We start from the raw sequence: 72089 nt of genomic DNA on the forward strand, positions 1-72089 counted from the left end.
GTGAAAAATGCTAAGTGATTACATTGGAGCTGATTGCAGAGGAACTTTAGTGCTGTTTAGTACCTCAAGGGAAAATTTCAGAAAGAGAAGGCTAACACCTGTCTGAGGTTTAAAATATTCTATTTTGGATTACTAATTTGAATAACTGGGGATACTGAAGTACAGACATAAGAAAGTATGTCACCTAAGGTTCTTGTAGAACAATGCTCCCATGGCAATGCAAGACAGAGCTCCTATAAAAGAAATTTATCTGTCATAATTAAGGTCTTCCTTTTCAGGCATTGGCAACTCAGAGACAAATTGCATTATAAAGAATTTATTTTTCCAAAAATGAGCTTTCATAAACACAACAATTTCTGAGACATTAGAGTGGAGGCCTTCCATAGGAAAACACCTGTAGTGAAGAATACAGGAATCATTCATTTACATGGACAATGCTGAATCAATATATCTTGGGATTGAATTAAAGTTAATCCTCTGTTCATTTGACTAAATGATCGTGATATGATGAACAGAAAAAGAAAAGGCTCTTCCTTCCCAATGCTCTACTTCCTTGCAGTCTTACTTGGCTGTGTATACACTTCAGTCCAAGTATATGTAAGAAACATATACTCTTAATTTCAGTGAATTCTTCATGATAAAATGTAAAGGATACTTTTAAATTTATTTCATTTTTTTCTACTTCTCTATTTTTTTCATGATCTATAGCACAAGAGCCCCTTAAAATTATTTGAAAATCTGTCACAAAAGGATAAAGGAAAAAAAAAAAGAGTTATTTTTCTCTTCATACATTTCTGAGTCACTGACCATTGAACATAGCAAGAACCACCCCCCCGCCTCTTTTTTTTATTTAAACAATACAATTGCTTCTGTAAAGGTGATATTAATCACAACAGCTTTTTACAGAGAAAGCACTACACATATATAAGGATTTAGGTGAGAAATTCCCACAATCATGAATGAGCAAGGCTAAGTACTCACACAGAGTAGTGGTTGAATTGCTAAGGCCTACAGCAAGAGTCTGACTTCAATTGACTCAATGAAATTTCCAGTTGTATGACTGCTTCTGTATCCTTTGGCAATGATTCTCACAATCATATTCCTTTATCTCTCTTCCCATGAATCTGTGTTCACTTATCACTGCATGTTTAAGATACTGATCACTATAACTAATGAAGCCATGAATTAATATTTTCTTTTGCATCTACATTTGAATCACCCTTCAGTTTTTTCACTCAAATCTCTATGACTTAGTATATAATTTTTGCTAGTAAATAAAATCTTCTTTATTAATAACGTTCTTTAGTGTGTATGACTGCATAGTCCTCAATAGTCCTCAAGTAATTATTATTGGTTGAAAATTTTCTTCAGGTAAAAGGAAACAGAATATTCCCATAGCATGCTGACAATACACAGGAATGGATACACTTTTCTACCAAGTTTGGCTTCAAATATGTTCTTTCAAATATCAGCATTCTAAATATCTAGGATTACATTCATGAGCAGTTGACATCTGGGTAGGATTATGCTTTTGGGTTTCATTTTATTTTACTGTACCAGTCCTGGGGCTTAGACTATGGGGTTGGCTGCTGTTCTTAAGCTTTTCTACACAAGACTGTGTCTGCCACTTGAGCCACGGCTTCATTTCTGGCTTTTTTGGTGAGTAAATGGGGATAGAAATGTGGCAATTTTTTTCTGTTCAGGCTGGCATTGAACCATAATTCTCATATCACAGCAAGGTTAGTAGCTAGGTTTATGGGTGTGAAACACCAGCGATCAGGAGAAAACAGTTCAAAACTCAGTGCATATCCTACAAAATTAAGAACAGAGAAGGAAGGGGTGTGTTGGGTTTGGTGGGTGAAACTGCTCAGAGTTGCGGGTTTGGTTTTCTTTTCCCGTTGTCTTGTTTGTTCATTTATCTAACTTTGGGAGGATAGAGGGGCAGAGATGGTGGACAAAGGGTGAAATGCAGTAGTGGTACTCACTAGAAACTACATTGAAAATTAACTATACAACTTATGGGTGGGTATGGGTATTTTGTATACTTTTATTGGAACTATGAAAGGCAAGGGGAGCATCAAAATGGAGAGACAAAGGGTAAAAGGTGAATCAATGAAACAGCAATACTTTCAAAACTATATACTGCAAACCAACTCTACAACTCGTTCGGGCGGGGATTGATGTGAGGGAAGGTGGGAGAAAAATGAGGGGAGGTAACAAGTTTGATAATAAAAGTACTCACTGTCTTATGTATGAACCTGTAACAACACTGTACATCACTTTGAACAAAATTAATAAAAAACAAACATATGGGTAGGGACAGGAGTGAAAAACAAACAGAGTGAAGGAAGGGATGATAATGTACTCTTTACATGACTTATGTAACTGTAACCCTCTGTAAATCACCTTTATAATAACGATAAAGTTGCAAAAAAAAGATGTGTGGCATGTGTAAACTGCTTGGTTATGTGCTAACTATTTTGTCCAACTATTCAAGATCATGAAATAAAGAAGCTTTACTCAAAAAAAAAAACAACTAGTATATTTTAAAGCAGGTGGTATGTACATACTTATAACCACAGAATGGGATTCCAAAAAGCTCACTAACATAAATTCTAAATAACAAAAAAAGCCCTAATGCAAGTTGGGAAAAATAACTTGTTTGCAACTTTCAGAAGGAAAATTTAGGTTTGGAATACATAAAAGTGCAATATATTGCATTATATAACATATTCTACAGAATTTTTTTACAATCTGTTTACTTGCACAAATACACAGGCTTTCACTATCTCCTATCCATAGTGCCAGCTATATGCACCTCAAAGGCTGTCACCCCAGATTTCTGCCCACACCCAACTGAACAGCCTGTCTGTGGGGGTGATAGTTGCGCTCCAGCCTAGGAGACCCTACAGTCCACTATCAACAACCCCCAAATTACGAATTCTACTTTTGGTAGGAAAGTAACCCTCTTTTGAAAGAGTCTGTTCTGTTACCTTAGGAATTTAGCACACAAGGAAAGGGAATTCTGGGGGGGAATGGAATGAGGAGGAATCTACAAAGGCTTCAAATTAGATATGAGCACTTGCTACAGAGTTAGAATCTCTTCAAATTAATGCTGAATTTGACACTGTAGATGATTGAGTGGAAAAGGGAAAATGATAATAGAGAGATTGGATTGGTAGGATGAAGTTCTGCATGAAGACACTGACACCTGCTGAAGATAAAATTTTGAACCTCTCCAGCATTCATACACACATCTGCATCTATCACAAGGCCTATGAAACATAAATTGTATTTGTTCTGATTCAAATGGAATTACAAGCTGCTAGCTTGTTGGTATTAAACGACAAAGCACTGGGTTTGACAAGGACATAACGTTTTTGTCTCCTTCCACTATGGAGGAAGTTCAATTTTATATGCAAATCAATTTCTGTTCACAGGAAACCATAAAGAAGCTTTCTCTGTAAACAGGGCAGTTATGCATTATACAGGGGAAAAAAAAGTACCTGAGGTTTATTTTGTATTATCTTTTCTCAATCCCTAAATGGATATCTATTTTCTGTTGTTTGAACAGTAAAGTTAATAAGGAGTACTAGATAACGATGAAAGCAAATGTTATAATGATCTTTGACGTGATTCTACTCATGTATTTTGTACAATGTTAAAGTAAATTTTTTCTACTTGTATTAAAAAAATCTCATTAAACTAGAAAATCTTAGTGTGTAGACAGTAATTTCTATATGGTTTCAATTCAGATCATATAAATCATTCATCTTTTGCTAATATGGGAAACATTGTTATTAAATTTAAAAGATAAATGAAAATTTTAGAGGTAAATGTCATAACAGGGGTTTTCTAATGGTACATTATCAAAGTACATAAAGCAAAAATAACAATATTAGGACTTAAAGAATACATCATAATAAGAGTAAGAAAAGTAACAGTGTTTACCAATAATTTCCATGAAAGGAAAAATATAGGATTTAATATATAGTGTCTTTGAGAAACACAATTAATAATGTGGCGCTAATTACAACAGATTACTAATATAGTAACTGGGAATTCTTATTATTTTCAAGTACACCTACATCATTAACTAAAATAGACTATATGCTGGACCATGAAACAAATCTGTAAACATTTCTAAGGGTTTAAATCACACCAAATGTATTCTCTGCTTCAGTAAAATTAAACTAAATTAAATAAAAATAATAGCAAAAAATCCAAATATCAATGAAGCACCACAATTCTGAGCAATCAACAGGAAAAAAATATCCTACTACATATTAAACTGCTTTTGAATAAAATTAAAATGCAATGCAGCAACAAGTACAATGCCTAGTTGAAGAAGTGTTGTCTGTGTATGTATCTATAGTATAGAGATAATACATATTTTTCAAATTTAATTGCATAATTAATTAATTACAGTTGTTATTGTTACATGTCTGTAATACTAGCTACTATGAAGGTAGAAATTAGAGGGTTACTGTTGTATAATTCCACTTTGACAGACTCTAAAATAAAATATTATGCAATCACAAAAATAATCAAGATATCATTTCAGAAAACAGCATGGGGAAATATTGGGCATATACTTTCAAGATAAATAAATTATTCTGTCAAAACCACATGATCTAAACAACATGATGTCTTATAAAAGGCGAAGGAGAAAGGGAGAAAAAGAAAGGGACAGAGAGAGAGAAAGTGAGAGAGAGGAAAGAGAGACCTTAAAATCAGACATATCTAGTAATTCAAAGAAAAACAAAGCTCATTAAAATGTTAATATTGGAATTATAATTTTATTAAGATATTTATATTATCCTGACCTTTAGAGTAGGTGTGGTTAGTTTTAATTATTTAAAAAGAGTTGATTTGTAGTCATATGTAATTATATTTATTTTATATGATTATATATATACATATCTACCTTCATATAAAATTACATATAAAATTAATATGCTCAGTAAAATTCATTTTTTTACTGTGTGGAACAATAAATGCACGCCATGTGTGTGAATATGTGTGTGTGTGTTTGTGTGTGTGTAATAAGCAGGTATTTTGTAAATCATAATGTGTTAACAGGTGAACAGAAATCTACACTTTGGTATATTAATTTCTTTTAATGAAATATTTGCCAAAAATTGAACTGCTCTAATAATCTATATACTCTTACAATTCTGAAACTCAGGAGTCTATTAATTAATATGTTTTTAGAACTGTATTTTTTGTTTCTCTGGAGATTTCTGAAAATTATATGTTTTCTACTATGAGTTTTAGAAGAAATTCACATTTATCTGCTCATTGTGCTACACTTTTTAACTGCAACATGCACTCTTTCTTTCTCTTCCTTCCTCTCTCCTACCCCCCTCTGTCATCTCTTTTAAGTGGCTTTTATTTTACTGCGTTCCTTTCTGTGCTTACATTGGACTCTCAGGGGGCTAATCCAAGATAAAATTTTCACTTTCAATAGTCTTAATAGAATCATATCTACTGGACTGTATTTTGCCATACAAACAAGTTATTCTCAAGTACTAGGGTTTAGTACACAGTTAGCTTTTGGAAAAGGATTATTAAAATTACTACATTATGTAAAGGGATCCAACTGGTCCCAAAGCAGATACAACATTTAAAATGAAGAATAATTTGTCAGTAGGAAAGAGCATGGTCTTGCTCCCAAATCCTGTCATGTGAGACTACTAATCTCTCTGTGGGATTTGTTAAGGCTCCATGAACATTATCTCTCTGACACAGATGCTTTTATTATAGTGGTTGCTGAGTCATAAAGCCCAGTTTCAGGCTATTCTGTATACCAACCTAGATCTATTATAGGCCATTCCTGTTGTGGAGTATAGTCACCTGTCAATCGATTAAAAACAACCTGGACAAATGTGGTATGAATTGCTCTCCGCAAAACATCTAAGAAGATGCAATATGTGTTGAACCTCTTCATCAATATTGTTTATCATGTTATTTCTGGGTTTTTTTCCTTCTTTCCTTCCTTCCTTCCTTCCTTCCTTCCTTCCTTCCTTCCTTCCTTCCTTCCTTCCTTCCCCCTTCCTCCCTTCTTCTCTCCCTCTCATTCCTTCTTTTTCTTTCTCTCTTTCTGTCTCTCTTTTCTCTCTCTTTCTTTCATTCTTTCTCTTTTTTCTCTCTCTTTCTCTCTTTTTGTCTCTCTTTTTCTTCCTTTATTTCTTATCTCTCTTTCATGATTTGCTATTTCAAACATGCCATAGACCAGAGAACCTCGAGATATTTTATTAATTTTACTGTTTTCTGCAAGTTAAAGCAACACCTTCTAGTGTACCCATGTTTTTACTAAAGAACATGTTGCTGGATACTTCCTGCATACCCATTTCATTCAGCTGGAAATAAAGCAATAATACAAATGAGAATTTAATATATAATGTGTGTTTCATTCTGGATAATATCAAGACAGTTCATATGCACAGTATATGATATTTTGTGCAAAGAACTGGGGAGATGCTATAGCCCTTACACGAGACATTAAATGGATACCCATTGTCCTCATGTGAAAACAACCAGTTTATATTTTCTATGTGGGCAAAGATAGGGAAAAAGACATATTGATATTTCAGTAGCTGTATACCAGGTGTCAGGGTCTCTGCTAATTTTCTCCAGGGAAGATGGCATATCTGGAAATGTAGCTGTGATTGGAATCACAACCTAATTAGGTTGGGTAATAAGCTACTGTCATTCTTTTTGACACATCTGGCTTAACACCATGCAAATATGCATGCTAAATGGAGACCTGGTAGAAATTAGCACTATTTTATATTTTAAAGCATTGATTATGGCACTAATCTTTGTAATTCCTCTGCCAATGCGATACTTTTGTTATGTTTCCTACACAGTAGGGTTATGCAAGTATAATTGTAGTGACTTCTATTTGGCATTTCCCATCTTAACAATCCTACTACCTTCACCATAATGGTGATTTGATAACCACCAGTATTCTCTGCAAAGTTTGGACTCAGAACATAATAAAATAAAATAGATAACAGGTCTGAGATTATACTTGAATTGTAGTGCACCAAGTCCCATTCATAGCTCATCTCTATTCAATCTGAACTCCATCCTTAGTTCACAGAAACAATTTAAATTCATGATAGTATAACCTTTACAGATTTACTTTGCTTCTACCTGAAAAAGTTGTAAAGAAGATGAAAGGTAAGTGTTTGTGACTATATTATAAGGTGTTTCTTTAGAAGGTTCTGTTTTCCCTCTCATCCTTTCTTCCCAAAGTGTTTAGATCTCCATAGCATTTTTATTCTTTGAATGAGTTAAACCCGAATCAGTGGTGCCCATAATCCCAGCATGCATCGGGTTTAGGTAGGTGAAGGATAAGTTGGAGGCAGTCTAAGCTATATAGGCTGACTTGGGTACTTCCATCAACAGCCCCTTCCCAGTCTGCAAGTACCCTACACAAAAGCAAGGGGAATAAACATTTGGGGAAGTTGTTAGTGTCACTGTGTAATGAGAATATAACTTTATGGAGAAAGTTTCCTCTGATAAAACATTGACACTACTCAATTCAGAAAAGCTGTAAGAGACTAAGTTCTACTTAGCTCATCTTCCCAACAACATGAAGATGATGTTCCTTAAAAACCAAACAGACAAACTCGCAATATAGAAAGAAAACTCTAAGAAGATAAACACAGAGTGCCCCAAGGATACATGAAAATAAGGCCATGAGCCCAAGTCTGGCATTTCTCCTTGAGGGAGTCAAGTGCAGCTGGTGATTGTGAGGAAAGATTACAGAATATGCATTGGAATATTGAAGCTGAAGACAAAGAAAGTGGGTGTCACTATTCTAAACAGCAGGAAATGTAATAATACAGATGTTGATATCAACTGAGATAAATATGCATCTACAAATCTCTTTCACAGGAAAATAATATTTATTTTGCAAGACAAGCTCCAAGGCAAAAATTATTTCTATGAATGAATGGTTAAGCTTTGAAGTAGAACCACAGAAATACAACTCAAATCAACACAAATGGATGTCCTTTGAAAGTAATATCGGGTTTTATGTCATATAGAATGTTGTCCCAAACCCGAACTTCACCAATGAAAATGGGCTTTCTCCAAAGAGGACTACTTGTACCCTAAACCTAGAGATTTCCTCAACAAACCCATAGGATTCCCTTACGTGTCTCTGATAAATAGGACATAAAATCTTTTTTCCTGTTGTTGATTCATATTGTGTTCTCTTAGGTTTCTGATGTTTGCTGCTTGCTTGCCTCATGATCTTGATGTAGTTCTTGTTTTCTAATTAAGGCACACAGAAGGAAACATTTGAGATTATTTCTATCTATTCTGATTTAAAATTCAATACATATTATTGTTTGCTGTGTTCTATTGCATGACTGTCTACTCCCTAGCAACTTTTGCTCATCATATACTCTATACCTTATAGCTTCATGATCAACAAAATCATCCTTTCTGTTTGTTTACAAGTATCACCAACTTTGAATCATGTCTACTAAATTCTTAATTCAAACCGTCCAATAATATTAAAGACCACCTTGACCCAAGGAGGAATACTCAATTATTATGTAAGTGACATATGCATGATATCACACACACACACACACACACACGCACACACATATAAAATTTTGTATAACTGGATGAAGATATTATAAAATTCTTCAAAAGATTCAGAGGTGTTTCCTTGATCATGGTCATATAATTATGAAACTAAATAATACATGGCCTTCCATAAGTCCATAGTATTCTGGTTTTCCTCATTTTACACTTACATTCTCTTTTTTCCTACACTGTATAAAACAACTTGGGCTCTCTCTTTGGAAGTTGATCCTAATAGGCAGAAAACTGAAATAATCTAAATAATTGAGCAATAACTGAACTCAAATATCATCAATGAATTAATGGTTAATTTCATTGCACTGTTGTCATTTGTTTATTTGTTTATTTTAATGCTGTCCAGATCTGGTTCTGAAGGCTTGATTAGAAGGCACTCAATATGCCTAATTATGTTCTGCATAAAGGCAAGGATGATGATGAGGTGGGCCCCACAAAGAAAAGAATCAATCTCAAGTCTACCTTATTAATATAACAGTTGAGATATTCTACTCCCCACACTCATCTTGATTGTACATATAACCTGATTACCATGATTAGGTTAATAACCTATGTAATTCATCTTGTACTTTTATTAATCTAATAGAAATGTACTTAGTGTGTCTCAACAAGCACAATCATTATTTATGAGAAGATGAATAGTTGTAGAGTTCCTTCTGCTAAAACGTAGAAGGAAATTCAATGGACATTCTAGGAAGACAAATGGAATTGCACCCCTGGGGTTTATGGCTAAGAACATGAGGGATTGGATTCACTGCACAGTCTGAAGGAGGTTGGAAGAAGATAGAGGCCTCAGGGAAGACTGTAGACTCAGATCTTGCCATGAGTTTAGCTTGATTGGAAAGTAAGCACAATTCCTGAATATGTGCTAATATATTATACAATAAATGGAATCCAATACAATATCCTATCAAACCTTGCCTACTTTTTAAATACTCAGTAACTAATATAATTTATTTTCTCTATAAAATATGTTACTAATTACAATATCTGCAATGGCAAAAAAAAGCAGCATAAGATAGATTACACAATATGGAAGGTTTTAGGGAATATATGATATGTAGGAAATTATTAGTCATTACTCAAATCCAGCTATTGGTTGGGATATTAAATATTACCAAATATCATATTAATTAAAATAAGTAAGATATCTGATCCTTAAAAATTCTGTGATGTAGGCTGGGAGTTGTTTCTGCTGGTAGACATCCTGCCTAGCAAATGTGAGGCCCTGAGTTCAAACCCCAGTGCTGCAATTTAAAAAAATGTGATTTAATCAGATGAAAAATACATATTGTCTATTACTTCTGCCATATTAAATAAATTTTGGCAAAATACACACACATATATACACACATATGTATGCATATCTACATATTTGACAGTAAAATACAATTTGTCTTACTATAATTGATATAGAAAGCATGGTATATATACATCATGTGTCTAACACTAGGCTAACCCTAATGAAAGACATACATGTGATTATGTTATTTGTGGGAAATTAAGGGAACTAAAATTAAGAGAGGATGGTAAAGAAGAGTAGGATGGAGTTGGTTAACTTGAATTACTTTTTGTACTTGCCTGCATGTAAGGAGTAATAATAGCCTTTAGAATTACTTAAAATGTGTGTTGGATAAGAAAGTAGAAAAAGGAGATGAATTTGAAATAGTAACTTGTGTATATGTATGGAACTAATATAACAAACAATAGTTGCATAATTAATAGATGATACTAAATAAATATAATTAAGTTTCCTTTCTGGTGACCATCATTTTTCAAATTGATAAGCAAACATTGGCACTTTCTGTCTTACTTTTTTTATTTTTCTCTGCGATATCATTTATTTATTTACAAAATAAGTAACTAATGAGCTTTTGCTCTGTGAGCAACAGCATGATATTGAACAAAAGCCCACATGAGGTGAATTCCTCAAAGCAGTAATCATGGGGAAATAATTAAAATATGAATAATTCAAATACTGATAAGAGCAATAGAGGTTTATAAAAGAGTAACTAAATTGTGGAGATGATACATTTTCAGATGGATTGCTGTGTTGTGTTTAGGGCCCATGTATATTATTCTAGGCTACTTCCTACATGCTAGAGAGGTTATGAGGCTCATTCTCAAGATCTTATTATGTGGTGAAATATTTTGTGACCTACAAAGTATTTGGGGCATTTTCTCAAGAATACTGTAGTGATTCTCAACGTTCAGCAAATGGCAAAAGAGTATGCTAGCATATGCATAAATTATATTTTACTGGACAATTTCCTTATATTCATCAGCTATTTTAAATAAATAACTTGTAGTTATCTTTGTAGAGAACTAAATCTCTATCCTTTGCTATCATTTAATAAACTTATTAAACCGACTTTATACATGAACAGTGTCCCATTATGAATATTGCAAATTTTCATTTGGAAGTAACCAAACATACAAACAATCAAACAGGAGCTGGGAATATGGCCTAATGGTATAATGTTTGCCTGGTACACATGAAGTCCTGGGTTTGATTCCTCAGCACCACATACATGGAAAAAGCCGGAAGTGGTGCTGTGGCTCAAGTGGTATGAGTGCTATTCTTGAGCAAAAAGAAGCCAGGGACAGTGCTCAGTCACTTGGACTGGCAACAAATAAAAACAACAAAGAAACAAAAATCTTCATTTTCAGAGTGAGTAGAAAACAATTAGCAGCGTCCAATTCTATAGAGAGGCCAAAATTGCCACATTCAGGCCTAGGGGAAATGGTGTTTGGGATGCCATAGATCTAGTCTTGGTAAGTACTCATTCCAGAACATAGAGGATTACTTAAAAAGAGAACTGCCCATCTGCCATGAAGACTTAAACAGGGTTCAATTGCTAGCAAAAGACACAAGAGGAGATAAGCATTTTCCAGAATGACTTACAGGTAGGAAAATTGAGGCAGTTTTAGCAAAACAAAATTTAAAAATGAAATGATTTCTATCCCCTAGGAAATCAAGTCTCTCACCTGACACGGAGATCTGAGAAGCTTCCAGAGAAATATCAGGAGAAGGTCAGAAATGTCTGGGAAACTCTTGTCTCCAAATAACCATCAAAAGGTAAGATTGAGCCCTGCCTAGGTGGCTCACTCCTGTAATCCTAGATACTCAGGAGACTGAGACTTGAGGATCGTGGTTCTAAGATAGCTGGGGCATAAAACACTCCTCGAGAATTATCTCTAGTTAAACACTCAAAAACAGGAAGAGGTGTAGTGGGTCAAGTGGTAGAGGGCTAGCCATGAGAATAAAAAGGCTCAGGGCTATTGCCCAGACTACCCCTGAGTTTGAGTCGCACCACCAAATGAAAAGGGGCTGAAGGGGAGGGGAGGCAAGGTTGTAGTCTGGTCATGTCTCTAGTGATAGAGAGTCAGGGAAAAAGGGAGGGGGGGGACAAGAACAAAAGCCCTGGGTTCAAGCCTCAGTATCAACACACAGAAAAGGGTTTGGGGTGGGGGGGTGTCGATGTGGATAAAACTGGGGAAAGGAAAGAGTTACCCAGAGTAAATCCATCTTTTTTCCTCTCTGCATGTTAAAACTTGACTTTCCTTTTTGAAAATGCTTCTTACTAGACACCAGAGGGATATTTTCAACCTCAACCTCACAGTTTAGCAGTAAATGAATTTGCAACTTGGGTGAGTGGTAATCATGAAATTTTGTTCTTTAGACTGATTCTATAGTAAATTGGGCCTGTGTTAAATGTTCTCAAGTGTTTGTCGACCAACTTGTTTTGTTTACATGTTCTGAAACACTTTCTGTACTTTCTAAAAATATGTGAAAAATTCCCTGACTCCAGAAGCAAAAAGGAAATTACTGGCCTGTTGAAAGGAGAAAAAGAAGGCTGAATTAAATTGCTTTTCTAAGGGGAAACACAAAGTAATTATGTACTAAGGGGTTAAGATGTGGAACAAATTTAGGAGGATGCAGTAGTTAAATGTTACCTTCGAAAACCTACAATATTGGGGGATTAAGATAAAAGTAAGCCACTCATTATCTATAATTGGTCACTTTTAAGAAAATAAATGAATGTTTTTTCCAGGCTATTACTTGGGTACAACTGTTACATTTTGTTTCCCTATTAAAAATCACTGCCAGAGATTCTCAGTAAAAACAGGTTAACTCTTTCTACTCTTTATAAATGTTCTATGATAAATCACTTAATTTCCACCTATTGTGTCTTTCTTTTAAACTGTGGATATGTGTGTGTGTATGTGTAGAGAGAGAGAGAAATAATGTGTGTATATATGTAAATATATGTGTAATAATCGATAGATAGATAGATATGGAATGATAAATTTGAGGTGATAAGTTGACTTGGTCAAATCCTCAGCTGATTTTTATAAGTGAATATTGTATTCATCAATTTGTTTCTTACAATTTGAAGCTATTGGCTACACAAAAATATTGTAATTTGCAATACCATCAATTTATATGCCATCTCCCTTGCTGTGGTATTTAACTTTTATTTTTGTACTTCCATTTCAATGATGATCCTCATTATGGCTTAAAATTGATCCTCTATTTTTTATTTCTCTTGGCACTTTGCTATTATTTTTCTGAGAGGGTTCCCATTTTGGCTCTTGATACCAGTTCCTTCAGAATGCTGTGTTAACTCATATATTGTAGCAGTCCACATGTAAGCCTTTACCATTCATATGTGAGATTTTCATGTTCTATTTTTTCCTTGGGTGACTTTATGCTATTTATCATACAGAGATTGTTACAGAACTTGTGTCAATCAGCCACAGTTATGGTCTCTTGCATTCCATGTGAAGTTTACTGGCTTAGTGTCCAACCTAAACTTTAGTTTTTTGATGCCTCAAATTCTACTGGATGAGGAGAAGGAAGGGACAGTGATCTAAGGTTATAGATTCTCATAACTTCTTCTCTTCCTCTTCCCTTTTCCTTCCTTCGGCTGCCCAGGGCTCCTATCTCTTATATTTTTGGCAGTATTGGGATTGTGAACTCAATATTCTGAACTTGTTAGACAGGTGCTCCACAATTTGAACCACATCTCAGACCTTTGTGATTTTAATTATTTTTCAAATAGGGTCTTGTGTCAATGCCCTTGCTTGCTTTGACTATAATCCTTATACTTACACTTCCCAAATAGCAGGGATAAGAAGCATATACCATTATGTTCATCTTTTTATTAGATAAATGGGTTCTTGTTTCTTTTATGTTTTGACAATCAGATTGTGATCCCCTCCATTTCCAATTCCCATGTTCCTAGGACTACAAGCATGAACTGACATGGTTGGATGCCTGAGGTCTTGCTTTGTTTTTGTTTGTCTAAAATCATCTTTTGTTTCAAACTCCTTTTGATCTTACTTTCTTATCCCTCTGTCACTTATTTTGTTGGAAATATCCTCTACATTTTAATGTTAATTTTTATACCATACATTTTTGTGCCTCAGAAATCTATATAATAAGGATAATGGCCTAAACAAGATGAAGAAAAAATATCCAATACTGTGTAGACACGTTTAACACAACTACCTTTACTATTTCATCTAGATTTATCAATACAATTTGAGACCTCAATGACAAATTGTCTCACCTCAAGATTACAAAACTGTAGTAATTCATTTTGCATGGCATTAGGTAGATGCATTTAATGGAAAGGGCTAAATATGGAGCTGTAATTACACAAAAGTGAAGGGAAATATCACTCTAATCATAATACATTGTATGCTCAAACACTAATAGCTATTAGCCAGGGATTTTAAAATTCAATTTGCTTCTCTTGAGTCATTCACCTTAATCATACTGGTTGAAGTAATTATTAGATAATACCTGAGCACACTCAATCACCCAGGACTTATAAAAGCAATACAAGTATTTGAAAATTACAACTAGGGAATAAACTATGTACAATTTATTTATGACTAATAGAGACTCAAATTAATAAGTGTCAAGTTAATATATTATTTAGCTGTGTTTGATTCTGCAACAATCATGCCGTCCTTATTTACCGGAAAATCTTACATAAGAGTGTATGAAAGTGTATATAAATATTATCTTAATTTAATTAGGATCTTGTGCTCATGTTATTCTTAGTTGTAACATTTGTTGACTTATTAAGCTTTTCAAGTTCAGAGATAATATTGGTTTGTATAAAACCAATGTTTCTTATGTGAATTGCATAATATAATAATTGTCCTTATTTAGTCAAAAGTCTTCCTCTGAATAAAATAGATTCAAATCCTAAATTACTAGAGCAAGATGTTTCCCCCCTTTAGCCATTATAAAATTCTATGCAGTAAATAATGAATAAATAGACATCTATTTATGTTGAATCAATTGTAACTCCAGCCACATGTGCTGATTATGGAAGTTCTGTGTCTGCTTGGCTCGCACCATTGAACAAAAATATCCACAGTGATTGTCTTGACCTAATTCTGGCTTTTAATATCTATTTGAACTACTTTTCTTCAGAGATCTCTTTCTTTTTATTACCATTATTGAGAGTAAGTGAACCTCACTGAAGATGGTTATAGTCTGCTCAGTCTGCTATTTAAGAAGACTCTCACTACAGTTTACCGCAATCTACACAAATTCAGTAAATAAATATTTAAATTATCTGGCACCAGGTGCCCAAGAAACACTATTTCCATTTTCTGTGGACATTCTGCTTCTAAAAACCTTTAAATAATACAATATTTTGGCAAATATTCAATGTTTGATGTATTAACAGTTTGTATTTTTCTACAGAAATAATTACCCTTAAATAACAGACACTAATTTAGACTTTCAAGTTATTTAATAGTTACTGCACACAAGTTAAAAAATAATTTAACATGTTAATTTTTTCTCTTAAAATCTTGATGCCATATACACTATTAATTCATGTAAAATATTTTCTGTTAATCTACATGTTTTACTTAGTCTTAATGATTGCACAAAATAATGAGTTCCATTGTGACATTTTCTCTTTGTCTACAAGAATATTTAATTAATACTCAGAAAAAAAATGTTAATATTCCATTGGAAATGAAGTGCTTGATGTTTCTAGAGATTTTCTTTTAATAGGCAGTACAAAGAATTACATTTAGGTATTTCATATATGCATAATCTGTAACTTGATCACACCCACCAAAACACTATACCCTCTTGTATCCTTATATTGTAAATTTTGATGTGTTCATTATTCTATTTTCACAGAGCTGTACATCATACAGTTGTGGGGTACTCGTCCTCATCACTTTCTCTTGACATCATCCCTTTCCATTGTTCTTTTTTGCTTTCAAAAAAATTTTTTTTGACTATCATTCCTCATGTGAATAAAATCTTAAGATACACCAAACTTGCTTAATGGCAGATTTGATATACATTCTTTGTTTACCAAATGCAGCCATCAAATGATAAATTAAAAATAAAAACTATTTTGACAACTAAAATGTTCAATTCCCACACATGCTGATACTCAGCTCTCCTGAGTTGGAAACTCCACCTGTTTGCTGTGCTCTGGTTTCAACCATTGTGTCATCTTCTGAGACTTTCCTTGTCTTTAGTTTGTGAAAAATGTGTCTCACAAAGAGAAACTGGTGTCCTTAAAAAACAAGATAAAATTATATTATTCTCCCAATCTAAAAAGGGCATGTGCTATGCTTAATTTCAATATAGAGCAAAAGTGGTAGATGAGTTCAAAGGCATTGGTCTTCTCAGTGGAAGTTGAGCAGTGGTGCAGAAAAAATAGTTGAAAATTCTGAAGAACTTTCTAAACTCTATCCAATTTGAGCATTCATGGTCTGATTCACATACCTTCAGATACCAAGGAACTACTTTACTTCTTTCCCTGATTTCAGCTGATTACACTTAACACAGTGATCTCTATGTCCACATATTTTCTTTCAAATGGCATTTCATCCTTTCAAATGTATGAAGAAATTATCTCAAATATAAAAACTTTATTTTCTATTTAAAAATGACCAATGAGTTTATGGTCACATATTGTGGCTCTTGTCAATAGTAGCAGAAAAATAGCTGTTTACTCGTTTTATCTACTGAATGCTGAGTTTGATTTCTTCAGTGTATACTCAAAAGTGGTAGAACAGAATATTGTGGATTTATCTTTTTGTTTCACTATATCCTGATGTCCACAGTGACTAATTGACATTCCCACCACAATGCACACACATTTCTTTCCTCTGAATCCTTCCACAATTATTATTTGATTTATTGTTGTCAGCCAGTATATCTGGACAATGGCTACAATTTTCAGAAAACGTTGTGCTTTATATTTTGAAAACAATTTATATATAACATTTCTTCTTTGATAACAACAAATGCAATAAAATATAGTGAATATAAATTTCTCATGGAGCTCTAACTGTAAATCTTTTTTTTTTTTTTTTTGGCCAGGACTGGGCCTTGGACTCAGGGCCAGAGCACTGTCCCTGGCTTCCTTTTTGCTCAAGGCTAGCACTCTGCCACTTGAGCCATAGCGCCACTTCTGGCCATTTTCTGTATATGTGGTGCTGGGGAATCGAACCCAAGGCCTCATGTATACAAGGCAAGCTCTCTCACCACTAGGTCATATCCCCAGCCCCTCTAACTGTAAATCTTTATCCATCTATAAAGTATAAGTTTAATTCGATGAAATTAAACTTCAACAGTGGATTGAACCTGGTAGATTGTGGAATAAGTGTTTAAAGTAATACCTTCCTTTAAAATATCCCATGCTAAACAAGTGTTCCATGAATTAAAATAGTTCTAGATAATCATTTTTTACAGAATTCATTAAAATTAGTGTTTTTGTTTGTAATTACTGACAAGCAAATATTACAAAAAACAATCAAGAAACATCGTAAAGCTAATATCAACCAATTCTGGCTCCTTAATAAGTGCTCTGAAAATTATCTGCTGAATTTATATTTGTCTAGAACAACAGCTTCAAAATGTAACTTTCATATTTGCAACTACACTTGATTGAATCCAAATTGTCACAGCAGCAGTGGTTCTTAGAAATGAAATAATGATATTGGGAGTCTATTCAATAATATGAGTTTTGTTGAAGATCACTTTTTTTTCCCCATAAAGCTCTTTGAAAATCTACAACATATGCTTCTATTTATATAAGCAAGTTCCATAAAATTACTTTTTTTAAGGATTAGTGTATATCAAATCTTTAAGACCAATTTGAATTATCTGTAATACCAAATAGCATATTTCAAAATGGGTTATTTATTTCCCTGAAATGTTTTTATCTACTCTATATCAGTTTACTGTTTATCATTAATGATAGACAGTCCAGAGCAAAATAATTTTTGCCTAAAATAAAGTACTTAAGTATTTGAGGATGCACAAATTCCTTTGAATGGAAGATTAACAAAAATCCTTTTCACAAATCACTTTACATATTAGGGCTTGTTCTTGTCTGAGGAGATTTTCTTCTTGACAAGAAGGACCATACCTATCCAATAGTTCTCACCCAGTCCCTGGATATGTGGAAAATAAAGAATAAAACTAATCAGCTCTCTGCACCTGTCTTGGCTAGATAGTCCAGTTTTGAGCACCAGAATCAAAGCAGAGTAGTGCACATAAGAACAGTGATTCAGAAGAAAATGATTCATTGTGTGCAAAGTTGTCAAACTTCATGAATAACCCACAGAAACTGATAATAAAAATAAAAATCCTGCTGAACACCATTGGCTTGTGTCTGTAATCCGAGCTGCACAGGAGGCTGATATCTGCTGGTCAAGGTTGGAAGCCAGCCAGGGTAGGAAAGTCCTTGATATTTTATTTCCAATTAGCAAACATAAAGCAGAAGAGGAGCACTGGCTCCACTAATAAAGTTCTAGTGTTGTGCTAAAGAGCTCAAGGGCCATTCCCAATCCTCAGTACAGAGTTGCACTGATTAAAAAGAAATTTAAAAAAAAAATCATAAGACTTGTGTTTAAACCTTTACACCCATATGCTACTGTGAAATTTTTCTAAGGGAACTTATGATATAACTAGTTGTTATTCTAATACGAATGCTTCATATATAGTATTGTTAACTTACTAAGCAAATCATCTTTTGACAGACTATTCAACATGTAGGTTAGGAGTTTCTCATAACTGGCAATAACTTGGTATCTTCTTACACATCAATCATTCTGGATGCTTAATCAATTTCATTTTTATCCTTCATACTGAGGTCTGTTGGAATCAAAGAAACATTCTGAATCAGGGTCCATGGGTAGCTAGAGATTCTATTATTGCTTTGTCTGTTGTAGGAGATTGCATATAAAAGGCTGGTTGGACCCAAAGTATAAGAATGATATTTCACTTTTATAAAGTACAGAAATTTCCACAGTTCAATGTACCCTGATTGGCTACCTCTGCTTTACAAATGGCTCTGTGCCTGAAATACTATCCTTTCCTATATAGAGTTTTCACTCAGACAGTATTGGGAATTTTTGTCTTACCCATTTTTTTTTAAATAATTTGTTATTCTGCAACAACACAAAGGGTTCAGATAATTTTTTAAAAGCCTATTCCACTAGGTTTCTACAACCACATTAAAGCTTGTGAACATTTGAGAAAAGGCCACTAGTTGACAAGTAATAAAAAATATTCACTATTTTTCTAGTTTTGAAAGAAGCTGAAGATGTATATCCTCTTTCAGTAGAAAACTAATTCAGTCAGTGCTGGACACATTTTGGAGAAGACTGCTTGAAAGAAAAGCCAAACGGATGTCCAATTATGCACAACTGTCCTCCTGAGAAGTTTATAAAATAGATTAGAACAATGTCATTTCTTTCCTCAAGTCTAATTCCTGAGTGCTGTGATAAAGATATGACCAGGACACCCTGTTCTGAATAGTACTTCTAAGAATATATATCAATATGATTCAGGATGATTCTACCAGGGGAAGTAAAAAATGATCTAGCAATTAAAAATATGTCTTTAAGCCTCCAATATCACTTTATACATCCAATTTAATTTAACTTGCTATGCTCCCTCCCCACATATAGAGTGGGGAAAAAAACTTTCCTGGGACAGAAAAGCTGGTATGAAAATTCCTACATTTATCCCATTTTTACTAGTTCTTCTAGAGGATTAGAGAAAATAAAAACAAACAAGCACTGCTACTTTTTCATCAATCCTTCCTACAGCCTCTATTTACCCATTTCCTATGATTCTGTTGCTATTCTGGATTCCCTGGATGAGAGTTTTCTGATGTAAATCTACCCCACCAGGTGCCTCTGTCTGGCATGGGAAGACAGCAGTTCAGTATCTAATCCTCCCCACATTTATGTATTTCCCCCCTAAATGATCAAATGTTTTCCTAGCCATTTTGATTTATGAGTCTAGAAAGCAATCTTGTTCACAAAAATTCAGTGTTAGCTAACAAAAATTAAGTTGTCAGAACTGACACAAATCAGAGATTTGAATAAAGACTAGTATAAAAAATTCCTAATAATCTATAAAAGTAGAATTTCAGAAGCAGAGACAATTTTCTGAGAGAAATCATGAATATTCTCTGTAGCTTCTGTCCTGCTTTCTCATCATACTGGACATATTTTCTGACATGAGGACTAGTAAAGTCACCGGGCATCATTTATAGGTCACCAATCTCAGCAAAGACAGTTTGCATTAGGAAGGATGTTTGTTTGATACCCAGATGATTTCAGGGACTGTGTGACATTTTCCTAGTAGTCATACCCAATAAATCTATAGATTTTAGGTCTGTTTGCTTTATACAGTCTTAATCCATGCCATTCGGATAAGACTAATCCACAGGTCATACTCTTCTGGTAGTTTATTTATCTGGAGATCAAAATAGTATATTTACAAGGAGATAAGACCAAATCAGCAAATTTCTTTTACCAGAACGAACAACTTTCATGTCAACTTTGACCAGTACATTAAAAATAAATCAATAAATAAATTTTAGGAGAGATGATCAATTGCTTTCAGCGCAAGGTAGAATTAAGACATATACTAAAACCTATACAATAGAAGAAAACATTGTAAACTTGATGAGAAATGAATTTGGTTTCATATTTATAAAATCAAGTATGTTTCCTCATATAATATAAAAATGTAACTATAGATTGATCCAAGTAATATTTGTTCACTCAACTCTTTTTTATTTATATCCAGGATTTGTTTTATTATTGCTTATAATAACTTCCTTTTCTATTGAATTTAATTTTTTTCATTTAATTTTATATGATTTGGGAAGGGGACTAAATTCATGATATTGAACAGTTTCATCTTTTCTCCAAATGCCTCCAGTTGAATTTGATATATTTTATGATGCTATCTAAGCTCAATTGAACTGAAGTGTACTCTTACAATGAAATTATTTTTTCTCTTACCCCCTCTTACTGTATTCTGTTTTAAATATGTAATCATTGATAACTAATATATTATTATAGAGTATAGTCTGCTGAAATGGCTACAGAATACTGCAGGCTAGGTGACTTGAACCATAGAAAAGTTATTTCCCACATTTAAAAACTGGAGAGTCCAGGCTGGGAATATGGCTTATTGGTAGAGTGCCTACCTCATATACGTGAAGCCCTGGGTTTTATTCCAGGCACCACATAGATAGAAAAACTGGGAAGTTCAAGATCAAGATGTGGAGGTGGCAGATCCCAGTCTTTAGATAGTTGGTTCCACATAATACAAGTTGTAAGCATAAAACAAGGCAGAAATAAGGGCTTTCCAACTACAACTACAAACATTTTTATATTGGGATCTTAGCCTGCAAAACTCTGAGAAATAAATATTCTTTGAAGTTTCCAAGACTCCTGTCATCTGGTAAGACAACAAAATAAGTGGACCAGAATAATCCTGATGTAATAAACATGAACATTTCTACTAAAGCATAACCATATCAAATCATTTGTTAAACAGTTACTATAGGCACTGACAAATAAATTAATAAAATAATTAACTAAGACGGAAAGTAAAACATAAAACTGAGCTATCAGTGTCAAGGAGCCACCCATTTCTAACTCTCAGAAAAACACTTTGAGTCAAAGTCAAAACCAAAATATATGACTGTCTTTAGACAATATAAATGATAGTAATATATATATCCAAATTCCTGAGATTAAATAACAATAGAGAAAAGTGATAAGCACTCTATTAAAATTGAAAAATGTAAAGTCAAGAAAAGCAAGATAATAGTTTTTATAACAACATGAATTCCCTCCTCTACAATCAAAGAAAACTAGGAACTGCCCGATTGCATTATGATAGTAATCATGAAAAATACTACCAGTTATCACAAGGAAAATTTAAGTTGCTCTAAATACTGCTGGGCCTTGCATTAGTAGTTGACATTATCAAGAGCTACCATGGTCCATTTTCCTACTGGTGAGGGATGTATGTGTCTTGAATTGTTTGACAGTTGATGAAGAAACTACAGTTAGCTTAGTCATTGTAAACCTGCTTCAGGGAAGTGTATTTCAAGTTTACCTACATCTACTGATGTCAAAAATCAAAGAAAGAACTCCTTTAGAATTCAATGAACTTCCCTCTTCAGAAAAAAAATGTAAAAGAAAGAAAAGAGCTGAGTAGTGAGTGAAGTTAATTAAAATATTAAATAATATTTTCAAGGTGAAGTACAGAGGGATTAAACTTACATATGTTATGTAGTGAGTATATTAATTGTCCTCCATTTTTCTCCAACATTTCCTCCTCCCCAACACCCCCCCCACATTTATACAGTTAACTTAAAACATATTGTCGTGTAAATATTGCTGTTGCATTGGTTTGCCTTTTACCCTTTTTCTCATCTTTTTAAAGTTTCCCTTCACTTTCCTAATTCAGACATACCTATATAAAATACCCAGGGTACTAAAATCAAATAGAGTGACAACAGGCGTTAAATCAGAGAAAAGATGAAAAGAAGAAAAAAAGAAAGAATTTTACATGGTATGTTAAAAATAACATTAGTGAGAAATAAATTTTTCCATATTTTGGAGATCATTTCTCTTAGTATCATCTTATGTGATCATATGTACATAGCTACTGCGCTATTGTGATCTTCTGCCAGGACTATCTTAGAAACATGCTAATTATTACCAATAAGGGACACAATAGATTTTATGTTTCTTTGTATCTGGCTCATTTCACTTAGCATGATTTTTTCCTAGGTCTTTCCGTTTTATTTTTTATTACTTATTTATTGTCAAAACGATGTACAGAGGGGTTAAAGTTTTATATGTAAGGCAGTGGGTACAATCCTTGTACAATTTGTTACCTCCTCCCTCATTTCCCCACTCCTGCTCCCACATTCTCTTCCCCCACCCCCACCCCATGAGTTGTATTTCATCTGAGTACCCATTTTCTTACAAGTGGAGCAATGTAATTCTTTCTGATAAAAGCATAGAATTTATTATGTATATAAACCACAACTGACAAATGAAAGAAAGGTTGGACAAATGGGATTGCATCAAACTGCAGAATTTCTGCATGGCAAAGGACATAACTTGCAAGACAAATAGCCCACAGACCTGGAGAAGATCTTCACTGGCCATACAACAGAAAAGTGCCTCATATCTAAAATATCCTTGGAACTCAAAAAATTAAATTTCCCCAAAAGAAATCCTCAAAGAAACAATGGCTTCATTAAGAAGTGGGCTAAAAATTAAAGAGAGACTTCTCTGAAAAAGAAATGAGAATGGCCAAAAGACACATGAAGAAATGCTCAACATCCCTGGCTATAAAAGAAATTTAAACCAAAACAACATAGAGATTCCACTTCACCTCAGTAAGAATATCTATTATCAAGAAAACTAATAACAACAGATGCTGGCTGGCATGAGGCCAAAAGGGAATAATAATGCACTGTTGGTGGGAGTGTAAATTTGTTTAATTACTCTGGAAAACAGTGTGGAGTTTCCTCAAAAGGCTAAAGATAAGAATGCTCCTATAACTCAGCAACCCCACTTCTAGACATTTACCCAAATGATCAACAAGGCCATACTAAAACTAACATGTTCAGAGTAATATTTTTTTACTGTAGCTAAAGTATCAAACTGACCCAGATGCTGCTCAGTAGATGAATGGATCAAGAAATTAAAACTTTTTAAATGATGAGAAGCCGATGGACTCGGGAATAGGTAACTTAGAAGGTTAGTTAGGCACTGTGGTTAGGTTGATTCAAATGTCTGAAACAATCCATCACAGAGTAAGAATAAACACTTGTCTTGAATGTGCACACAGAATCATGATGAATACAAATAAAACTGAGTATAATAACTTTTATAGCCTCGGAACTCCCCAAAGATTGAAAGGCTTTTTAATCCTTATTATTTTAAAAACAAATATTTTTTTAAATTGTAATGATTATGAAAACATGTACAGAAGGTTCTGGATTTTTCTACTTAGATTTGATGTTAATATCTTACAGAACCATAGCAGAAAGATAGAAATAGGCATAACTATGAAACTGGATGAACAATATTAACCAAATGAAGATTTGGGATTCTTTTTTCCACCTTATCCACTAGGTTTATTTTTCTCATCTGTGATATTTAAGATTCTACATTACATTTTGTTTTTATGGGTCAATGATTTTCAAATGTCTATTAAAGCATGGTATTATATCACAAAACACATGAATTAGTGCTTTTTATCATTAGCTCTAGCTGGAGATAATATTATATATTAGTTAACTACAACTATTTTTTTTTATTTTTATTTTTTGCCAGTCCTGGGCGTTGGACTCAGAGCCTGAGCACTGTTCCTGGATTCTTTTTGCTCAAGGCTAGCACTCTGCCACTTGAGCCACAGCGCCACTTCTGGTCATTTTTTTTCTGTATACGTCGTGCTGGGGACTTGAACCCAGGGCCTCATGTATATGAGGCAAGCACTCTTGCCACTAGGCCATATCCCCAGCCCAACTACAACTATTTTTAACAATCAACATTAAAACTCGGATAAATCTGTGCAGAGTTTCAAGTAAGTGGCATATAAATGTTATCATGGATTAATTGGTAAGAAACGACTTCAGTACTATTTTCATAAACTGTCATGGAATTTTAACCCTTTGCATAATGAATTAATGGTCATAATTATAATAATTACGTAAGAACAATATTTTCCATTAGTACTTATCTTCAACTTTATTCATGACAATTTATATTGTTTCATTTGTCCTGGATCTTAAATAACCAGAACTAATTGGGTTGTTGTTGTTCTCTGCTTGGTTTGATTGCTGTTTGTTTCATTTCTGGCACTGGGGTTTGACTTCAATGCTTTACCTTTATCAGGTAGGTGTTCTATTGCTGAGCCAAACTTGTAGCCCTCATTTGCATGAGACAATTTCCAGATATTGTCTACCCTTCAGTCTGGGTCAATCTGCAAATGCTTCCTGCCTTAGTCAGGGTGACAGTTGCGTACTAAATGCAGTCGAGATTACAGCTGCAGCAGCACACTCATGCTACCGCCTTTTTGAATTGAGAATGTTAGATTGGGGATTGTTTGCTCACTGCACACCATTTGTTTTTATCTTCGAAGCAGTTTGGATGATCATTTTCATTGTAATAGGGAGGTCAGATTGGCCATCTCCATCTTTGGCCACATGGGAGTTGTACTACCTGGCATCTTGTCTTGATGGATGTTCCTGAATCCCAAGGGACAGGGTGGGCATATGGCCGATAGGTTACTGAACCTGTCAGTCAAGCACTTGGGACTGAGAGCTTCCTGTGACCCTATCCCCTGACCTGATCCTACTTAGGGTCAGGCCAGCTCATGTATCATTCCACTATGCCATATACTTCCATGTTTGCATCCTGTGTCCTGTCTCCTGGTTCCTCTCTGGTCATCATGCATCCAGAGTTGGCCCTCTTTTAGAGCTGGATGGGTTTGTTGGTATTGTTTTTGTTCTTTCTTCCCTCTCTGGCCTGTTTCCTGATAGTGTTGAGTGTATTTCTGATCTGTAGGCCTTTGTAGCAACTGGCTACCTGCAGACTGCTAATGAGCTATTAAAAACTCCAAGATTCCATCCTCCAACATGTGCCTTGTAAGATAATTTATTAACATCATGAGTAGGGATTATCTAAAATGGACTCTATATTTCATATTGTGGATTTCCACTACTACTTTAAAAAATAATATTTAATTTTTCACCATTCCAATTAGTTTAGGATATTAGGGTTCCTGTGGTTTCTCATTTCTATTTTCTGGGTTAGTTGTTTTTGTTCTCATGCATGGAATCACCGTGTTGTTCCAGAACTGCAGCATTCAGAAAACAGGATTCTGGAGTTCCTTGCTGTCTTAGTTGTTGGACCAAGAGAAGAAACTAAGTTAGGTGTAGCTTCCTTTGCTGTTTATTGTTTTGCATAAATTGGTCTCTAATATTTTAGTTGATGTCGTCATGAATGTCACTATTCCCTAGTTAAGGTCACCAAGAGAATCTTTTTTTCTTTTTTTTTCCCCATGTGAGGAATGAAACATTTGCAACCCAGACAGGTACTTACCAATCTCAGACTTCCTGCCACTTGGTCTGTGAGATACTTTTCTAATGTAAATCATCCAATCTGTGATATTATTTGTTCCAGCCCAAACAAACAACTTGCAAATGCAAATATTTTTCACAAATTCATCTACAATAAGTGTTTGAAAAACTGAATAATATACAATCAAAACACCCACCTTGACACATAAATTAGTCACACAGTGAGATATAATTTCCTAAGAAATATCATATATACGTTTATTACCTAGAATAAAGTGGAAATGTTTTCTGACTGACCTAGGCCTTCATTGTAAGTGAGGGGACTATGTATGTATTATTTGAAGATCTGGTACATTAACTGTAATATGGAAAGATGATACCTGTTGTTTCAAAGAGGTCATTCTAAAATTAAATATTTCTGTGTTTCCTGATAAGATTCTATCTTAAATTGATTGATAAAATGTAAACGTAAGATATTCATATTCCATTAGAAAAATCTAATGACCTAATCTATTGAGATTATATCATCATGTGAACTTTTTGTGTTAGCTTTAATGAAAAGTTGGTGGAAATATAGCCAGATATTTTGACATTTGCTCTTGGAAATTGAATGTTCCCTTCCTTGACCCTTTTTTGTCACTCAAACAATGAAAAAGGTTCTAAGATAGTATCCAGCTTAAAATGATTGGGATTGGAGATTTTGAAGAGAGCATAAATTAAGTCCGGTGAGAGGTTTTTTTCTGCATACTCTTAATAATGGTGACTGTGCTTGAAATGCCTTGTAACATTTGACTGCACTGTATTACATTAATTGGCTGCAAATCGTCTGATTTAATATGATAGATAATATTATTATTATGGCCTGTAGAAAATTACGTTTGAAAAACCTCATGCTTATGAATTTGAATATTGAAAATAATATTTTCTTATTTCAGCTAACATATATTTCTATTAAACATAAAGTAGTCACAGAGAACCTTTTTAAGAGCTATTATATCCACAGAGAATTTAATTACATTTGATTTTAAGGTATGTATTTTTGAATTCCACCCATTGTATAAGATATAAACACTATTTCTTGCTCATCAAGTAGACATGTTTCCAAACTTTTAGGCCTTAAATCCATTATGTGTTATCCATTAAGTGTACTTGACCTTCCCTATTTTGTTTTATTTATTTATTTTCTGAATCAACATAATCACAGAGAATGAGCTTCAACTAAAACAAATGTTTAAAAGTGTTTGTTCTCAAGAGGAACACCAAAAAGTAGGAACTGGTCTTTGTACTCTTGTGGTTCTTGATTTTGAGGTTATAAGCAGGTTTCCTAATAGATAACAATAATAGTTTTCAAAGACTTCATTTACTTGTTGTTGTTTTTAATTTTTTATTGTATAGGTGATGTACAAGGGGTAACAATTATACAAGTCAGGTAAGAAGTACCTTTCCTTTTCAATGGTATCATTCCTCCCATTTATATCCCTTCTGACCCCCTTCCATTACATTCATTTAATTAGCATCTATTACTTCTATCACTATTCCACTGCTAATGGGGCTTAGGTTATATATGACCACAAACACACAAGTGCACAGGTGGACCCGTGTGTTTGAGTGTGTGTGTATGTTGGCATTTGTTGTTTACACTTCACACTATATTGACAAACATTCTCTGTAAGAAGCCAGATAACCCCAATTTTAAGCTTGGCAGATATTCAGTCTTTGTTGCTGCTTTTCATATATTCATTGTAAAACAAAAAGCAGACATAGACAATAGGTAAATTACAGGACCTTGTGTGTTTTACTAAAGCTTTTTATTTTTTTTTATTTTTATTTATTTATTTTTTTTTTTTGGCCAGTCCTGGGCCTTGGACTCAGGGCCTGAGCACTGTCCCTGGCTTCTTCCCGCTCAAGGCTAGCACTCAGCCACTTGAGCCACAGCGCCGCTTCTGGCCGTTTTCTGTATATGTGGTGCTGGGGAATCGAACCTAGGGCCTCGTGTATCCGAGGCAGGCATTCTTGCCACTAGGCTATATCCCCAGCCCCTACTAAAGCTTTTTATAAAGACAGGTGAAAAGATTAAAGATTGCTTTCATTCATGACTATAGGCAAAGATAATATAAATTAGTAATTAATATGATACAAAAATCCATACACACACACACACATCTCCAAAGGCATTCTGACCCAGCTGTGTGTAATTTCAAAGAGCACACAAAAAGCATACCCTGGGAGAATAATTTCTGGTACAACTATTTCTACCACATTAAATTTCGTGTTAAAATTTAACACAAAATTTATCTAGCTGCCTGGATAAAGGGTGCTATGTTAACTTGTTTCAAGTTTTCTCCAATCTTTATAACAGAGGAGTGATAGAGATTCAGAGAAAAGGTGATTTTGTCTTTTATATGAATGACACAAAGGAAGAAATTTAGAATCAGAAAACCCAGGTAATTGTCTGTTTCCAAAGGAAGGCACAAACCCTAGGAAATCAACCTTCAGAGGAATTGTTCTTACTCTTCAGTATAACTACATGTGATTCTGGATTTTATCTAAATTACAAAATTACCAAATCCTCAAATATGTGTAAGTGTTATTTAACATGAAGCACATGCGCGATTGTGCATGTGTGTGTGTGTGTGTGTGTGTGTGTGTGTGTGTGTGACGAAGCCATAAAATTAAATCATCATGTCAGAAGACTAATATAGAGATAGATTACTGTACTGATTCGGATCAAATACAATGGATACAACATAAGTTCTGGCATAGGAAAATACTTGTTTTGATTGATAAGTATTGCATGCAGAACAATTAAGTGATAAATAGATAAGTATAATAAAATATATGGCTATAGGAAAAATGTCTGAAGAAACATGTAGGGATATGTGATACAAAGTGATGGGAACCCATGTGACCTGTTTTTGGACTGTGAAATAGTTTGGCTTCATTACATCCAAACATATCTATTTGCCTATTTGCATCATAAATCAGGTTTACTCTTTAAATTTATCAATTATAACATGTAGCAATTGAACAAGGAATCCTATCTATCTATTTATCTATTTATTTATTTATTTGAGAACTTGTCAGACTTGAATTCTGGGCCTGGGTGCTGTCCCTGGGCTCTTTAGCTCAAGGCTAGCTTTCTACCACTTGAGCCACAGTGCCATTTCTAGTTTTCTGGTGCTTCATTGGCGATAAGAGTCTCATGACCTTGCCTGCCTGGGCTGGCTTTGAATTGTGATTCTCAGATCTCAATCTTCTGAGAATGTAGGATTACAGGTGTGAGCCACTAGCACCTAGTAGAGTCCAATTTAATACTTCAAATGACTTGCTTGGTTCTCCTAGTTCATAATCTACAAGCATCTGGTTAGCAGTCTGGTTGTGTTTATTTTACCACCCCACAATACACACATTAATGATTTGACCTCATTTATCATGCAATCAACACACTTTATAACCAGATGCCAGTAGCTTATACCTGTAATCCTAGCTACTCAGCAGGCTAAAAATTTAAGGAATGTGGTCCAAAGCTAACCTAGGCAGAAAAGTCAATGATACTGTTATCACCAATTAATCAGTAAAAACAAAGAGGTAAAGCTATAGACAAAGTAGTACAGAGATAGCCTCACATAAAAGGGCAGCACCCAGGCTCTGAGTTTGAAATTAGATCAATAGTGCATGAATGTGGACCCCAAAGTATTACATTAATATGGTACAATCCTACTCAGTCCTACTACTAAGGCCCCTATTAAGGGGCCTTTCCTACTGGGAGATAGCAATATCCATTGGCTTGAAGAAGAGGGATTATCAAATAATCTTGCTTTGCTTCGTGTCCTGCTTTCTCCTGGCTAATTTTTTGAAGTCTCACTGTTTTTTACGCCCAGAATATTTGTGAACCATTGTCTTCTGAGTAACTAAGATCATGGGCATGAACTACAGGCTCCCAGCTTCAAGGCACGCAATTTCTTCATGTTATTTTATTATCATTTCTGCCATTTTCCTCGCTAAAGTATGATTTTTGCTAAAGCTGTGGGGATTTACCACATAGTAATTTCTCAGAAGTCTCTAAATATAGGCAGAAGGACTTTAAATGTTATTTCATGAAAGGAAAATGACTTTCTGGAAACCTTTTGACCACATTTACACATTTTCCTTCCTGGCTGAGCTTTTCTCCCCCAATGATTCCTGGAATAGTGCCCTGTTACTGACAGCAATACATAAGAGACAATGATTTCTGTCTGTGGTAGAAGGCGGCTGGGTGCTGGGGCTCTGATGGAGAATTACTTATTTCCAGGGTAGGCTGAGTGCAGGCATAGCACCATCATCTGGGTCTTCTGAAAAGGTTCACCTGTGACAACTCTTGAACATTTACCTGAAGATTGGCAAGACATTATACATCAAAGGCCCCTGCACACCTGTGGGCACTGCACTGCCTTTCACAATAGACAAGTTATAAAACACCTGGATTTTATAATGGGTGAAGGGATCAAAATATGTTTTGCATAGATAATAGAATTATATACAGCAATGAGGAAATTATATCATTCGCAGGGTATGAATGAAATGACATGGTGTGCTGGATCTGGAAAATCTTCTCATGAACAAAGTCAGTCAGAAAGACAAAGGATATATTTTTTTCTTTCAAATTATATTGTCAAGGGGATGTACATGTTTTTCTCTTGTATGTAGATTTGGATCAAATGTTCAATCTCCCATACAAACTCACACAGGGGTTTATGCTTATATACAAATTAAGAACTAGTTTGTGTTGGTGTGAAACTCCGTGAAGTAAACATTTTAAACAACTGTATATCAAAATGGACATCAGGAAGATGAAACACGTTTGATTGTGGGGGCTGTGGAGGAGGTGTGAATGAACGAAAAAGAGAGCCAAGGACATATAAAGCAAAAGGGCTAAATATACACATGTAATAAAGTTAGCAGGATATGTGAAGTGAGGGTGGAGGTGGTGACAAATGATAAGGAGGAGGATGGGAGGGAGGACTGATCAAGAAGTATTCGACACTTACACAGTCATGTTGAATCGTAATCCCCTTGTACAAGCTTCGGATGTTTAGAAGCAGCTCAAAAAATGTTCCCATTTGGAGGATATAGAAAATGAGCACAAGAACATGATCGTGAAGATTGTGTTTGGCCCACCATTTGTCCTGCAACATGCCCTGCGAGCATCTTTCTCCAAAGTCCAAGCGGTGATGGGAGAAGCAGATCCGGATTTTCACGCTAGTTCAGAAGCAGCTAATCTTTTTTCATGATAGAGAAATGCAGTGTTGATTACTTGGTCACTTTAGAAAGGGGCTAGATTTCATGATAGTGGGAACTATAAGGGTATAATAAAAGCATTCAATTTATGGAAACTGTGTCTTTAATCTCTGAACCTTTTGTTTTTGCTCTTCATTAAACTTCATTACTTCTCACCTCATCACTAAATTGGCTTTTATACTTTATCTGCAGAAGTATTCTATGCTCCAGTTTTCTGAAAGAAGCACAGAGTCACCCAGAAGGTCAAAGGAAATACTAGTGATAGGCTGGTTTTAATGAGAAAGCATCTTCCTGGTCATTGGGAGTGATATACAAGTAATAATCTGAAGACTTGTTAAAAAATCCCTTACCATTCATTCCCTTTATAATATCAAAGGAAAGAGGGCAGATGTTTTTGATGGGTCTGACTTGAGCCAATATATATGTGCCATAACATTCATGTTGAACTTGCAGTTGTCCAAAAGATTAATTCTTGTGATTAGACAGAAACATTCAAAGGTTATCTCTCTCCCTTCCTTCCTCCCTCCCTCTCTTTCTCTCTCCCATTCTCTCTCTCTTGGCTTCCATTCTTTCTTCCATTAATCCTTTAATCTTTCTCTTCCTCTCAGTCCTACATAATCAGTTTCTAAAACATGATAAGGAATAGTAGATATGTTTTCATTGATGTATATATGCCAAAGAATTTTCAAATATCCATACCAATATTTCCCATGTAGAGAAAAATGGAATGGACTGATTTAAAAACTACATAGTTAAGTAATGTATCAATCCCTAATTAAATACTTTTTTTTCAACTAGGTAAAACCACAAAAAATACACCCTCTTAGAGTGTAACATTTCTATAATTACTTGAAAAACAAGTGACCTTGCTCAACAGAACAAAACTTTTAATCTCTATGTAAAATTTTCAAAAGCTTAAAAAATCTACATAATTTATTTCAATGATATATTAATTTAAATGCATTTTAAATTTGTATCTGTTTAAAAACTTGAATATTATTAGCTTTTTTTTTTCAACGTGGAAGGACTTTGAGTACAGTTTCACATAAAACCTCAATCCAATTTCCTGATTGGATTGAGACAACCTAGTCTCCTTAAGATTACTCATTTCTTTCCTATGGGTTTAATTTCCTTCTCTCAGGCTTCTTTTATCATCTTTATTCAGAGGTGAAAGAGAGGTCAAAATTCACTTTTGCTATATCTTTCAGATTATTATTTTAAATCACATCCTAGAATATTGGATATCATTAGCTATCCATTTAAACTTTAAACTAAAGAAGTGAGCTTTACCTATTTCTCCAGAGGAAACTAAATTTCTCATTTACTGTAGTAAGAAGGTCAGCTCTGGCCAGTGCCATAATTGGCCACATGGTGAGTTGTACTATCTGGCACCTTATCTTGATGAGTGTGCCTGAATTTCTAGAGGAAGGGAAGTCCCATCCCCCAGTATTGGGTGTTCCCAAATCCCTGGAGATGGGTGGGTCCTTGGCCTATAGGTTACTGAACCTTTCAGTCAAGTACCTGGGATTTACAGCTTCCTGTGACCCAGCCCTTAGACCTGACCCTATTTAGGGTCAGGCCAGCCCAGGCATCATGATGCCATGCCACATGTCTTGGTCTTTTGTCCTTGTCCTGCTTCCTGTCTCCTGGCTCAGTTCTCATCACCATGGTGTCCCAAGGCAGCTCTCCATTGGAGCTGGATTGGTTTGTTGGTATTGTTTTTGTTCTTTCTTCCCTCTCTGGCCTCTTTCCTGATAGTGGTAAGGGTATTTGTGGCCTGCAGTCCTTTGTAACCCCTGCCTGCCTGCAGACTGCTAATGCTCTAATAAACACTCCAAGATTCGGTCCTTCAAAGTGTGGCTTCTCAGATATTTTACCATATTTATTTTATGTTGTATATATTTTTAATCAGTTAATGTCATTTCTGAGGGGGAAAAGCAGCAATGGTGTTTACTGTTGCTATGCCCTGAGTGACATTCAAAAATCACAAATTTCCTAATTGCACAGCTGTCATTAAGTGGTATGGATTTCCCTTCCCATACTAATATCCTGCCACACACAGGAAAAGAATGCATGCTTTTTCTAAAAGTATTCATTTTTAACATTTAAATATTTTAATCCATTTTCAGAAATGTATACATTTAAAAGGCACACGGGATAGGTTTTGTGTGCTCTTTTTATTCCCCAAGTTTAATGAGATATAACAGTAAGAATTGCCCACATTTGAGGTTTGGAATGCTGTTGTTTGTTTTAATGCACACAAATATGACATGGTTATCCTTATTACACTGATTCATAAGATTTGGAAAGGCGGGTGTCATCACCCTTGGACTTTGGTCATTCTTTCCTGTAAGGTTCGCCAGAAAGGAAACCCACCACAAGGTTCAGGAGTTTACTGGTGGGGAAAGCAAACTGCCAGCCCACAGAGAGGAAGGAAGAAAGGAAAAGAGAAAAGATCAAGAGAGTAAGAGAGAAAAGGAAAGGGAGTGGGAACCATGTTGAGACGGATTATATAGGAAAGGGTGGGAGGTATGGCTAGCTGGATTAGATCTGACCTGAGAGAAGGGGGAGGTAACTGTCTCCAGGTGTGCCAGTTACCTAGGTAACTCAGGTACTGGGCACAGCCTTAAACAGATGGGGGGCATCTGCATGGAGCCCTCCTGGGGGTGGACTTTACATGTCCTTTCTATTTGAATCAGTTTCTGGCCACTGAGTTTAAGGATTGACAAAGACAGTTAAGGCACTCAGACTGGAAATAATGCAGAAATTAAGTTTTACAATCGATGGATAGTCACAAGCAGAGGAACTTTCTTGGAGCCTCATATTCTCCTCTTGAGGACAGCCCCAGCAGTGCTGCTGGCATGAGAGGTCAGGAGTCCATGTCCCAAAGCCAGACTGAGATTTTCAGATCCTTGTTAGGCTCTTCATGTGCATAAGTAATCCAACATATGTGCCATTTACAAAAGCTACTTTGGCTGAGATATTTTATCCAGACTGGGCTTATACACCTTCTGGAAGAAGTACTTTCTAAATATGAAATACTTTCTAGACCTTAATGCCATGTCACTCTCATATATACTGCCACCATACTAGCTTATCAGAAGACTTCATCAGACCCAGTCCAGGATCTAAATAGAAGTCTTTGAATTTGGAAGATTGGATGAGAAAATAAAAGCTAGACAGCCATAAAGACCAACCAGCATGATGGATCAAGCTTGTCATCATTTATATAGTTTTTGCCACTTTTTTCAAGTGAAACATATAAAAAAGGAAATATTTCTATTCATATAAACATATACTGGACTTTTTTCTTTACAATGGGATGATAAATCAATGTGGACAAATCATTTGGTTTAAAGTCATATATGGCCAATGCCATTAGCTATCTATTGCATAATCTAAAATTTTTAGGGATCCTAAATATTTCATTGCTTTTTTAATTGGAAACAGAATCTCAGTATTGTACCTTGTACTCTATATTTGATTTTTCCTTCTCTTGTCTCAGGCTCCTAATTTCTGGGATTTTAGGTGTGTGTCACCATCTCAGGCTTATAATAATGTGTGTGTGTGTGTGTGTGTGTGTGTGTGAGAGAGAGAGAGAGAGAGAGAGAGAGAGAGAGAGAGAGAGAGAGAAAGAGAGCACCTGTGTCTGTTAGAGTACTTTAAAAGCAGGTACTCTACTACCAGCTTACAATCATTACTGCGTTATATTAGAACTCACTTGTCTTTAGAAAGCAAAGTTAGTGACATAGCCTGAGATTGTACAATATTCCATGTAACATTTAGTGCTTCATATTTTTGGACAGCTTTTGTTGTTTTTGTTTTGCTTAAATTGATCAACTCAAGTGTGTTTGGTATTTTGTAGCCTATTGCCTGATGAACTTTACATTACAACAGACTTTTATGTAACTTATAAGGAATTACAAATTTTAGGCATGTAGAGTATTTGTTCAAATCATTAATCTGTTTAATTCAATGTGTTTGCTTGTTTTTCTAGATTATAATGGAGTTAGATTGAATCAAGTGGTAATGGCTCCCATCTGTAATCCTAGATACTTGGGAGTCTGAGAAGAGATGGATGCTGGAGTCAGGCTCACATGAGACGAGGAGTTTCTGAGTCACATGAGCAATCCCTATCTGGGTGCAATGCCATGGGACTGATAGCTCAAGCTATGTGGGAGGCCGAAATGAGAAGAATAACCATGCCAAACCAGCCCAGGCAGAAAAGTCTGAGAAAGAACATAATTGTTCCTTTTCATAAAAGGAAAGCTGGATGTGGTGGCAAACACATGCCATTCCAGCAACAATGGTGAGCCGAAAATCAGATGTTCACTGCTCAGGTACATACAAGCAGAAAAGTAAGATTTTTTCTTACAAATTACAAGTGCAAAACACGGTTGAAGGAAGAGCTCAGTGGCAGAGCTAGGTACTAACTTCAAAATGAAGTATTGCCAGCAAACAAACAAAGCCCACCTATTACAATACCTTTGTTAGTCTTTCTTTATCCTGGCCAATTAACTTGAGAATCCTTGTTGGTGGTGGTGGTGGTGGTTCTGAAGATTGAACTCAGGGCCTGCGTGCTCTCCCTGAGCTTTTTTGCTCAAGGCTAGTGCTGACCACCTTGAGACACAGTGCCTTTTTCAAGGTTTCTGGTGCTTCATTGGAGGTAAGTGTAACATAGAGTCTCTTATCCTGGCTGACTTTGAACTGTGATCCTCAGATCTCAGACTCTTGAGTAGGTAAGATTATAAGCATATGCCACCAACAACCACAGGATAAAATTTTCTAACATTGCAATTTCTCTTTTTGTTTACTTTTTGTTCATCTGTTATTTCTGTTCAAGAAAATGCATTTCAACTTTGGTAATAAGGCATGGTCATAGTTCTTCCCTCCCTTCCTCCCTCCCTCCTTCCCTCTCTCTTTCCCCTCCCTTTTTTCCTTCCATCCTTCTTTCTTTCCTTGCTTGCTTCTTTCCTTCCTTCCTTCCTTCTTTCCCTCTTTCTTTCTCTCCTCTCTTTCTTTCTTTTTCCTTCTCACTTTCTCTTGTTAAGCAGGCAATGTATCACTTAATATATGTCCCAACCTATTTTCTCTTTTATTACTTAGTGTTTTGGGTTGTTTGTTTTTAGTGTTTTTCCAGGGAGATTCTCAAAAGGTTCGCCAGAATTTTGTCTTAGACTGTGATGTTTCTATATGGCCTTTTATGTTTCTGAGATCACCAATGCAAACTGCATAGCTCAACTTACTGATAGAGATGAGCTCTCTTTAATCTGTTGCACATCTGGCTTTGAACTATGCTCCTCCCCACTTGTGACTCCCAAAGAGTTGCAATTGCAACTGTTGATTGGTTGTAAGCATGCACCAACCATTCCTGGCCTATTTAATATTCACTTTGTCTGCATGTGTATATGTTTTACTCTTGTTACCCCCAAAATATTTTAGATAAATATTTACACAATTTATTTATATAAATGTATGCATGAACACATTTCCTTGTTGTTATACATACTTATTCATGCCTTGGTTGTTGTTAGTATAGCTTTATTTCTAATTTATGAATAAGAAATATTTATATCATTAAGACTTAATATAAATTTTTGTTTATGGATATTTAAGTTATTAGACAAATATTTCTGTTATTTGATTTTTTACCTTGCCAACCATATCTATCCTTTCAATCAAATACACTTTCTTACTTGTACCATCAAATATCCAACTATTATATTTACTTTTCTCTTATTAACATTTCTTATTGTATCCAAAATCTCCTTGTATCTTAAATTCTCTTATGTCTTTTTTTTTTTTCTTTTTTTTTTTTTTGGGGGGGGGGGGGGGTTTTTTTTGGCCAGTCCTGGGCCTTGGACTCAGGGCCTGAGCACTGTCCCTGGCTTCTTCCCGCTCAAGGCTAGCACTCTGCCACTTGAGCCACAGCGCCGCTTCTGGCTGTTTTCTGTATATGTGGTGCTGGGGAATCGAACCTAGGGCCTCGTGTATCCGAGGCAGGCACTCTTGCCACTAGGCTATATCCCCAGCCCTCTTATGTCTTAATATCTTGGTGTGCTCTAAAATTCCCCTAAATACTGCCTAATTTATATATCATCTTAATGATTCTTCCTTTGCATTCTTGCCAAATACAGATGATTTTTATCAACTACGTGTTTATATTTCAAAAGTTGTGTAAGCAATGTTCACTTGTATCCATATAACAGAGTATCAAAATAAGTGGAAGTTGTAATTGCTCCAGAAACCACAAACTTACTTGCGTTGTATGTGCTATCATTTGCTATCTTGAAGGTCATGCTGACTTTATTGATCAGGCTTTCTATTTTCTTCCATTAACATTCCTTTAAAAGTCAGTTGTGCTGAAGAAGTAGTGGTGTTCACTGACAGCTCCCAGCTCCTTGTCACCTATGGAGATCTTTAGTTCTCTGTGGTGTTTTTGTGGTTTAGGTTGCTAATGAGCTGTCTTCTCACAGATGATTGTCAGTTCATAACACTATGCTGATTCGGCAAAGCTATCCCTAATCTCCTGATGTGTGCAGGTTTCTAAACTTTCACTGTCTCTAATAACTAAGGGCATTGATGATACACTTAAGGCATATTGGACTAGCAAGTTTCCATAGACAAATAAGGAACCTATTACAGTTTAAATATCTTACTTTCTTTTTGTAAACCAGTTTCTAAAAATCATTATGTAGAGTCGGCATTCTGCATTGCTGTAAAGACTTTGGGGAAAAAAAGATGCCAATCAATACTTAAATTGGTCAATTTTGAAACTGGTTCATTTAAAAACTACTCTTTGAAATAACAGTACGACCTTTTGCAAGATGATCACATCTATGCTAAAATAACCAGAACCAGTATATTTTGTGTCTAGCATTTGATACTAGGGTGCTATTCCTGAGATTTTTTTGCTCAAGGCTCATGCAGTACCACTTGAGTCACAGCACCACTTACTGCTTTTTGGTCCTTAACTGGACATTAAGGGTTTTATGGAATTTTCTTTTCCGGCTAGCATGGAATACTCAGATCTCTTCCTCCTGAGAAGATAAAATTATATGCATGAGCCACCAGCATCAGGCTTGAATTCTTAAATTCAAAACCATATATATTTTCAAAACAGAAAAGGCTTCCATAATTTATGAATTTTATAAGACATATAATTTGATGATTTATGTAACTATATATCATTCATATAATTTTGTACTGTTATACGTTTCTAATAGTTAATAGTAAACTAATAATTTGGGAGACTTTGTTTATTTTTCAAATTCAGCAGAAAGTATTTAGGACAAACGTGAAAAACCGACATTTTAGTAATTATGCTTATGTTGTTGGTGGTATGTATAAATGATCAGAGAATTTAGAGCTTAGAATTTTTGACCTGTAATATATTGTTTTTCAAGTAAGCAAATAACAGCCTTGAACCAAACATATAAAAATAAAATTTGAAAGTATTTATTATCAATGATAATAAGTCAAAGATATTAATATCAAAAAAATATTGATTAGCAGTAAACATAGGAAGTTGGTTACCTGATATAGGATAGTAATTAGCACACTGAAAGTTGTTTAAGCAGTGCAATTATGAAAATTGCAAAATATTACACAAAAGATCAGATAAAAAATATAAAATATGGCTTTCAACTTCCTTAATTTTTTTAAAGCAATAGTTAACTCAAATATAACACTTGGAAACTTAAATTATTTTTTGATTTCTGGAAAAAATTCTTTGTAGACACCAATTAGAGTCAATAAATGCTACAAATTGTATCCTTGTTTTGGACCTCAGCTCTTCAGAAATTCATATTAAGAAGCATAATATATGGTGAGCATTTCCTTTATACTTTAGGACAAAAGGAACCCTACAACACCATTTCTATTTTTAATCTTACAAGATAACAAAGGCTTAGTCAGAAGATAAACTTAAAAAGAAAAATAAAAAGTAGCTAGACAATTGAAAGAAAACATTTTAGAAAGCATAAAACAATATACATAATATTTTTGCATTTTTGTATAGATATTATGAGGATGATACCAAGAAAAGGCAAATGTTACATATAATGATCAAATTATTCTGGGGATTAATTTTAAATGTACTTAAGTCAATGAACATTTAAATAATGAAGCACAGGGCATCATTGATTGTAATGAATAACTTGCTGAACATAAACTTACATAGATTTCTAGGATATAAATTACACATCTTTATTTTCCAGACACAACACCTTTAAACACTGGCTCTGTGTGCCTCTTTAAAAGCAAAACATAATAAATCGACTCTGAGTAGATTTCTGCCTTCTATTTAAAGCTTGTTTTTCATTGTAAACTCCTTGCATCATGTTGAGAAATTACTTACAGTGTTTATTTGCAAAGTATGATTTATTCTCAAAAGGTAGTGGCTTTTTAAATAAAGTATATTCATTGTTTGACTATAATTGAATGAGGCTTATGAGTTATGTTTTTCATAATAGTGATATATTTGTTTGTTCAGATATATCTATACAGAAATATATATAGAAATATTAATATAAATATCCTTAATTCATCATTGTTATCATTCTCAGAGTAGTCAAAAGTCATAGATGAGTTGGCACTGGTGACTCACATTAATAATCCTAACTATTCAAGAGTCTGAGATCTGAGAATCATTGTTAAAAGACAGCCCAGACAGGCAAATCCAAGGTCTTTGCTTTCAGTTAACAAACCAAAAGCCAAAAGCAAACACATAGCTCAAGTGACAGAGGGCTAGCACTGCTGAGTATGAGGCCCTGAGTTCAACCTTAATACAGAGAGGGGGAGAGGAAGAGAGAGAGAGAGAGAGACTATAATTGGGTTTACCTTGACTTTTATTTAGTATTCAATTTTATAGCTATTTTACACTGGTTTTGCATAAGCTTAGAAGCATTTCTGCTCTTGAAGTTGGAAGAGTTTGTAACTAAGGAAATCTGCTGTGGAATGTGTGGTAGAACTGAGCTGTGACACTGGTTTAGTGTAATGGGGATGTGTTATCTAAAGAGTCAAAGATGATCTATGAAGGTAAATGGCACTTATTTTTAGTCTTACAACTCTACTCAGGGAGCACAAATTCCACTTGAAACAATTTATTCCCATTAGGGATAGATTTCAAGGGTCTATTTTAGAGTATAAAAAAAGTTTAAGTGTGTTGCAGAGGTAACTTTGGGAGAATTATGACTGGCAGATTAAATTGCTTCTAAAGCTCGTAAGTCCAGTATAGAAAGTTCAGAACATACCCATAGTCTAAGAAAGACTTTTGTGCCTACAGCCCTCAAGATGTTCCTGCTCAGCAAGAGAGAGAGAGAGGGGGAGGGAGAGGGAGAGAGAGAAAGAAAGAAAGAAAGAAAGAAAGAAAGAAAGAAAGAAAGAAAGAAAGAAAGAAAGAAAGAAGAAGGAAGGAAGGAAGGAAGGAAGGAAGGAAGGAAGGAAGGAAGGAAGGAAGGAAGGAAGGAAGGAAGGGGAGAGAGAGAGAGAGAGAGAGAGAGAGAGAGAGAGAGAGAGAGAGAGAGAGAACCACATTGGGTTTTGTTGTTGTTGTTGTTGTTTTTATATTTTGAAAAATTGGAAAGTTCATAGATTTGTCACCACTACCCATAGTTGAATCTGGGTCACAATGGAATCACTGCTCCTGGCCTTAATACACAGGTGAATTTTTCATTTTTTTCTACATAAATGATCAGTATGATGCAATTTCCCCAATATTTACATCCACCTGCAGCCCAAGAACCTCATTAATCCCTCAGATTTCCCTGTAATATAAAGGGCCTTGCCCATCAACATTGTCTGTGACCACTGGGTACAAGTCAGGTTGGAGCAAAGCTTGCTGCCCTTAACTAGTTTCCTGCATAAAGAAAGCTACTTGGCCTGGCTTTGTTGTCCTCACTATGACAATTGCAAAAAAATTGAAATGGCTTAATGTGGGAACATATGGATTCAAAGTGATGCAGCATTAGATGGCTAGTTACAATCCTTCCTGGGCTTTATCTTGCTTCCATATGTAGGCTATACATTGATAGGCATACATTCAGCTTAAGTGGAAAAGTTTTACTCATTTTTATTTATTTAAATTCAATTTTTGGAGGGAGGAAGATGGCACCTTCACAATAGGGAGGCACCCCAACTTGCTCCAACCAAATAGTGAGCTGGGAACTCCAACACCCAACACCCCATCAAGAGACCAGCAAACCCAACAAACAGAAGCAACAGAGAAACACAGGAAACAGAAAAGAACAAAAAGAGAAGTGTCTATAACCTGCACAGAGCTGGAAAATCTCTGGGGTACCCCCCTCACCCCAGCCCAAACAGGGACCTGGGTACTGGTAGGCATTGGAAGCCCCACCTGAGGCACCTGATTCACATGGACTTTTTGCACAACAGTCATAGGCTTGCTGGGGTGCAATACCAGCCCAGCAGGGGCACTTGGGCCCTAAAACAAGCCCCCTCACAGCGGAGGCACAGAGAGTCTGTGGGCACCATCCCGCGCCCAGACACTTGAACCTGCTGGGGTCCACGCATACCGCCCCCCACAGCAGTCGCGCAAGAGGGCAAAAACACCCTCCAACAACCCAGGGCAACATACCCCTAAAGGAAACACTAGAGCGCTCTGGCACGAGCCCCCTGGAGGGCCAGCATGGGTCAGCATGCTATCCCTCCAGCAGGAGGATCTCCTGCCCAACCCCCCACGGGAGCTCACAAGCGGGCAAGCTGCAACACTGGCTCTGATAGGGGCACTCTGCACAGGTGGGCAGGGCCCCCTCAGCAGCAACACCCGCTCTGATAGGCACACTCCACACAGGTGGGCGAGCCACCTCTCAGTGGCAATTCTCAAGCTGAGAGGTGAGTTCTTTTGACCACAGTACCTAGTGGGAAAATAATCAAAGAAGAGAAAAGTCTCCACACCAAGCTGAACCAGTGACCCGCAAACCCCCATCAGGGACACACTAGGGTCAACACAACACAACAGCAGGGCACAGTCCTGCAGAGAAAGACACAGAACCTACCCACCTCCAAGTGCAGTGAGGGTGACCTTCTTGGCAACAACTGAGACAGTCACGCTCACCCATTGGGCAGTAAGGTTCAACAGCCAAACTCAAACCCAGAGCCAGGACACAAACAAGTCTCCACTGACGGAACAGCGGGAACCAGCACAAAGCAAAGCCAAGGTCACCACATACAGGTGCAGATCTCCAAATATGTAAACTGCAAAGAAATATTACAAATTTCATGAACGGTCAAGCCAACTCTCCAGCTCCAAAAACTAGTACAACTGAAGAGGAGATGGAGATTTAAAACAAAAAACAAAAAAAAAAAAAAAAACAAAAAAAAAAAAAACAAAAAAAAAAAAACAAAAAAAAAAAAAACAAATGAGAATAAAATAGAAGAAATGATCAAAAGCCTCAGGACCGAATTCAGAAAACAGATACAGGAGCTTAGAATAGAAGTCTCAAAAAATCTACAGGAGTGGGCTGGGGATATAGCCTAGTGGCAAGAGTGCCTGCCTCGGATACACGAGGCCCTAGGTTCGATTCCCCAGCACCACATATACAGAAAACGGCCAGAAGCGGCGCTGTGGCTCAAGTGGCAGAGTGCTAGCCTTGAGCGGGAAGAAGCCAGGGACAGTGCTCAGGCCCTGAGTCCAAGGCCCAGGACTGGCCAAAAAAAAAAAAAAAAATCTACAGGAAATCAAGAAAGAAACGGAAGCAAAAATGGATACAGTGGACTTCTCCGTTAAAGAAGACCTTAACATCCTGAGAAACGAAATGCATGAAAAAATAGATTTAAAATACAACTCTTTAAAAGAAGAAATCTCCACAATGAGAGCCGATATGGCAACCTTAAATAGCTTGCTGACATCCATAAACTCCACACTCAAAGCCACATCACAAAGAATTGATCATATAGAATCCTGAATCTCTCTTTTGGATGACAATGCAGCTAAGGACAAGAAAATTACCATACTCCAAGAAACGGTTAAACCCCAAGGCAGACTAATCCAGGAGCTAGTGGACAAAGACAAGACATATAATCTGCACATAATTGGAATATGTGAAGGAGACAAATACCAGAGCAGAGGGCTACAACATATTTTCAGTAAAGTTATAGCAGAAAACTTCTCTAATCTCACATGGGACCTCATCCAAGTAACCAAAGCCTATAGGATGCCTGGCAGACAGACTCCAGAAAATCCTCGCCCAGGCACATAATAATCAAGACTTTAGATCTCAAGAATAAAGAGCAAATTTTGAATGTAGCCAAAACAAAGAAAGAGCTATATTACAATGAAAAAAAGATCAGAATCACAGCAGACCTCTCCACATAAACCTACAATGCACGAAGAGCATGGAAGAACACAATCCAATTCCTCTAGGCCAACAATTGCCAACCCAGAATTAGATATCCAGAAAAACTGGAATTCACCTTCGAGGCAAAAACCAGATCTTTCCATAGCAAAGAGGATCGAAAGGAGTATGTGAATGAAAAACCAGCCTTAGAGTGAATTCTAAGAGGGGAACCCCACCCAACAGAAAATGTACAGGACCCCCAGACAGAAAAAGAAAGAAACTACAGTAGCCAGAGCCCAACAGAAAGAACAGCTCAATAAAGACAAGAAAAAAAAAAGGAGAGGAAAAAGAGCCTAACAGGAAAAGCGAAGGGAAAAAAACACTCTTATCCATGATCTCTTTGAATATAAATGGTATAAACTCTCCAATAAATAGGAGCAGAATGACAGAGTGGATCCGTAAACAAAAAGTTGCCATCTGTTGTCTTCAAGAGACCCATCTTAAAGCAAGGGACAAAAACAGGCTGAATGAAAGGATGGAGCAAGATCGTCCAGGCAAACGCACCTACCAAAACGGCAGGAGTAGCCATCTTGATTTCAGACAAACTGGACTTCTCATTAAAATCAAATAAAAAAGACAAAGAAGGGCACCACATTTTAATATAAGGAAAAATCCAGAATCAAGACATCACGGTGATAAATTTATACTCACCAAACAAAAGAAGCCCTACATATGTCAAGCAAATTCTCACAGAACTACAGAACAAGATAGATGCAAACACAATCATAGTGGGAGACTTTAATACTCCTCTCTCTCCAAGAGACAGATACAACACCCAGAAGATTAGCAAGGGAACTGAGGACCTAAGTAACACCATATCCCAAATGAATCTGATAGATCTGTACAGAGTTTTTCACTCTACAGAGACCCAATACACATTCTCAGCAGCCCATGGAACATACTCCCAAATACATCATGTCATAGCCCACACAAAGAACCTCAGCAAATATGAAAGTATTGACATCATCCCATGTATTATATCTGACCACAGTGGAATCAAGGTAATCCTCAATAATAAAGGATACCACAGAGGCTATAAAAATACTTGGAGACTAAACCCCTCACTGTTTTCTAACACTTGGGTCACAGACCAAATTAAGCATGAAATTAACCAATTCATAAGCCAGAACGAGAATGAAAATACATCACAAAGAAACCTATGGGACACAGCTAAGGCAGTGCTGAGGGGCAAGACCATTGTCCTCAGCACTCACATTAAAAAATGGAAGCAGAGCAGGTGAATAACCTCACGATGAAACTAAAACATCTGGAGAAACAAGAAATAATTGAATCTAAAATGACTAGGAGGAGAGAGATAACAAAGATTAAAGAAGAGATAAATCTGATTGAAAATAGAAAGACCATTCAACAAATAAATAAAACTAAGAGCTGGTTCTTTGAGAAAATAAATAAAATTGACACACCCCTCGCAAAGACTTGCAAAAAAAAAAGAAGAGAAGAGACTCATATCCATAAAATCAGGGACTCCACCGCAAAAATTACAACAAATATTCAAACAATCATAATGAACTATTTCTAGAACCTCTACTCACTAAAATACAATAATTTAACAGAAATGGATCAATTCTTAGAGAAGTATAAACTGCCCAAACTGAATCAAGAAGAAATAAATCAACTAAATAAACCAATAACTTACAGCGAGATACAGGGGTTAATCAAGAGCCTGCCAACAAAGAAAAGCACAGGCCCAGATGGATTCACCAACGAATTCTATAAAACCTTAAGTGAGGAGCTAATATCAATACTCCTAAAACTCTTCCATGAAATAGAAACAGAGGGAGAAATCCCAAACTCATTCTATGAAGCTAATATAGTTATCCCCAAACCAGGCAAAGACCCAACAAAAAAAAGAGCACTACGGGCCAATATCACTAATGAACACAGATGCAAAGCTCCTCAATAAAATATTAGCTAACAGGATCCAGAAACTGATCAAGAAAATTATACATCATGACCAAGTAGGCTTCATCCCACAGACACAAGGATGGTTCAACATCCGTAAATCAATTCATGTAATTCACCACATAAACAGAACCAAAATCAAGAATCACTCTCAGTCGATGCCCAAAAGGCCTTTGACAAAATACAACATCCATACTTATTAAAAGCTCTGGAGACAACAGGAATAGATGGAACATTTCTTAAAACAATAAAAGCCATATACAACAGACCAACTTCTAATATCGCATTAAATGGAGAGAAACTAAAATCATTCCCCCTAAATGCAGAAACAAGACAAGGATGCCCACTCTCCCCACTTCTTTTCAACATAGTGCTGCAATCCCTAGCCATAGCAATAAGGCAAGAGGAGGACATCAAAGGGATCCACATTGGAAAAGAAGAAATCAAGCTATCCCTATTCTCAGATGACATGATCTTATATCTGAAGGACCAAAAAAACTCAGTCCCCAAACTCCTACACCTAATAAACCATTTTGGCAAAGTAGCAGGATACAAAATCCATCAAAAAAATCAGTAGCTTTTCTGTACACCAGCAATGTACAAACAGAAAAGGAAATTATGGAAATAATACCATTTACAATAGCTAAAAAAAGAATAAATTACCTAGGGATCAACCTAACTAAAGACATGAAGAATGAAGGACCTATTTAATGAGAACTATAAAAATCCAAAAAGGGAAATCAAACAATACACAGGGAGATGGAAAGACCTCCCATGCTCATGGGTAGGCAGAATCAATATAGTGAAAATGGCCATATTGCCCAAATTGTTACACAAATTCTATGCAATCCCTATCAAGATGCCAGCTACATTCTTCACTGAAATAGAGAAAGCAATCCATATATTTATATGGAACAGCAAAAGACCTAGAATAGCCAAAGCAATTCTAGGCAAAAAAAGCAGCGCAGGAGGTATCACAATACCAGACTCCAAGCTCTACTATAGAGCCATCATTAAAAAAAAAAAAAACAGCCTGGTATTGGTATAAAAACAGACCTGAAGACCAATGGAATCAAATTGAAGACCCAGAAATAAAACCACACTCTTACAGTCAGCTGATATTCGACAAGGAAGCTAAAGACATACAATGGAATAAACAAAGTCTCTTCAACTATTGGTGCTGGGAAAACTGGGCAGCCATATGCAGAAAACTCAAAGTAGACCCAAGCCTACCACCATGAACCAAGATCAACTCAAAATGGATCAAGGACCTCAATATCAGACCTGAATCCTTGAAACTACTGAAGGACAGAGTAGGAAAGATGCTAGAACTTATAGGCACAGGAAGGATCTTCCTGAATTGAGTCCCAGGGGCACAACAGATAGGGGAGAAACTCGACAAATGGGACTACTACAAAATGAAAAGTTTCTGCACAGCTAAGGTCATAGCCACCAAAATAGAAAGACAGCCAACCATATGGGAAAGGATCTTTACCAGCACAGCAACAGAGAAAGGCCTAATATCTGTCATCTACAGAGAACTCAAAAAAAAAAAATAGCCCCTCTAAGACCAATAAACCAATTAGGAAATGGGCAAAGGAGCTAAAGAGAGACTTCACAAGAGAAGAGATAAAAATGGCGAAGAAACATATGAGGAAAATGTTCAACATCCCTGGCAGTAAAGGAAATGCAAATAAAAACAACCCTGAGATACCACCTCACCCCATTTAGAATGGCCTATACTCTGAACTCAGGCAACAACAAATGCTAGAGGGGGTGCGGGGAAAGAGGAACCCTTCTCCATTGTTGGTGGGAGTGCAAATTAGTACAGCCACTTTGGAGAACAGTATGGAGGTTTCTCAAAAAGCTCAACATAGACCTACCTTATGACCCAGCCATACCACTCCTAGACATCTATCCTGAACAGCAAGTCCCACGATATCAAAAATACATTTGCACTTCCATGTTTATCGCTGTACAATTCACAATAGCCAAAATATGGAAACAACCCAGATGCCCCTCCACAGATGAATGGATCCAAAAATTATGCTACCTATACACAATGGAATACTACATAGTGATTAGAAATGGGGAAATATTGTTATTCGCAGGGAGATGGTCAGAACTTGAACAAATAATGTTGAGCAAGACAAGCCTAGAACACAGAAAACAGAGGGGCATGATCTCCCTGATAGATGACTGTTACGGTGAGGGGACGCGGAGAGAGTAGAGACCAGGTCTGTGAAACCAAAAACTTGTCAAATGGTATTTCCCACAGGTTTGGTTCAGCGACCCTATATTATGTAACTAAAACCAAACAACTACTTAACATATAAAGGTCAAAAATAGACCTCTCAGTGGATTACCATAGCTCAAAAGCTATGTATGTATGTTCATATAAGACAAGGATAAGCAAAGTCTATTGTTGACGTTACATTTAAAGTCCTAGGTGAATTTCCTTCAGCGTAGGCCACGTGGCTACTGTATATGTTTTTGGTACACTGGGTATTGTATATATGTCTACCTGATCTAGGGAAGGGAAAGAAAAACAGGGTGCAAGATATCACAAGAAATGTACACACTTCCCTATTATGTAACTGTAACCCTCTTGCACAACACCTTGTCAAAAATATTTTTAATTAATAAAAACATAAATTCAACTTTTATACATACTTGCTATCAGCTGTCTTTTTTTTTTTTTTTTTGCCAGTTCTGGGCATTGGACTCAGGGCACTGTCCCTGGCTTCCTTTTGCTCAAGGCTAGCACTCTGCCACTTGAGCCACAGCGCCACTTCTGGCCATTTTCCATATATGTGGTACTGGGGAATTGAACCCAGGGCTTCATGTATAGGAGACAGGCTCTCTTGCCACTAGGCCATATTCCCAGCCCCTATCAGCTGTCTTTTAAATCAAATTAGATGTGAGCTGTAGTCTTTTGTCATCTCTTCTGTCTCCTGCTATACACGTATGTTTGCATATAATCTCTGCTAATGGTGGGGCTTTCATCTAACATGTTGTCTTCTCTACTCAATATTTCATTTGAGGTTTTGTTGGTTGGTAAATTGTTTTATGCAATGTTGTAATTCTTTCTACAAAGTGCACTTTGCAGAGAAATTACTAAACATGTGTACATTCCAAGTGAACTATAAAAGCAAAATGCTTAATTCCTGAATATTTTATTTATTTTTAATGCCAAAACCTGGAAACTGCATATTTCTCTATTTTTTTCTATGATTGAATGTAGAAAGATTTCTCTAGTTCACTTTGAGATGCTTGCCTTAATGTGTGAATTCAAAAACTTGTCCTCACGTGTTATCATTAACTTAGCTCCCTTAACATATTTCCATTGCTTAAAGACATGATTTTGATCCTTGTACGTGTAACAATACACACCAATCATTGGCCCCCATAATATCACGTTAATATTGTCTAGGAAAGGTAGAATAGGGTAAATTTGCATCTAACTTCTGGGTCTTAGATGTTGCTCTAGGTTTTTGTATTGTCCTAATACAGCCATCTCTATTGTATTTCTTTGCTTGTTTGCCTCTTTATTCATTCAATAATTCATGACTTTGTTTATTGATATTCTAAACTTTCTAATATTTTAAAACATTTTTCCAAAAATTAAGATATATATTAACAACTATATTTACCACGTATTAGAGAATATCCAATTGACAGGATCATATCAAGAAAGAATGCTATTCTGTAATGGAAAACTCCTAAGTAGGTTAGGACATGATTACTTCAGTAATGTGATTTCAGCACATTATCAAAATGCTTTTTTTCCAGGTTATGCACTAATTCTTATATCTAGCCCCTTCAGAATCTCTCATTTGGGTTTGTTTTAGTAAAAATTGAAGTGGTTAAAGAAGCAAGGTGCTGATGGTTTATGTCTGTAATCCAAGTTACCCAGGAGGCTGAAAATCTTGCTTGAAAGCCAGCTAGGGAACAAAGAAAAAATGTGAGTCTTATCTCCAATTACACAGAAAAAAAAGACAAAAAGGGAAAAAAAGGAAAAAAAAATCTCAAAAAGGAAGGAAGGAAGGAAGGAAGGAAGGACGGAAGGAAGGAAGGAAGGAAGGAAGGAAGGAAGGAAGGAAGGAAGGAAGGAAGGCTCTGCCAGAAGTGGAGATGAGTATCAAATACTGGAATGCCAGCCTTTATCAAAAAAGCAAAAGGGAGCTGGGGATATGGCCTAGTGGCAAGAGTGCCTGCCTTATATACATGTGGCCCTGGGTTCGATTCCCCAGCAACACATATACAGAAAATGGCCAGAAGTGGCGCTGTGGCTCAAGTGGCAGAGTGCTAGCCTTGAGCAAAAAAGAAGCCAGGGACAGTACTCAGGCCCAGAGTCCAAGCCTCAGGACTGGCCAAAAAATAAATAAATAAATAAAAAGCAAAAGGAAAAGGTCAGTACCTAAAAATAAATTATATATATATATATATATATATATATATATATATATATATATATATACACATATAAAGAAATGAATGGGGCTGGGAGTATGGCCTAGTGGCAAGAGTGCTTGCCTCCTACACATGAAGCTCCCGGTTCGATTCCCCAGCACCACATATATGGAAAACGGCCAGAAGGGTGCTGTGGCTCAGGTGGCAGAGTGCTAGCCTTGAGCGGGAAGAAGCCAGGGACGGTGCTCAGGCCCTAAGGCCCAGGACTGGCCAAAATAAAAAAAAAGAAGAAGAAATGAGCTTCAAAATGTGCTTTTAGGCACAGAATATCCCCCAAAATGGGAATATGTTGATGAGGAAGAAAAGGATGCCATAAGCAGTGAATTGCTATTGGTACCAAATAGGTGATGCTTTATTACTGACTGTGTTCATTTTAGGTTTATAGACAGGGGTTTAGCTCTCTTTAGGAAATACAAAGTATACATATGTGTTGTATAGAAAGTGATTACTCCACTGAATATGGAATTCAGGGTTGACATTTTTCTCTTTCAGGCACTTGAATATATTCTGTTACTCTTTTACATCTGTCACAGAATCTCCATTCAGTAAGCATTTGTGCAAATAGTCATTTCCCTATATGATTTGCCATTTTCCACTTTCAGTTTTTCCTTTCTTTTATATTTTAGCATGTTGTGATATCTTAGGTGTGCTTGTTTGCAGTATCCCAGGCAGAATCTTTAAACTACATCTCAATCAATAATGGAGTTGTGGAGGGCCTGAAATTTTATCTTCTTGAAATTTTACATGAGACACCTGCATTACAGACAGGAAATAGTTTACTGCTGACAGCAGAGCAGTAGCAGAGTCTGTTTTCATCTTTTCAAAGCCTGGCAAACAGAGTAGAATATATTACCTGGAATTTAAGGAACACAAATCCTGACTTCTGAGCAATGAATCTGCCCAAACTTTGTGATGGAGAGAGAGACTTACTTCATAATTTAAAAAAATAAACCAATCTGCTCTTTCCCAAAGATAGACACATCTTTATCTTCCAACATTGTGCATATAGTTATCCTTAGAAAAGACAGTCTAGAACTAATGCAATTGGGGACATATGCTTAACAACACAGTTAATGTGGAAGACAGTTTTTTCTTTACCTATTTTTTTTTTTTTGTCAGTCATGGGGACTGATCCTGAGATCAGCAATTCTGAGATCTCAGCTTCCTGAGTACTGAGTAGCTAGGATGACAGGAATGAAGTACCAGTTGCAGTTGGTTATTAAACTCTTCAAAATCTCTATGTCACTCCTAAAATACAATCGCTTTAGCAAAATAAGAGAAATTTAGACTCACAGTATTAAAAATATAACTCAATTTACCTATGTCAAAATTAAGTGCATGCATATAATTTTCAGAGATTCTTTGAATGTTTTTTTGAAAATAAACATGAGAAAGTACAAACAGCATTATTAATGATAAACACAAAAATCAGATGCATAAAGTAAAAATATGAGAGCAATCTTGATATAATTCTTCCCTTTATAAGAAAAAGTTTTGTTGGTTTGAATCATGACCTTGTGCTTGGTTGGTTCATTTTCTAGGCTAACAATATACCACTGAAACTATGCTTCCAGGCAGTGATGGTAATTTTATTTAAATTTAATCTAACTCAATTATCTTACAATAAAACATCAAAATTCTCGCCATTAAGCCTTTAATCCAAGTCATCTAAGTGCACGTGTGTGTATATATATATACATATTTATACACACATACACATATCTGAGTGTACACATGTGTGTATATATACACATATATATGTAGGTATACATATGTATATATTTGTATATATGTACATTTATATATTATATGATGCATACACATGCATACACATGTGCACATATACATGGATACAAATATATACATACATGTTTATATCTATGTGTATGTATATATATATACATATATATATATGAATGTTTATTCATAATGCAAAGATATCCTGGAAGTTTTAGCTTTGAATTCCCTATTAAAGGAGTGGTAGGGAGGAATCTTTTAATAAATTTAAAAGAATATTCTTAGTTGTTGTTAGTTTTTTACTCTCATAAACCTTTCTCTGTTTTTATTATTTTTAAATAGTTGTATAAAGCATTTGCCACTTACCAAAGAAGCATTTGAGCCCCGGATATATTCATCAGTGTCCTCTCTTTCAACATCCTCATCTATTTCCCACCATCCCTCCGCCATCATTTGCCTTGCTCTTCTTAACTTCATGGAATTCACAGGCATTTCTGGACCACTTTCTCCCCCTTTCTCTTCTACATATTTCTACACCTTTCCGATGAACCCCTTACTGGGCTGGCCATGATCCTCAGATCCTACCCTCCTGAGTAGTTAGGAGTACAGGTTTGAGCCACTGGTATATGGGTAAGTAAAATATTTTCAAAGAAGCTGTTAATTTTTGCTTTAGTGTAAATATATGAAATCTTTATTTTATGAAGTTTTCTTTAGGTAATGTTTCATAATTTTCTTGCATATAATTGATTTACTACTGGATGATAGATTGGGACATTAATCTCTGACTGTAGGCCACCAAATAATAATTCTTCTGGATCCTGTAAGTTTTTCATCTTCTTCCGAAGTTTTAAAATGTCCCACTCTTATCAATATATATTTTTCTTTTCTTTCATTAATTCTAATTAGTATTTCCCCTTTGACTACTTTTTCTTCTCTAACTTTGCAACTTCATCATTCTTAATATACTGGTACTCCTTCTGTCATTATTTAAACTCAGTTTTAGAGTTATTTTAACTAATTACTTCAAACAATGATTTGAGGAAAAACATTTCATAGTACAATACAACAATACATCTCAATAAAGACTTTTGTTGTCAACAATGCTATTTATCTTTTCAAAATAGTATCCTAATCAGACTCCTTGTCTTGAAGGAACAATTCTGAAGAAATTCTGCTACTCAGAAACCAAGTTTTAATATTTTATTTTATACCATAAATAAGGATACAAGATCTAAATCAACTTAAATAAACTCTGTTTGGTGTATTAAGTTCAGTGAACTAGAGAATTTCTAAGCTATTCTTTTTAGAAAAGAAAGTGAATACAATATCTAGGTGCTTCCATAGGTTTATCTAAGGATATAGCCAACTCTATCCTTTGTGAGGGATATTCATTTTGATGGGTTCATTAAGTCAATAATAAACTACTAAAATGCCATAATTTAACCTGCTATTGTGCACAATTAATATTTCCCACTACAAAATAATTACCTAGTTGTATATCTCATACTTTTAATATCAGTGAAATTATTTTTTATAAAATGTTGTGTTTTTATTAGACTATATGCATGAAGACCTGTTGCTAGTATGGCAAGCGAACAAAGACATTATAAAATACACTTTGCATGTGCACTTCAAGAAAATATGAATGTATCCATTAACCAATAAAAGTGTTTTTGTCCCAAGTGTCATCCTATGTTTACAAATATTCTTCTGTCTCTATGTTCTACATTAACCACTTTGTGTATCATATATTCCTGGTCTATTAGAGTACATAGATGGGGAATTTCCTGATAGCCACATGATCTTGCTGAAGTAAAATATGAAATAGCATAACACAATCATAAAATAAATCTGGTTAGAGTACTGTTCAGTGATTGGGCCAACAGAAGTTTTCCTTGGTAAAAGTTGGATTATTTGGAAAATTTTACAGTCTGCCATTTTTACACACTAGTTACATACAATGTGTAGCACAGTTGGGTGGGAAATACCAAGATAACAGTGCTCAGGGCTGGCATTTTGAAAAATACCTGAGACACTGCCATCCAAATTGTCAGTAAAATCCCTCTCACTTAGCTCATTATTCCACAAGTTGTATGGGAAAAATTGTAGAATAATAGTTTCTATATTCTTGATAGAAAATAAGCAGATTAATTAAATGGGATGGAGAACTGTGGTCTTTGCAGAGAGGGTGCTGAAACTGGTATTGATGATTTAAGGCTGGAAATAACATTAGATAGCAGCTCCTTTGGGTGTAAAATACTTAAAAAATAAAGCTCAGAGATGTGAAATGACAACTCACCCAAGGTTACACGAATCACTAAGACTAGGTTGTTGATGGTCTTAGCTCTGAGCTTCTTAACTTCCCATTCACAGTACAGCACATCTTGCTTTGCCATTTATCTGCCAAGAAAATATATTAGTTAATAAGTGCTTAGAAGCTGAGTTCCTGGAAAACATCATAGCATGCCTTTCTTGTGTACACTTATGTTTAATTCAAATCTCTGACTGCCCTTGGAATGTAAATGAGTGTGTTCTTCTCAGGTTAAGTGGGAACATTGTGACAGAGAATAATTTAAAATGTGAGCAGTTTTATTCATTATTATGCACAGTGTAGAACCCAGGTATAATCTTGTGGGTATTGACATTTCATTTTTTTCTCTTAAGTGGAAAAATGCCTTGGCATCTTGGGACCATAGAGCATGATGACACATCCTTAGAAGTCTCTTAATTCTATCTTGCTCAGTCCTATCTTGGTGACTGAAACCACATTCATTCATCAAAACTGAGCCTCAGTTTCCACTTTTTAAACTGTGCCTCAAAGCTGATTACCAAGATTAAAGGAAGTAACATACCAAATGAAATTGACAGAAGAGCATGCATAGATTAACTATTAGTTTTAACCAATATTAGAACATAACATGTTGTGAACTCTAGTTTAGTAAGCGTTGTTCTTGGGAGCTGTTATAAAATGGTAACTGTGTCTTTTTTCAGGCATAAATAGCTCTTCTTTTAAAAAAACTATAATTATGTAAGTTTTTAAGGCAGTAATATTCAGATTTGAATCACTGCAAGGAAATATTTAAAAATGTAAGGAACATTAGAGAAAACTTTTAATGAACAGCAGATTTCCTTGGGGAGAATTTAATCATTAAAACTTTCTGAGTATTTTATTATCATTTTGTGAAATTCCCTGAATAATGGTATCACCTGCTAATCCAATGATTTATTCTGGGATGGACTCCACTGAATAATGGTCCCAGTTGCTTTTTCACTGAGTAGCAGCAGCATCAATTATGGAGCTACTATTGACCTTTTCACTTTTCTTTCTTCAGCTGATGTTGATTAGCAATATTGGGAATATATGTCTTCTATAGAATGCAATTTATCTGAGTGAACCCCTAGGTAAAAATTAATGAGTAATAACAGTTTCCTGTATTATATCAATACTGAGTACGAATCTATAGGGTTCTATTTGTGGAATGAATCAGAACAATTTCTCTGTTTGCTCTCATTTATATCCCCAAAGTTCGTATTGACTTGCAATGAAGAATGTTAAGACTCATCAGGTTCTTGTTAATCTTGTTAATAAGTGTTATGCAGTCCCGGGGGAGGTAACACAAGTGGAATTCAAACCCACATCCCTTCAGAGTCCACCATGCAGAGACAGTCTCAAGCCAAGATGGATTTATTGGGGAAGCAAAAGGCGAACTGACTGGCCAGGGATGCAGCACAGACTCTGGAGCTGAAACTGCGACCCCTAATAGTCCTTTAGCTGGGGTTCATAAAGGTAAAAGCACACGGGGCTGGGGATATAGCCTAGTGGCAAGAGTGCCTGCCTCGGATACACGAGGCCCTAGGTTCGATTCCCCAGCACCACATATACAGAAAACGGCCAGAAGCGGCGCTGTGGCTCAAGTGGTAGAGTGCTAGCCTTGAGCGGGAAGAAGCCAGGGACAGTGCTCAGGCCCTGAGTCCAAGGCCCAGGACTAGCCAAAAAAAAAAAAAAAAAGGTAAAAGCACAGCCCAGATGTGGGGTTTGAGGCAGGGGGTAGAGCAAGCAACAAAAGAGTTGAGCAAGCCATGTACAGAAGCAGAATTTTGCTGTCAGGTTGACCTAATATTTAACTTCACTTTAACAATTGCTACCAAGTTTCCCTAATCAAGATGGAGTCAGCTCTACTCCCTACAACAATAAGTACATCAATAGAAGCTCAAGTGTGCATCATATTACTGAATTTGAGATACTAAATATCTTAAATTTGTATTTCTAGTTCTAGAGATTTTAAAGTTTGTGTGAATTGTTTATATGTGTCTAACTCCTTAAAAATTTGCCAAAAAGATGATCACCTTTGGCTCACTCCACTACTCTTATCTACTGCTAAGATCTGATGAATGCAGTTTAAAGATAACCCTGGTAGAAAAGTTAATGAGATTCTCTTCTATTTTCTTTTTCTTGGTGCCAATTTAGGGCCTTGAACTCAAGTCTTCAGAACTGTTGTGAGCTTCATTTGTTTAAGGCTGTCATTCCACCACTTGAGTCATAATTCCATTTCAGGCTTGTTTGGTAGTTTAGTGGAGACTAAAGTCACCTGGGATGACTGTAAACTTGTGGTCCTCAGATCTCCAAGTATCTAAGATTCCAGGCTACAGCCACTGGTGCTCGACAATGAGATTTACATCTACAATTAAAAAGCCAGAAGTGGAGATGTGGTTCAAGAGGTAGAATGAAGCTAGATCCTTGAGCAAAAGAAGCTAAGTAGCAAAACACAGTCCCCAAATTCATGTCCAAGACGAAAAAGGGAGAGAGATTCACAGACTGACATAGACAGAGTGACAGAGAGACAGATACAGGGAGAAAATAAAAGCCCAAATATAATTTCAAAGCATTGTGAGCTGTGTTTTTAATATTGATTTTTAAAATATTTTGAAAAATCACTGTTATTCCACCCATTATTTGTGAATCTTCTTTTTAAAAAAGGAGTAGCTAGGATTCCATCACAAAATTTAGATGACCAGTAACATTTGATATGTTCATTTTTAGTTGGCATCAATGGAACACATCTCCTATAAAATATAATGTGAACTATTGTTTTATTTCACTTAAATCCAGAGAAACAAAGGGTTATAATAGATTTCCTCTTAAATAACTCTAATAATACTGTACAGATTGATTTTAGGGCTGCACAGTCTATGTTAATACATATATTAGCTCTGTCTACAATATGTTGATAAATCTATATGAACATTACACAAAATATTTATTATATGCTCTCATGTGCTGCATTACTGAATAAATATCTGATGTCCACTTCCTTTTCCTTCTCTTTTTTTCTAAATTTGTATTTTTTTTCTTACTTGTTTCATCACAGACAGGAAGTCTATTATGGTACATTGCATCCGAAATAGAAAGTCTCTTACAGTGCTTTCTCATAATAACTAACTGTTCATCAGAAATAGCACTACCATGTGATCTTTAACATGAAGTAGTTCTTGAAAAGATAGATTAAAAATTCTAATTTTATTTCAGGTATCATCACAAATAGTCACTTTGCTAGACATGTCACCAAAAGGTTCAACAAAGTAGACAAATCTAACAGATACCAACTTTTATTTAAAGATATCAAATTATTTAATAGATACATAGTAGTTTGTTGTTATATTGACATATCATAATTCCTTTTCTTTTCTTGTTTAACTATTTATTTTTTGCTTTTACTCAGATTTGAGTTACAGGCCTCACACTTTATTGGTTTGGCATGATTGTTTGGTTTGTAGCCAGTCCAGTTTTTTGCCTGTTATTTTAGAAATAAACTTTCAGAGATTTTCGTGCCTAAGTTGGCTTTGAACCATGTTCCTTTTGATCCCTAACTTGCTAGAATCACAGCTACAAGTGCCCAGTTCATACTCATCGCACTCATGTTCAACATATGCTTAACCACAATAACATAACAAAATAGACATAAAATGTATACAAATAGGAAAGGGAAAACACAAATTATCCTTTCTGCTATATTTATCATTCTATGTTTTCTGTACTTTAAGGAACTGAATGTATGACCAAAAACACATGTTAAATATTTTGGCCATGTAGAAGGATATAAAACCAACATTAAAAAAGCATTAGCTTTTCCATATACAAAAAATAAACAGACTGAGAAGTCTGTCAGACAACATGATTCACAGTAGCCTCAAGATAAATTGCATACCTAGGAATTAACTTTAGAAAGGAGTTGATATACCTCTACAATAAGAAATACCAAGCATTGCAGAAATAAAATAAAACAACACACACACACACACACACACACACACACACACACACACACACTAGATGCTTGAAAAACCTCAACACCGATGGATCAGCAAAGTCAATATCGTAAAAAATTTCCATGCTACCAAGAGCCATAGTTATAAAACACTATGTCAATGGCACAAAAACAGACACATAGATGATTAGAATACAGGATTCTGAAATTACACTTATACACAGTAACAATTGTGTGTTTTTATCCTAAAAATACCAAAAACATACTGGACAAAAGATGATCACTTCAAGAAAAAGTGCTAGAAAAACTCTATGAATATGGAACAGAGTGAGATTAGGTGCTCTCTCTTTTTCTCTCTCTTTCTCTATTTCCCTATTTTTTTCAAAAAAAGCTAATTCCAAATGAATCAAATTACTTAATGTGTGAATGAGAGACTTTGAAATGGCTAGAGCACGACAGACAAAAATCTTAGAAGATATAGTGTGTGGTGAAAGAAGCATTAAGTGCTAACAAAGATATGTAAAAATTAGTCCTTTACAATCTTGATAAGAATGAAAATTACTATGGAAACTCAGTAATAATTTTAAAATCAAAATTAATTAATTCTTTTGAAAAAACAAAATGACATAAACAATAAATAAAAACAACTATGATGTATTCCTGCTATACCTTCACAATCCTGTTCACAGCAGCTCCAATCCCACCAGCTGAAACATGACACCCACCTAGGTACTCATCAGCTGTTGAATGGATTAAGAAGTTGTACATAGTACAAAGTACAAAACTATTCATATTATACTTAACATTATACTAATAAATACTATTTTAAAGGGTAATGACATAATGCCATTTCAAGAAAATAGGTAAAACTGGGTATCAACATGTTAAGTAAAATAAAGCAGAATAAGAATATTAATATTACATTTTGTATCTCAGTTTCTATCATTTAGGTCAGAAATAAGCATTGTGAAAATGAGTATTCTTTTGTGTTAGGACCAGCAGGCTGGTACGGGCACAGCATAGGCACATGATTTTGAAATGCTCTGAATATTTTACATGTATGGGTAAATAAACAATGAAATAAACAATGAGTAAACAAATTATCGAAAATTACAAGAGGGAGAGAAGAACAGAGGTAGGATGGATTAGCAGAGGGGATGAGTTTGATTGGATTGCACTGTATGAAGTTATAGAAACATCACAATGAAAACCCTTTGTGCAACTAATTTATGCTGATACAAATAAAAACTTTTAGACTTCAGAAGTTTTATGTTTATAGCTTCCACCAATATGGAGAAAAAAATTTACCTTAGTACTTAGTATGGTTTAATGATTTACAGTCTATATCCAAAGCTCAAGTATTTTTATTAGTAGTAGCTAGCTCTTTAAAAATTACATAAAATGAACCATTAAAAGGATGCCAGGTAAAAATTACTTAGGAAAATTTGGTTAATATTCATATTGAAATTTTCAGGTTGTGGTGTTGAGGTATACAGAAGTTATTACATTCACTTAAGACTTGAAAGGTAGTAAATGTAATAAAAACTTGCACTCAGGATTTTCTGACAATGTGGAAATTATATATAAATATATGAACTATATAGCGCAACATATGTAATATATAACATACATTATGTAATATATACATATATATATATAAATAAGATAGATATGCTTTTATTGTGAAAGTCCCTTGGATTGAACTGACTGAGGACCTTGGTTACTCTCTCTTTGAGCCTTCTGTGGCCAAGCTACAAAGCTAGTGCTCTAACTCTTGAGCCCCAGCAACACGGATGGTTATTTATTTATTTGCCTTAGTTGTATAGAAGAGTCACATGGTCTTCCCTGACCATACTGGCTTTGAACTGAGACTCTCAGAGCTCAGCCTCCAAAACATATAGTATTACAGATGTCAGTCCTTGGCACTTGGCTATGTTTTTAAACCAATTGAAAATAGATACATGAGAATCATTTTTTAGTTTTCTTTGTAAATTAGTAGGGTTTTTGGTTGGTTGGTTGGTTTGGTTATTTTCCCCAGTAACAAGGCTTGAACTCAGGCCCTCCCACTTTGTTTTTGAGCCACATTTCTAGTCTCAGATATCACTTTTAATACTTAAAATAAATACTTAAATATCACTTTTTATACTCAAAGTATTACTATTATGGTTCTCCTATTGTGTGGCTCCATTGTCTCTGAGACTCTCCTCATGCCACAATCCCCCAATTTACAGATGGCACTAGGATTACAGGCAATACCCACTGTGGCTGGCTACAATTTCTGGAATATTTTCACTTTACAATAAGTCCTGCAGTGAGACATTGTCAGTCCTCTGACTGTTATTTTCTTCAATATCAAGTTATTTATTCTGATATTTTGCTTCTCCATATTAATTTTTAAATTAACCTCATGTTCCAATATCCTCATTTTCTCATGCATTTCACGCTTCAAATACGCAAGACTTTTTGGTATTCCTTGAAAACATCTTCTATCATTCCTCCAGTTTTCACACTTTATATTTGCATTAGTAATTTGTAATTTTGCTTTAAGCTCCAATTCATTTCTCATTTCTTTCAGAATGGTTTCGAAAGCAACTCCACTTCATTAAGGAAGTAAAATTTTCCCATGGTCTTGGTACCACTTTAATATTAATGTAACAACCTCTATCATTTGATACTTATTGTAGGCCCAAGTATCCAACAATCTTCCTAATGGCAAGTGAGGAAAATTTGGGCAATAAAATTCAGTTTACTCATCTGACTAATAAATTAAAAGGCTATGGAGCAATCCATAATGGAACAGAACCATGCAAAAAACAAAACAAAACAAAACAAAAAACAAGAAAAGCAGGAATCCGGGACTGAGTAGCTTAAATCATAACCCGGGTGTTTTAAAATGTTAGACATCTCTTTATAACTGCTACCACTATAAATTTTTTTTGTATTCTTTTTTGTTTGTTAGTTTGTTTTGCTTTTGGCAATACTGGCACTTGAAAACAAGACCTTACACCCTCAAGACAAGCAGTCTTCCACATTAGCCATACTCTTCAGTCCCCTTATGCCACTTATTGTTCAGATAGGGTCTCAAAGCTAGTCTTGGATTGTGATCCCATTACATGTGTTTCTTGCTTAGCTGAGATTGAAGGCATAAGACATGGTGCTTAGTTTGTTTATTAATATTAGATTTTGATAGTATTTTTCTCAGGTGAACCTCCAATTATGACCCATTGAATTTCCACCCTATGAGAAGTTGGGATTACAGACAACTATCACTGTGCCAATCCAACAGAATATTCATATCACTTCTACTTGTCTAACTGTTCTCACCAATTTTCTTAGAACTATGCATACTTTTAAATTTCGTCAATTTTTACATCATACTTACTAGATAATCCTGGTTTACATCTCTCTCTAATTTGTGGGGCATTGAATAGAACCACTCTTCTTTGACAGTTTGTTATTCTGTGATACACATGTTATAAAATCAGGAATAATGTTGAAATATTATTTAGACAGAAAAAAATAGCAACAAATTAAAGAACACCTGGTATCTGATTTCTATAAATAAATATTATTGGGCCATATACTTATCTCATCTTTCTTTTTCTTAATATCAAAATATATTTTATTCTGGAACTCTTTCAGATCTGATTCAAATTACAGCTGTCAAAGCAATACAATGCAAAGGGAAACTGAAACAACAACAAAAAAAGTGCCTAAAAAGGATAGAAGAGTCATCGGGGACAAATCATTGTGATGTGGAACCAAATACATTGTAAGTGTAATTAATGTGGTCCAGGACAGCAACTTATCTCATCTTTCTTATGGTTAAATAATGATTATATTAATGTTTCTGTTCAGGACTGTTTAAAGGAATCCATTCCCATTTTATAATTTTGAAAATAATTTAGTTAGTAATATTTAAAATTTGAATTAGTAATACTGGGGCTGGGAATAGAGCCTAGTGGCAAGAATGCATGACTTGTCTACATAAGGTAACAAACAGTACAAGAAATGTATCCAATGCCTAACGTATGAAACTGTAACCTCTCTGTACATCTGTTTGACAATAAAAATTTTTTAAAAGAGTAAATAAAGCACTGTATTCGATTCCCCAGCACCACATATACAGAAAACAGCCAGAAGTGGCGCTGTGGCTCAAGTGGCAGAGTGCTAGCCTTGAGCAAAATGAAGCCAGGGACAGTGCTCGGGCCCTGAGTCCAAGGCCCAGATCTGGCAAAAAAAAAAAAAAAAAAAAAAAAAAGAATTAGTAATACTTAAAAATCTGAAGCTCAAAAATGAAGATGCTCACACATGAAACGCTTGTTTTTTTGAAAAACAATATTGAGAGGTTTTACCTATAGATTTTCCACCTATCTCACCAATTTGAGCACCTATATAATTGAAATAATATATGCTTCAAATACTGTGCAAATATGAAATCGCTCAGTCTAAGGTTGCTTCACAAGGCTTCTTTTAAAAAATTAAGTTAAAAGCATCTATTTGCTGAAAAAACATTAATGGCAGAGTTTGTGAATTACAATTTTCATCAAATAGTAACTAAATTTAATATATGTTGTTTGATGTCTCATCTGTCAGGTTAAATAAAAGTACTTGTCTTATTGTAGTACCCACTACCAGAGTGGATTGCACGTATACAGGATTGACACATAGTCCCAGGTAAAAATCCAGAGTGACAGCTGTTAAAACATGGAGATAAGAAAGAGAGACTCATCCAACACTCACTTGAGTGTGAATGAAGTTGGGATCTGAGGATCTTCCTGAGTCCATGCTTCAAAGAAGGTTGTCACTTTTTGGAGAGTGAAATCTTTGATGCACTCATGATGGAGCTTCCCACATAAAAATAACACCCTCTGGTAGTGATCCAGACTAGTGCCTACATTGATCTTCAAAGATTATGCATAATTACAGATTTTTTACTTTACCTGTAATGATTTATTTAGCTCCATATTATCTCAATTACATATACTATTAAAATAAATACAAATTAGGATTTGGGATTATAAGAATTATTTTATCCAATGTGTATGTTCCATGTGTATAATGTTATAGACTATTTTCAGTGATGATTCTTAGAAATGATGATTCAAATACCTTTTTTTCTTTATTTTATAGCCTTTTGCTGATTCAAAAAAAGATTTAGTGCACTTTGATTATGTGATGTGTATTGTGCCCCGGAATAAGGCAAATAAATGATTTAATGGTTTTATAGACAGATAATGGCTTTTGGACATTTTCTCTGTGATTAATTTTTTTCTGTGAAAAAATGGTATGAGTTTGTCATGCACTCATTGTTTCTTAACTGAGAGGAATATTTCTCTACTCAGTGAACTACATTTAATTGTTGATTTTTAGATCAATTTGGTTGGAACGTTTGGCTGGTGTAATTAGCCTTTATTAGTTATTTTTATAATATCAACAAATTTATACAGTAAAAATATTCATTGTACAGTAATAAGTGACATGTGCCAATCTATCTAAAATATGTTGGGGGCATCTATTCTCTTCTCAGTGGATAGCATCCAAGCCCCCACAGCTCTTTTCTTTGTATTTCGAAAAAAACTATTGGGTATTGCCCTCATCAACCACATGATCTATGGTCCTTAAGTCAAAAGCCATTTCTTACTTCATGTCTCACCTTCTTTACCTTTTTGTCAATATGCAATGATTGATTCCCTCCATATTAATAGTCTTCGATGATTCTTCTTTCATCTCTATTTTTTTTCTTTCTGATTCCTTTAGTCATGACCCTTATTTTCATTTTTCTTGAATACATGAGACATTTCTCTCACAGCTAAATGCTTCTTTTTCTCTAAATCAAATAAAATTTCATTGAAAATGTAAGTCCATATTTCTAACTAGTATAACTTATACCTGGTTTGATGCCACAAAACAACCTCAAACATAACTTGAATACATGTCGGTAGGTTTCTTATCCAGTAATTCCAGTCATAGTAAATCATTCCCTGTATTTTAACTTTTCTGAAAATACAGATAATGAGTATATAATTTGGTTTCTCAAAATTTCTTACTGTCGGGCTGGGGATATAGCCTAGTGGCAAGAGTGCCTGCCTCGGATACACGAGGCCCTAGGTTCGATTCCCCAGCACCACATATACAGAAAACGGCCAGAAGCGGCGCTGTGGCTCAAGTGGCAGAGTGCTAGCCTTGAGCGGGAAGAAGCCAGGGACAGTGCTCAGGCCCTGAGTCCAAGGCCCAGGACTGGCCAAAAAAAAAAAAAAAAAAAAAAAAAAAAAAAAAATTCTTACTGTCACCTTCCATTTTACATCATCCATTCTGATATATAATAATTTAAAATGCACAACACTTTTATAAATTTTGAAGATGATCTTCCCAAAGCACTATAATTGTAATGAGATTAATTGACTGCTATTGGTAAACATTTTTACAAAATGTATAACCTCTCCATTAAAACTTTTACTTCTGAAAAAATACTTTTTTCTTTTATTATATTAGCTAAAAAAGAAAAGTGGAAGGGAAATAAAACTTCATGGTTCACTGGAAAAAATAAATTACCTAATAAAGTTGAAATAAGTTAAAATACTACCTCAGTAATTCATTTATATTGGTTGAGAAAGAGAGACTATACAACTATAAAGAGGGTTAGGGAGAAATGGTAGGCTGGTGGCCTGTACCCATCAGTCTAGGAAAGATTACTGAACAAAGGCTTCTCGTTCTTAATCTTCAAATAGCTTGAAGAAAAACAACTGTTTTTTCTTCCTTTTAAGAATCTATCAAATCCATGTGAATATATTTTTTTTTGGAATTCCAACTTAAGTTTAACGTTTTTTTTAGAATCAGAGCAGGTGCTGAATTAAAGCGGATTGGAATCTTTCATATGATGTGAGGTTGTGGCCCAATATTCTGTAAGAAACTAGCCATTCTCCTAATAAAATAATATCAATATGTACATAGACATATGTTGTACAAATGGATGGTGCTGCAAAAAATAACATGTTTTTGAAACAATTATAGCTTGCTTTTGGCAAACTTCAGAAAAATTGGAAAAATTCATCCCTTAATAACAAAGTTATCTGTTAGTGCTATTCCGTGCAAATTACAAACCTGAAAGATATAGAATGAATGAGTCAAATAAGTAGAGAAGACTAATAACACTCCCCACTAAATATATTCATGTCTTTTGTCTCTGAAATATATAAATACATTTACTTACAGAGCAAATCTGACTGCATATGTGATTCAGTAAATGATTTTGAATAGGGAAGAACACTTTGCGTTATCTGAATTAGGCCCATTTCAATCACAACACTCATTGCTTATCCAAGCAATGTAGGAGGGGCAGAATCAGAGAAAGAGATATGATGAAAAAACTAAGTCAGTAAGGATTGGTAGATAGGGATAGCTTTGAAAATGCAGTATGGTGTCATAAAGTGGAAAATGTATGTAGCATTTTGAAGGTGAAAAAAAAGAGATTCTCCCCTATAGATCCCTGAAAAAAAACTTGCAGAAACATTATCTATCATCTATCTATCTATCTATCTATCTATCTATCTATCTATCTATCTATCTTTCTATCTATATTTTATCTATCTGTCTAATCTGGCTGTCTATCTAATCTGTTTATCTGTCTGTCTGTTTGTCTAATCTTTCTATCTATCTATCTATTTCCACACCTGACTTACACCTTATTTGGACTTTGACCATTAAAAAATAAAATTGTAATTAATTAGTATTATTTAGGTACAAAATTAAAAACTGTATTTTAATCAAATACAATGAGAATTTTAATAGACAGATGAATAAAAAGATCAGTGGTTTACATACAATTATTTCAGAGCAACTTATGATTGCATTTTCAGGCAAAGAATGATTACTCTCCAAGAGAGTGAGTCTCAGGGAGTTACTTTTCCTGGTGAAGTAGAATCAGAATGATTTAGAGGCTTAAATAGTTTGATTTCATTGTAATTTGCCAGAAGACACATCTCATTTGTAAGGTTTAACTTCTGCAAAATTAATGCCCTATTTTAATATACAACTGGGGATTTTGAAACTATTTTTGGATTATAACTCTGTCATAAGTAGAAATAGATTATAGATTTGGTTTTCTAGAATCTTTAATATTCTGATGTAATGGCTAGACATTTCTTTTTTCTTTAAGTGTTCCTAGAAGCAAGATCTTAAATCTACAAATTCATAATCCTTTAAAAATGTAAAGGAGAAAGTGAACTATTTCTTTTCCATTTGGTACTTGAATGTCATTTTTTTTAATATTTGCACTTACCTTTACAGTGTTTCTTTAATTATTATTTGATACGAACACTACAGCTTGTTAATTATCCCCATTATTGATCGCAGCTTTCTCTGGGTACTTTGTGGCTACTTATAAATGCAGCAAGTTTTCTCTTTCCCAATCTTCCCACTCCAGAAAATTTTGAATAAAAAATAATGGATTGGATGTCACCTCACAGGAGGTGGAGGTAACTGCCTCCAGGTGTGCCAGTTCCCTAGGTAACTCTGGTACTGGGTTCAGACTTAAACAGGTGGGGAGCATCTTCATGGAGCCCTCCCAGAGGTGGACCTTACAATTATGACTTTTTTTTTCTTTCTTTAAACTTGGAACAGCAATTTTCCTGAGAATGTGTGCTTTAAATTCATCATGATGATGGTGTTTGAAGCAGATACATCATCAGTGGAGTGTAAATATACTTTACCAAAATGAGTGACACAAACTATAGAATCTGTTTGCATGACCCTTCAGATGATTATTTGAATACTATTTTGTAATACTTCATAAAATCTTATCCAGTTGAAGCAAAGGCTTTCTTGAAGAAGTAGAGGATCAAAAATTTTAACTGCTTTTCATATGAAGGCCAGTTTATTTGAATGGTTGTCAATTACTTAATGACACTACACTTACTTAGTAATTTTTGTGGCTTCACAAATGTTTCTATCTTTCCAAATAATTAATTTTCTACAAATGAGAATCACTGACCCTCATGGGCATGTTCATACCATGAGACACCATTAAACAATATAGATTTTATTCACAGTGTTTAATTTATAGGGTGTTAATTGATTTATTTAGGACAAACACAACTTACAGCTCATTTTTCACATTGTTCTGAATCAATAATTACATTGTTATCATAGACAAGTCTTCATGAATTATAGGCATCCACCTTTGTTTATCTACCCATTCATTTCCTGGACAGAATTTACTTGTGAAAATGAATGATACTGACAGTTTCCTTTTCAACCTCTATCTATAAATGTCAGATTTCTGTTTCTTTACCAATTGGCTTATGTTTTCTGTAATATCTTCTTTTTTTTCTGAAGTCATCATTTCAGAATCTAGTTGTCTCATTAAATGTCAATAGGACTCATTTGGGGGACTACAGAAAGAAAATGTGACATAACCAATAGCATGTTTGTTTCATAGTAAAATATAATTCTTAAAACAATTGGAGAATCTATTGTAAATATGGAAATAAATATATTTTGAGAAACTGTGGGAAATGTATTTAAAATTATTTAAAAGCCACAGTCTAGTTTGTACTCTGATGAATACTGAAATGATCATGAGCACGTGCAAGTGGCCTCTAGAATGATGATACCATGTCTTTCTCCTGGAACTCTTTTGCCTAGATGAAAGCTCCCTACAGTGAATGTTGGCTCATTAAGCCAAGAATGTATACTTTATTCTTAAGGTTTCCTGGGCAAACAAAATTCATTCTTCATATGGGCATGACTCTGGGAGGAATATTTTACAGTGAAAGGACTGTGTCTGTTACAGAGGTTCTTATCTCAATCATATAAAAAGGAAAACAAATATTCTTGCTTTCCATGAACACAATATTAACCAAAATAGGAGTACATTTGGGGGCATTTTAACTTTCATTCATAGTTGAAGTTAATTTTAGCCGAATAACTTTTGATTTTTTTTCATTTTATTGAGTTTCATGCATTTTTATTTTTGTCCAAAGTACTGAATTCAGGTAATACGTAATAAGAATCTGCACACACTTCCCTAATTCATACATGATAGAGAAAATAAAAGCTAATTTCTTTGTCAGATTCAATATGTTTTGAAATCACAAAAGTAGGAGATTTTTCTTCTTGTTTTGGGGGTTGTTTTTAGTAGATGCTTTATACATTAGATTTTGAAGCTAGAAGGACTTTAGCACAACTACAGTATTAACCTTCCATTCTTTTTTTTATTACTTTCATGAAATCCAGCTAACATCAGTTTTCCCAACCTTGATGGGAAAATCTACTATGAGTACTTTGAAGATGTCTTCTGGGTCATTTGCTGAAAGGCAAGGAGTTCTGTGTCACATCTGCAGTGGCAGAGATGCATGACATAAAAGGATTAAGGCCCCTTCTAGAAGAAGGTACAGATGAAAATTCCAGAAGAAAATGTGAGGCTTTATAAGAAACAACCTAATAACAAAAGGACTTTGGATAATTGGAAGAGCAAGATACTCTAAATTAAATCCTTAAGACTTCAGAAACTCAATCTATAGATTTCTGCCAGTATGATACTCACCAGACAACTGTAAATGTAGGCAGTGGGTTTGGGGAAGCAAAAGTGGGAGAAAAATGAGGAAGAAGGTAACAAGAAAATATTTACTCACTACCTGATGTACGTAATGGTAACCCCTTTGTACATCACCTTAACAATAAATTAAATTAAAAATAAAATGAAATAATAAAAAATGACTAGTAAATAGCACCCCCCCCCCTTCAGACCTGGGGCTTGAACTCAGGGCCTGGGCTCTCTCTATCCCTGAGCCTCTCTGTGCTCAAGGCTAGTGCTCTAACAATTGAGCCACAGTGCCACGTCTGGCTTTTTCTGAGTAGTTTTTATTGGAGATAAACAGATATCCTGCCTGGCCTGGCTTTAAACTATGATCCTCATATCTCAGCCTTGTGAATAGCTAGTACAGGCATGACTCATGAGCCCCACCACATTTGTTACTACAATTTGATTAATTTCTTTCTCTTACAAAACAATGAATATCTTGATCAAATTTCAGAAAGTATCACAATATTAAAGTCAATGTTCTTTTAACATATCTGTGTTGTTTTTAAAAATTATTTTATAACTTTTATATTGCTGTCTTGACAAGCTAGAATACTATACACACAGCTATAGTTTCCTCATTTAACTAAGCTGATTGTATACAGAACATTAAACCAGTATAATTATTCCCCCAGGGCTCCAAGTGTTTGTTCATTCAATATGTTTCCATTCTGAGTATTTTCCAAACAGTAGGAAATTTTCACTTCCTGCCATACTCTGCTTACAGCAGGGACAAAGTATCCAAGTTAGATGGCTTTTTGGCCTCCAGGAACTCAATAAGCATTTCACTTGGAATAAAAGTGTATGGTAACTTTTATATATTGCATAATTCTAGTTAAATTGTTTTATTTGTGACAGAAACATTCTAGCCAAGCTAGAAGGAAAAAAAACAAACCTATACTATAGAAATTAACTCTTTTAGATCAATTTTATTTCGAATATCCTCTTTCTAATTCTATTTTATTTGTTGAAGTGTTTTGTTTGTATTAAATAAAGGGAAATTTTACAGGTAGCGCTTTTTTTTTTTTTTTTTTTTTTTTTTTTGCCATTCCTGGAGCTTTGACTCAGAGCCTGAGCACTGTCTCTGGCTTCTTTTTGCTCAAGGCTAGCACTCTGCCACTTGAGCCACAGCGCCACTTTTGGCCATTTTCTGTATATGTGGTGCTGGGAAATCGAACCCAGGGCTTCATGTATATGAAGCAAGCACTCTTGCCACTAGGCCATATTTCCAGCCAGGGAAACTTAATTACTGAATTTTAAGTGGGATTTCTGAGACTGGAATCTGCTTAACACTGTCCTATTTAACAATTCTGTCATGAAAATGATTGCATTTTTTTTCATTTAAAAAATAGCTCCGAATTGGATATTGGTATCTAATTAGACAGTTGTTAAAGTTATCACAATTGAACAATTTTCTATAATATAATTTATTTCCCATGAAAGCCAAGAATCTTCTATTTTCCAAAGTTCTATATTTTTGGCACACACCTTCATATTTTAGATATTACATAATATTGTTAATTATACAAATACAGGTATGTACACACATACTCACTCACATGTACACTGGCTATAAGCCATCACCCAAGAAGTTCAGCTCCAGCAAAGAGCTGGTGGCTTATGCCTATAAATCTTTGGTACCCAGGGGCCTGAGATCTGAGAATTTCAGTTCAAAGCCAGCCCAGGCCAAAAAGTCTGTGAGATGCTTATCTCCACATAACTACTAGAGCACCCGAAGTTGTGTTTTGCCTCAACGTAGTAGTGTCCTAGCCTTGAGTGAAACAGAGTTCATGGACAGCTCCAAGGCCTGGAGTTCAACCCCTCTCACCACCAAAAAACAAACAAACCCACAAAAAATCAACTCAAGTGCCTGGCATTATTTTAGCTTAATAAAACTACTTAGTTTCAGGCATAACAAACTTCAAAATTGCTAACATCAAGCTGGTCGTGTAAAACTTAGGCTCACTTTGCCCTAAAGATATAAGCCAATGGTCAATGTAACTCAATAGTATTATATCATATTTCTGTTAGGAGATAACATTGCCTAATTTCTGGGTCAGATTATAATGGAATAGAGTCTGACAATTTGTCTTTTGCGATTTTAATTTCCTTGTGGGGTTTGGACTTTATTTTCTTTTGTACTGAGATTTGATCTCAGATTCTTGCATTTACTAGTCTGGCACAATACCAATATCTCACAACGTTGCTCCTGTTTTCCCCTAATTAATTTTTTAATGGTGCCTTGCTTCCCACTCAGATCTATTTGGCTCTTCTCACCATACATATAAACACACACATACACACACACACACACACACACAATGCTGTGTGGGGACAAACACACTTGTGTGTATCAATATTCTCAATTGTTACAAAATTATAACCTAACTCAATCTCCCAGTTGGATGACTTCCAATTAATTAAAACAGACAAGGTATTAAGATGGAAAGATGACTTTATTAGATAAAGCAGATTCTAGTGAAGATGTCAGACTGTTTCTTTAGAACATTTTTCCCCTTCAAATGGGAGATGAAATTCTGTGGGGAAATAAAAATAAAGGAAAGTAGATAAAATTGATAACCCATTTATGCATATCAGGTCATTTGTTGCTTGCTTATTCCATTGTCAGTGGAGTGTATGCTTTTATGAGAATTTTTCTGTCATCTTCTTTCGCCCACCACCACACATCCAATCTCTTCAAACAAGGCTTTGCTGATAACACGCCTGGCATAGAATAAAGATGACTTGATTAGACACATTCACACAGAGTCACTGTCTCCTCCTCCTCCTCCTCCTCCTCCTCCTCCTCCTCCTCCTCCTCCTCCTCCTCCTCCTCCTCCCCTCTCTCCTTCCTTCCTTCCTTCCTTCCTTCCTTCCTTCCTTCCTTCCTTCCTTCCTTCCTTCCTTCCTTCCTTTCTTCCTTCCTTTTGTTGTTTTTTTTTGGTCCTGGGGCTTGAGCTCTGGGCCTGGATGTAGTTCGTGAGCTTTTCTGCCCAAGGCTAGTTTTCTACCAAAGTGCAACACTGATCTACGTCTGGTTTTCTGCTGGTGAGAGATAAGAATTCAAGCCCAGACTGGCTTCAAACCATGATCCTCACATTTCAGCCTCCTGAGTATCTAGGATTATTGGCCCAAGCTACAAGTGACAGGCATTTTTTTTCCCTAAAATAAATACCACAAAGCTCATTCAAACTAACATTAGTTTATTTTATTTCTTATATAACTTCAGATACCAGATTATCTGGAATATATCACATTAGAAGGGATGAATAAATACATTTTCATTAGCCAATATTACAAATTCGGTAGTATTGCAGATCCCAAATTGGAAAATAAGACTTAAATTAAAAGATAATTTAAAAGAAAGAAGCCATGAAAATGTGTAATTGCTATAAATTGAAATTTATTGTCAGAATAGCAATCC

Source organism: Perognathus longimembris, chromosome 19 (genome assembly GCF_023159225.1).
Source record: "Perognathus longimembris pacificus isolate PPM17 chromosome 19, ASM2315922v1, whole genome shotgun sequence".
Taxonomy (NCBI): Eukaryota; Metazoa; Chordata; class Mammalia; order Rodentia; family Heteromyidae; genus Perognathus; species Perognathus longimembris.